This window comes from Amborella trichopoda, chromosome 12 (genome assembly GCF_054954075.1).
Source record: "Amborella trichopoda isolate Santa Cruz 75 chromosome 12, AtrichopodaSantaCruz75HAP2 v2.0, whole genome shotgun sequence".
NCBI lineage: Eukaryota > Viridiplantae > Streptophyta > Magnoliopsida > Amborellales > Amborellaceae > Amborella > Amborella trichopoda.
In genome coordinates this window covers 5,926,978-5,999,066 of record NC_142347.1, presented here as the reverse complement: position 1 = coordinate 5,999,066, position 72,089 = coordinate 5,926,978, and the positions used below count along the sequence as shown (strand labels likewise).

At 35.6% G+C, this 72,089-nt stretch overlaps 2 protein-coding genes and 2 long non-coding RNA genes across 5 annotated transcripts; 1 reads left to right on the top strand and 3 right to left on the bottom strand.

Moving 5' to 3' along the window:
- The first annotated feature begins 15,730 nt into the window (after positions 1 to 15,730).
- On the top strand, positions 15,731 to 21,264 carry LOC18433656 (alpha-1,3-arabinosyltransferase XAT3). The gene is made up of 3 exons (XM_020666911.2): positions 15,731 to 15,847; positions 16,357 to 16,449; positions 19,948 to 21,264. Exons 1-3 carry the CDS (start codon positions 15,739 to 15,741, stop codon positions 21,111 to 21,113), a joined length of 1,368 nt encoding a protein of 455 aa, XP_020522570.1. The 5' UTR covers positions 15,731 to 15,738; the 3' UTR covers positions 21,114 to 21,264.
- Positions 19,728 to 20,849, bottom strand: LOC148779400 (uncharacterized). The gene is made up of 2 exons (XR_016045191.1): positions 20,725 to 20,849; positions 19,728 to 20,639 (listed from the first exon to the last, which is right to left on the bottom strand). It is a non-coding gene; the product is annotated as an uncharacterized LOC148779400 (long non-coding RNA).
- Positions 21,265 to 22,452: 1,188 nt separating the features above from the next.
- Positions 22,453 to 34,021, bottom strand: LOC18433657 (ribonuclease 3-like protein 2). 2 transcript variants are annotated; one of them, XM_088852737.1, is made up of 4 exons: positions 33,228 to 34,021; positions 32,494 to 32,640; positions 31,144 to 31,994; positions 22,453 to 22,877 (listed from the first exon to the last, which is right to left on the bottom strand). In XM_088852737.1, the coding sequence occupies exons 2-4, from the start codon at positions 32,584 to 32,586 to the stop codon at positions 22,664 to 22,666; spliced, it is 1,158 nt and encodes a 385-aa protein (XP_088708863.1). In that variant the 5' UTR covers positions 32,587 to 32,640; positions 33,228 to 34,021; the 3' UTR covers positions 22,453 to 22,663. The 2 variants fall into 2 exon arrangements, with proteins under 2 accessions (XP_088708863.1, XP_006843802.1); XM_006843739.4 differs by having other exon boundaries at positions 33,061 to 34,017.
- A 31,432-nt stretch (positions 34,022 to 65,453) lies between these two features.
- LOC148779399 (uncharacterized) lies at positions 65,454 to 67,688 on the bottom strand. Its single transcript, XR_016045166.1, has 2 exons — positions 67,374 to 67,688; positions 65,454 to 65,904 (listed from the first exon to the last, which is right to left on the bottom strand). It is a non-coding gene; the product is annotated as an uncharacterized LOC148779399 (long non-coding RNA).
- Between the last annotated feature and the right edge of the window lie 4,401 nt (positions 67,689 to 72,089).

Below are 72,089 nucleotides of genomic sequence, written 5' to 3'. Positions count from 1 at the left end.
AGCAAATGATAGTTGCTGATACCGGACTGTGCTTAGCGATCTAGGCCAATCGGTTGGAAAACCCAAGGTATTTGGGAATGGAAAACAAACCAAGAAGGGTTCTGGGTTATTCCTTGATGAGGTTGGAGCTTATGCCTAGATGAATGAGCCGAGGGACTGTGTGACCCTTGTGTATGATGGTGGGCCTACAGAGACGGAGGTCAAAACCTCATCCATGATCCATCACACGACATGCATATCGATAGATCGTTCGGAAAAGCCAGATATCCACTTTTTAGGGTGAAGTGTATGTATGTACGAGAGGTACCCCTATGCGCCATAGAGGAGTGGTCGCATAAGGTCTTGGTGATCTTGACTCCTCTCTAGTGGAGGACCTGAAATCTACAGACTGGGATTGCGAACCTTTGGCTCATTGGCCAGACTTTGGTGACCCGCTAAGGAGCCCCTGCTTGGACTGTGAGTCATGGGAAACACTGGGTTGGTCTGATAAAACAAGTGTGGTCTGTAGTCTACAGTTGAAGGTGGAGTGCCCCATGATTGTTAATTGATGTTCTAAGCCATATGGATCTATTTCCCATCATATTAATTTAATTATATATATTTTTGACGATAGAAATTGTTTTAGAATTATTTATTTGAATTTTTATGAGTTTTTTGATATTTATTTATAGTTTTGAACTTATAAAAATAAAGTTGTTGATTTTACAAAAGTATAAAATTCAAATAATATTTTAGAAATTAATTTGGTAAATATCATGGGGGCCCATAGTACACATGGGCCCACCATGTACCATGTGAGTGGGGCCTACACGTGCCACACATGGGTGGCACACCCCACCTCTTGTTGTTTGCTTTGTTGTCAAGTTATTCAAATTTAGGAAAGGTATCTTGTGGCATATAATTTAATATTAGATATGAAAAAGATTGACTACATCTTATCCTAAAGATTGAAAGTATATCTTGACTTGACATATCTTTGAATAGTATGAAAAATGATATGCTATTTTATGGAATAAATAATATTTAAATAAGATTCAATTCATTTAAATATATTGATGGGGAAATGGTTTAAGGAAAGGGGGATAATGGTCAAAGCACAATCTATAATGTTGATGGCCCATCTATGGAATGGATGACTCAGATCTGTTATGCAACAAGCCACCTTGATCAACGGTCCATATTCATTCTAAAAATAGAGATAAACTATGAGAAACCCTAAACTTAATTTTTCTTTATAAATAGGGGTGCACCTTCTCCATATTCTCTACACTTTTCTTTCTCCCACAACTCTCTCTCTCCTCTCTCTCATATGAGCGTACCCCACTCTCTCTCCTCTAGGTCTCTCTCTCCAACTTTCTCTCTTTTACCCTCTCTCTCCTAAGCCTCTATTAACTGTCTCTCTCCTAAGCCTCTAGAGGGGCACGCTCCAACCTTAGATCTCTCACTTTCTCTCTCATGCTTTAAAAATATTAAGGGTTGGGAAACCCTAGGTCTCCCACTTTTTCGCTCGTGTTTTAAAAATACTAAGGATTGAGAAATTAGGGGTAAGCCAAGAAAATTTTGGGGGTTAGAGTTTGTAGAGATTTAAAGGTGAATACTTAGTTTGGCCAAAATTTGCTTTACCTGTTCGAGATTGAAGCTAAACGGTTAATCCCGAGCCATCGGATGTTGGTGACTCGGTATGGAGTTTAATAAGCCCGGTTTTTTTTTTTTTTCTTGTTATATTTAATTATATCGATTTTATATTCCCAAGCATTAGAATTGTGGATATTTTCTTTGTTTAAAGAACATTGGTTTAATGACATCAAAGTTTTTAAGATCTTGGATTTGTTAATTTTATTTTCTTTGAAGCAAGAATTATTGTAATAAGACTACTTGTAAGTGATCTTTGCCAAAAGAAAAGAAAAAAAAAATGGGTAAAAAGAAAAAAAATAAAAAAAATATAATTCCCTGCAAGATCGCATTAATCTTTCTTTCAGTAAGGCTTCAAGTATTGTTTTTCTCCAAAGCTTGAATCTCAACGGCCACAGCTTCACACCAATGACTGTACTTCATAGTCCATTTAAATGTGGGGGGTTCGGGAATTACCGAAATTGCTGCAACAAAAGCACGGTGAGAAGGAGACATTTCATCACAGCTGAGGTACTGGGATAGAACGTATGTCATACTTTGAGGGCCTGGTAATGAAGAAGACGTTGGAGCCGTGAGTAGAAAGAGTGCGGCGGAGCAATGGTAATCGCAAAGCAAAACAGGGGGCTGCTGAACCCACATGGAATGTCGAGGAAACGTTGAAGATGAAGGGGCTAGCTCAGGAGAAGAGGGCATAATATTAACTTTAAAAATAAAATTAAAATTTTGAACAACCAAATCTTGATCCGCGAAGTAGTTTGCTCGATAGAGATAGAAGGAATAGAGTATGTCCCCAAATGTCACAATGAATTAATTCAAGTGATTCATGAGTGGAAGTAGAACTAAATTGAAAAAGAATTCATGTTGGTTTGTCCAATGGACAAACATCACAATGACAATTATTAGAAACATAAATGTTTGAAAAATGTTTAGAGGCAATGTGAGGTGAACTGTTGGCTTATTAGAAAAAGAAGTGGCCGGTCCTGTTGGTTCGGGGTTGAAGTAGTAGAGACCGCCTCGTTCCTCACCCACTCTAATCATGGTCTTCGTCGATAAGTCCTTAAAAATACATAAAGAATGTAGACAATGGTTTATTTCGGATCATGGTGTGATGCAACTGAACACTTGGGGATGTCCTGTGTGTTGAGTTGACGAAGCCATATCTCCTAAAATTGTGGCGATGGCCAATTGATATTGTGAAATCGTTAGAATATTGGGAAGGTCTTATTATTTAGGAAATAAGATGTTTTGGGTATCATAAAATTTACATGTTGGAGATTGTTGTTATCTACGCAAAAGAGTGGGAGGAAGATTTTCTTTGATAAAAGAGTAGTTTGTGCTCTTTAAAGTAAACCCCTATTAGATAGAAACTATATCCCTATGTGTAGGACACCCAATCCAATTAGGAATGGGAAATCTATATAAATCTTATAACAGACTGTGTATCCTATTCCAATAGGAATTGGAGAGGCCTCACATAGGTCTCCCTTGGGTCTCTCTTTATATAAGTCCATATTTATAGAGAGGAAATATATTGAAGAATTATGTATCAGAGAAAGGTAAGTTCTTTAGTTCTTTTGGATGGGTATTTTTTAGAGAAAAATAAACATGTTTTAGGGCTTGGGAGAGAGAGCTTGTAATCCCTTGTATTCGCTATGTTTGCATGGTGTTTTTCAGATGAAAAAAGTTTATATAAGGATGCAAAGTTATAATGTAGAACTATGGATGCACCTCAAAAATCCATCAGAAAAGGAAGTTTTAGTGTTGAAAAACCCTTTGATTGATCATCTCGACATCGAGATGTATGACTATGAAAAATAAAAAGATTTTTAAGTCTCATAAATAGTGCATTTTACAACATATTATCTACACCGTCCATTTTCTAGATTTTCATATGTTTATAGATCTACTTGATTTTAATCATTTTTGAAATCTAAAATTTTATAATTAGATATAAAAATAGATTTTGAGATAATCCTAAGAACATTTTACATCAAAATTATATATCATGATAAAATTTGAAGGTGCACCTTACCTCTACAGCTACGGATGCATCTGTATGCTAACTGTACCCTTTTCTGATTAGTGGTAGAGAACTTTGCATATTTTTCTGATTAGTGGAAGAGAACTTTGCATCCCTGTGGATGTAGGCAACTTGCCAATCCACATAAATCTTTGTCTATGTTCTTTTATTTTTCTGCACTATTTTTCTTTCCCTTATTTTTGTCAACCTTGGTTTTTATCATCTACAATTGGTATCAGAGCCTTAAGATTGTTTAAGATCCTTGTTAGGCAAAAGATTTGTGGCAAATGATAGATCTTTGAAGATAGCTGGAGGAAGTTCAACCAGATATGAAATTCTAAAATTTGACGGTTCGGATTTCTCATCCTAGATATTAAAGATATATGCGGTGTTGGTGAAAGATGGTCGTATAGTGGCTTTAAAAGGTAGAGAAAATAAATCGGAAGAGATGGATAATAAGGAATTTGATGAGAATGATGAATTGATCAGGGCAGATATTTTCTTAGCGTTTGATGAGTCCGTTTTATTCAATATCTCCTCAGAAACTTCTGCGAAAAATTTATGGGACAGGTTAAAAAATACATACGAAGGTAAATCTCTTTTTAATAAAAATTTTATTTGTCCGAAATTTTACAATATCAAGATGAGTGATGGTGCATCTTTGCAAGGGCATTTAAATAAGTTTAATGCCTTAATTAGCAAGTTGATGTCAATAGATGTAAAGATTGATGAAGAAGACAAAACAACTATTTTACTTTGCTCTATGCTGAAATCTTGGGATTGATTAATTATGAATCTCAGTAGTGCAAAATCTATTGAATTTGATTATGTTGTTTCAGCACTTACGACAAAGGAATTTAGGCAAAAGTCTGGTAAGAATTCTTCTGGGAATATGTTTGTAACATGGGGAAAATTGATGGAGAGAACTACGAGTCGAGATCAGTCAAGATCCAAATCAAGATGGCATAATAAAGTAAAGTGTTGGAGTTGTGGAAAGTTAGGTTATATGAGAAAAGACCGTAAGGCACAAAAAGGGAACCAGGAAGCCCCTAAATTTGTTTCTAATGAGAAGCCTAGTTCAAGTTGTTCTCAAGGAAATCTAGTAGAAGACGTTGGCTTTTCTGAAGGTGGAGAAGGTATTATTGGCTACTTGATTCAGGTGCATCCTTTCACATGAGTCCACATAGGGATTAGTTCTATAGGTATGAACCATATGATGGAGGTATTGTTTACATGTGAAATAATGACTCATGTAAAATAGTGGGAGTTGGAGATATAAGAATCAAGATGTTCAATGGAGGCATATGCACCATCTCGGGTGTCAGACATGTTCCGGGTCTCAAAAGAAGTCTCTTGTCTTTGGGAAATTTGATGAGCAAGTTTTCAAGTTTACAGGTGAAAAATGATGTCTGAAAATTTTAAAAGGAGCACTAGTGGTTGCAAAAGGAAAGTTAGCAGGTAATTTGTAAATAATTGTTGGTGAAACAGTTTTAGGAGAGGCAGATATTGCAGAGGTGGACTCTGTCATGACGTGGCATATACGTTTGGGTCATATGAGTGAGTGCGGACTCAAGTTACTTCTCGATAAAAACCTTCTCTTTAGTTTAAAATTTTTTAAGTTAGATTTTTGTGAGTCGTGCTTATTTGGAAAGCAGAACAAATTACACTTTGCCTTATCCACTGCTAAGAGTTTGAATTTTTTGGAATTGCTCCATTCAGACATTTGGGAATCACCTGCTGTTTCTATGGGGGGTGCTGCATATTTTGTCAGTTTTATTGATGAGTTTTCAAGAAAAATGTAGGTTTATATGCTGAAAAAGAAATCAGATGCCTTTAGTTATTTCCAAAAATTTAAGGCGTTAGTAGAAAATCAGAAAGGCAAGAGAATCAAATGTTCTAGAACTGATAATGGGGAGAATTTTGTTCTGGTGAATTTAATAATTTTTGTAGTGAGCATGATATTGCTAGGTAGTTGACAGTTCCTAGAGCACCTCAGCAAAACGGTGTTGCTGATAAAATGAATCGCACCATTATGAAGCATGCTAGGTGTATGTTGAGCGCTGTCAAGTGAGAGCAATGTTTTCGGGGCAGAAGTTCTTCGTACACCTTATTTCCTAATCAATAGGTATCCTAGTTCCACTATTGACTACAAGACACTAGAAATTGTTTGGATAGGTGGACTTGATTATTCTTTCCTTCATGTTTTTGGCTGTGATGTATATTTTTTTATTCCAAATGAGAAAAAAATTAAGTTGAATGAAAAATCCAAAACGTGTGTTTTTCTTGGCTATGTTGATGGTACAAAGGGGTACAGATTGTGGGATCCTATGACTACAAGATTATAGTTAGTCGAGATGTTATTTTGAATTAAACTTCCATGCAGAAAAAAAAAGATGAGCCAGATACAAATGCTGTTGAGGTGGAATGCACATATGAGAACCAATGAGATGGTAATCAGGACCAAGAACTTGAAATTGTCCAAGAGCTTGAAGAATATTTAAGTGATCTTGAATTAAGAAGATCTAATAGACCTAAAAAGGCTCATGTGAGGCTAAATGACTATGTCTTATCTTATGCTTCCCTAGCATAGAAGGGTGAGCCAGTTTCTTTTCGTGAGGCATGTGAGGTCGATGAAGCCTGTCAATTGAGAGCATTTATAGAAGAAGAGATGGAAGGCCTGCGAAAAAATAAAACATGGGACTTCATCAAACTACCAGAGAAGAGAAAGGCAATTGGTTGCATGTAGGTCTTCAAGAAGAAAAAAGGTCCTGATGATACTGTTGAAAGATACAGAGCTCGATTGGTACTTAAAGGATATGCTTAGAAACCATGTATTGATTTTGATGAGATTTTTTCTCCTATTTTTGGCATGTCCACTATTAGAGTTGTTTTGGCTATGGCTGCTATTCTTGATTTAGAGTTGGAACAATTAGATGTGAAAACTGCATTTCTGCATAGTGACTTAAGAAAAGGAATTTATATAACCCAACCTGAGGGTTTTATTGAGGAAGGTAAATAGAATTTGGTTTGTAGGCTCAAGAAATCGTTGTACGAATTGAAGTAGGCGCCAAGGTGTTGGTAGAAACGTTTTCACTTTTTCATGTTGAATTTGAATTTTCATAGATGTGAAGCTGACCATTGTGCCGGTTTTTGTGGTTGTGGTGATGAAAGCTTTATTATCTTGTTGTTACATGTCGATGACATGATTGTTGTAGGACCAAACAAGGAGAATATTACAACACTGAAAGCTTAGTTGGCAAAGGAAATTGAGATGAAAGAATTGAGAGCCGTATACCCAATTCTTGGGATGAGTTTACTTCGAGAAAGGAAGAACAAGAAAATTGGGTTAACTCAGAAGAGTTATGTGGATAGGGTTCTGCGATGCTTCAATATGCAGAATATCAAACCAGTTAGTACCCCATTTTCTGTACATATGAAGTTGTCTTTGAAATAATGTCCTAGCGCTGAAGCAGGGAAGACACAGATGTCTTGAGTACCATATTCATCTGTAATAGGGAGCTTCATGTTTGCTATGGTTAGCACTAAACCTGACATAGCACAAGCAGTGGGAGTTGTAAGCAGATATATGGTAAATCTTGGCCATGATCACTGGATCGTTGTGAAATGGATCCTTCAGTATTTGAAGGGATCTTATGATGCTAGTATTTGTTACAGTGGAATGGATTTGAAAGTCACTGGTTATGTCGATGCCGACTTTGCAAGTGACTTGGATAAAATAAAGGCTACTACCGGATATGTTTTTTCTTTGGGAGGTGGTGTAGTTAGTTGGCTATCAAGGTTGCAGTCTGTAGTGGCATTGTCTTCTACAAAGGCTGAGTATATGTCACTTACTTATACATCTAAAAAAGCAATTTGGCTAAACAGGTTACTTGGTGAATTCCAAGTTGCGCAAGGTGGTATTCCGCTTCATTGTGATAACCAGAATGCCTTGTTTCTAATAAGGAATCCAGTCTTCCATGATAAGAGTAAACATATTGGTGTTCAATATCACTTTAATCGTGATGTGGTAGAAGACGGAAAAAATTTATTGCAGAAAATTCATACTGATGACAATCCAATGGATATGTTGACTAAGCCCATTGGGAAAGGGAAGTTCACTTGGTGCATGACTTCCTTGGGCTTGTGGTTACTTGATGATTACTAATCGGTGGGCAACAATTTCTTGCAGCATACTAGTTAGAATGGAAACATGTCTTCAAGTGGAAGTGTTGAGTTGATGAAGCCATATCTCCTAATATTGTAGTGTGACCAATTGATATAGGTGAAATTGTTAAGATCTTGGGAAGGTCTTATTATTTAAGAAATAAGATATTTTGGGTATCATGGAATTTACATGTTGGAGATTGTTGTTATGTACACAAAAGGATTGGAGGAAGATTTCTTTTGATAAAGGAGTCGTGCATGCTTCTTAAAAGAAGCCCCTATTAGATAGGAAACTATATCCCTATATATAGGAAACTCAATCCAGATAAGAATGGGAATTCTAATTAAATATTATAAGAGATTGTGTATCTTATTCCTAATAGGAATCGGAGAGTCCTCACGTGGGTCTCTCTTTATATAAGTCCATCTTTCTAGAGAGAGAAAATAAATAGAAGAATTATACAAGAGAAAAAGGGTTAGTGCTTTAGTCCTTTTAGGTGGGTATTATTGAGAGAAAAATATCATGGTTTAAGGCTTGAGAGAGTAATGAGTGGAAGATAACTTTGCTACCCCATAGATGTAGACAACTTTTGTGTGTGTTTTTTTATTTTCTTGCATTATTTTTCTTTCTTTTATTTTTGTTGGTTTTTATCCATTACAATGAGTTCACTTATTGAAGGTCCGAGCAAGCTTTCATGGTACCAAATGAACAGGTGGGTAAAGGAATGAGGGAATCAAGTTCATCCTAGTAGCATTTGATCTTGGAAAAGTAGAATGCTACACGGGATTGGCCCTGAGTATGGTTTGAAATTGCACATCGAAACTGAAAAATCTGAGATGCGGAACTTGGAGTGTGGTGTTCCTTCAAATCAGTCCAACTTCCTTGACTGTGGCTGCTATCTGCCAAGTCTTGGGTGAGAGAAAGGACCATAACATGGCAACGAATCCATTGGGTGTACTCTGAAGAAGTTTCGTCGGCCTTCAGAATGGAGCCATGGACTAAACCAAACTTGTTATTGGCTTGAAGGGCCATAGTCATGGCTCTACTCCATGTCCCGTAGTTGTCTCCAGTCACAGGTTGGGAGACATTGAACCAGGACTATCGAACTGATGAATATAAAAGGGGCTTGCTAGATCAACGATGCTCTCATTAGTTGAGGTGCCATTGTTTCCCTTGTTCTTGTTGGCCATGAGAGAAGGAAAATTGCAGCCGTAAATAAAAAAATGATGGATTGAATGTGAAACCAACAATCGGAATATGATGAAATCGAGGAGAATCGCTAGAGATATGTATGGGAGTTGCCGGAGAAATGGAACTGAGATTAGGTTTTCCGGTGAGAAAGTCAAGCCAGGAGGAAAATGTTGCAAACTAAATCTAAATATTTAGAATAGGGAAAGTGTAACAAAACTAGCTACAAATGTAAAGGATTGTATATAATAAGACCACTTGCCTTTGATACAAGGTGGTCACAATTACTTAGAACTATCTGATATGAGATTTGATAGCATGGACGTGTTACGAAGCTTGAAATTTTTCTTTTCAAGTTTGAGCTTGATCAATGGAATAATTGCAGCCACCCAATTTCACATCCAGTGGTCAAAATTAATGTCTCACCTTATATCAAAAGTAAATGGTCTCATTCTATATTTTTCCAAATATAATAGAGCTGGTGATTGACTAAATATATGATACAGCTATTAAATCTCTAATCGTATATATAAGGGGTGCGGTTTCTATAAGGTTGCAACCTTAAACAATCCAATTAAAGCGCACCTTAAAATTTTATCATAACATGTAATTTGGTTGTAAAAAGTTCTTAGTATTATCTTGAAATCTATTTTCATACGTAATTAGATAATTTTAAATTTCAAAAATGGTTAAAATCAAGTAGATCTATAAATATATAAAAATCTTGAAAATTGACGGTCTAGATAATATGTTCCAAGATGCACAATTTTCGATATTCAAAACCTTTTTTTTCATATTCATAGATCTAAATGTCGAGATGACTGATTAGAGGGCTTTTTTAACATTAAAACAACATTTCTCATGGATTTTGGAGGTGTATATGTGATTCTACATTTTAAGGTTGCAACCTTATATAAACTTTTCCCTATATATAATGGTGATATAATGGTAAAGGACTATAGCATTTTCATATATACTATACATAAAGAGGAAACTTTATATAAGGTTGCAACCTTAAAATGTAGAATCACATATGCACCTCAAAAATCTAGCGAAAATGTTATTTTAAAGTTGAAAAAACACTCTAATCGGTCATCTCGACATCGAGATGTATGAATATGAAAAAAAACAAAGTTTTTGTGTCTTGAAATAGTGCATTTTGCAACACATTATCTAAACTATCCATTTTCAAGATTTTCATATATTTATATATCTACTTAATTTTAACTATTTTAGAAATTTAAAATTTTCTAATTAGGTATGAAAATAGATTTTAAGATAATACTAAGAATTGTTTACAACAAAATTACATGTTACGATAAAATTTTAAGATGCGCCTTAATTGGATTTTTTAAAGTTGCAACCTTATAGAAACCGCACCCATACATAAAATATACACTTTCCTAACTTGTTACAGTTTCTTAGACCTTCCTTGCATTAGTTGTCCATGAGTCCCCAATATTTTCTTCTAAAAATCTAACTTAAAAAACTCTAGACTTTTGTGTTAAATAGTGATATTTGAAAAATGCTCCACATAATTCACATTTTACGATTATTTTTATTTTTTTGTATTTTTTTTTCTCAAAAACCCTTGGTCTGGAATTATCAATCTCGAACCACATTGATTTATACTTCTTTTTTTTTTTAAGAATTAAAGTTATCTGGAACTATTAGTTTTTTACCACTTCATTCCTTGCAATAAGCAGCTCGGAATCAAACTGTTTGGGACGACTTTGTTTAGTACTTTTTGCAAGTAATCAAAGCGGTCTACAACAATTAGTTTCCCATCTCTTTGATTCATGAATACGCAGTTCGGAGCTAACAGTTCCAAACAATTTGGTTCCTTACAATGACGGGTCTGGAACTAATAGTTCCAAACAGCTTTGATTCCTTATAATGAGCGGTTCGAACCTAATAATTCCATACCCATTTCATTTCTTACAATGAGCAGTTCGGACCAGAGGCGTTTTGAAAAAAATAGATGAACAGAAAAATAAAAAAAAATAAAAAAAATACATTAAAGTAAAATATAATGCATAAGATATCTTTTTAATACTTCCAAAATTTAAGAGTTATTAGCATAAAATTTCCCCGAACAGTTTCGAGAGAAGTTATCACCTCAGGAAAAATTTCCGGGAGCAATAGTTCTCATTGTAGCTGACTATGCTTTGAAAACAAAATTCATTACATATCATTACCTAAGGGAACCATCATTACAAAATATTAAAAGATAATTCTAATTTTTCCATGAAAATAACTGCCCTGAATTTTCCACTTGGATTTCTTTAATGATATGAATAGGGATTATCTTACAAGTCATGTTTTGGTAGTCTCCTTCTACAATTCATCATAAAAAGGGTTAGTAAAATATATAGAGGAAAAATGGGAGTTTAGAGACCGTTGTGATATCAATTTTCAGCTATAAACTATGCTTAAAAATATAAAACAAATAAATATTAAAAAGGTGTGAGTTTTCATATTCCCTTATGTAATATTTTGCAAGATGACAAAAGAAGGTGAGACTTAGTTTTCGTAGTGCTTCAACTAGGGAAGAAAAAACACTCATTTTTTACTCTGAAAACATGGCCCACTCCCCTAGTTGACTAGCTTCTTTAACAAATAGAAAACTGGGTACTAGCTCATTTTTCTTTATTATATTATGTTTATACTTTGGTGTTTTCTTTTTATTATATTATGTTTATACTTTGGTGTTTTCTTTCAGCATGAATGGCATTTCTTTATGGAGGAAGGAATGGGCAGTTTAATTCAGGGTTCGAATCCTCTGCTGCCATTTATACTTCATATAATAAAAATTTACATACTTATGGAAAAATATATGGCATTATCATATGTTCTATATTTTGAGTTATATTACGTTGAGTTCTTACTTTTTCGAATTTCTATTTTCCCTAGTTTAAAAGTCTAACTTTCCCAAAATACAAAAACACATGCATTTATCATTTTGAACTGACCAAATACGCCTTCAGGCGGGAGGTAAAAAAGTCCAATTTTCCAATTGCCCATAATATAATGAAATAAATAAAAGAAAAAGAAAAAAACCTAATATTTTGCTCGATTCGAAAGTCGAAAGTCCCAACTTTCAAACAACCCAAAAAAAATCTGTTGGAAAGTCCTATTTTCAAACAACCTTCAACAAAAGCTAAGTACCCCATCAGTATGTAAAATTTTTTTATTACAATATACAAGTGAGCAAATCTTTTCCTAAACTATGGTTACCTCCCTTAAGAAGGAAATGAATCTCCTAAAACAATTTGCTCCTCTTGAGCTCTATTAATTTGCACATAGGAATTTCATGAGACTGGAAGATCTTCCCCAGTGTTCGCAAACTCAGCTGGTCCAACTTGGAATTGGCTGATGAAACCCAAACCGGGCACCGGCCGTTCCAACTTTGGTGGTCCAACCGGGTATTTTAAAGAAATTAAAAAAGAATTATATAAAATACTAAAATATAAGGGGTCTGTTTTTTGAATATTTTTTATCATTTTGGCAAAAATTGTTTAACTGTTTTGGCCATGAATCTTTATTTCGAGATTTTCTCATCTTTTTTAAAAAATCTCAAAAATACCCTTGAACATAAATCGATTTTTTAAATTTATTTTTTCATCAATTTTCAACTTTATTTAGATGTATTTTGTTTAATTATACTTTTAAATATACTTTTCATAATGTTTTTGAATTTTTTATTCTTTTAACACTTTTTGAACTGGTCGGGACCTTATGCCAGTTTTACCAGTTAGTCGAAACAGGCCAGTTTTACCAGTTAGTCGAAACAGGCCATAGGCCAATTTTGAGGCCAGTTTCATTTTTTGAACACGTAAAAACAGGAGGAGAGAGAGTCCTACAATTTTCCCTCTAACAAACTATAAACTTAAAAATTCCAAAGGTGGACCGCATACCAATAAGATACAAATAAATTATATACATTGCCCCACAGGACCAATGACCGTCCATTTCTTTCATTGAGGTGGTTGTGGTGAGCCTTAGATCGGTGGCAGTGTGATAATCCATTACATCAGAAGGGACTTTCTCCACGGTATACCTTTATACCACACAATTTATCTGCCATTCTGAGATTTCTCTGTATTTCTCTATTTGTATAAAGATGGTTTCACCATATGGGAAAAGTTTATATAGAGCCGAGGCTCTAAACAATCAAATTCGAGCCTACATCAAAAATTTCACTAGAAGATATTGTTTTTATGCCTAAATATCCTTAAATTCATCATCTAGATATCAAGATGCATGGACATAATAAAAAAATAGATTTCAAGTTTTGGAAATAGTGTGTTTTGTAACGCACTTTTGGACCGTTAAATTTTAAGATTTTCAAGTTTTCATAGATCTCTCGATCTACATTATTTTTGAAGCTTTAAACTTTATAAATAAAGATGAAAATATATTTTAAGACTATCAAAAAGATTTCTGGTATTGAAACCATATTTCTCGACACTATTTGAAGGCAAGCTCTAATTTGATTTTGTATATAGAGCCATGACTCTAAACAATCAAACTTGAGCTTACCTCCAAAATTTCACTTGAAGAGGTTGTTTGGACGCCCATATATCTTCAAATTGATCATCTTGACATCAAGATGCATGGACATGAGAAAAGAATGGATTGCAAGTTTTTAGAAATAGTGTATTTTGTAAAGTATTTTTGGACCGTTAATTTTCAAGATTTTTAAGTTTTCGTAGATATGTTGATCTACACTATTTTTGAAACTTTAAACTTTAAATGAATATGAAACTATATTTTAAGGCTATCACAAAGATTTCCAATATTGAAACCACATTTCTCGACACTATTTGAAGGTAGGCTCTAATTTGATTTTTTGGAGCTTAGGCTCTATAAAAACCGCACTATATATATATATATCTATATAGAATGAGACCATTTATCTTTGGTACAAGATGGTGACAGTTAATCTTGATCATTGGATGTGAAATTGGGTGGTTGTATTTATTCTATTAACCAAGCTCAAACTTCAAAAGTAATTTTCTCGAACCGTGTGATACATCTAAGCTATCAAATTTCACATCGGATGATTGTAAGTAATTGTGACCACTTTATACCAAAAGTAAATGGTCTTATGGTATGCAATATATATATATATATATATATATATATATATATATATATATATATATCATGCCTAAACACAGTTTTTTTTTTTTTAAATAAATGATATTGATACCAGATTTGGCGCATTCAATCATCTCTTAAACTCGCACCTATGAAAAATATAAAAAACAAATCAATAAAATAAAATGAATAAAATACCCTTAAAAGTTTTAAGAGTATTTTGGTTATTTTTTATTTTATTGAATTCTTTTATATATATTTTAAGAAAAGTATAAAATAAGACAATTTGTCTTTGATACAAGGTAGTCACAATTGATCTTGATCATTCGATATGCAATTGGATGGTTGTATTTATTCTATTAATCAAGCTCAATGTTCAAAACAGATTTACTCGAACCTTGCGATAGATCCAAGCTACCAGATTTCACATCGGATAGTTATAAGTAATTGTGACCTCCTTATACTAAAGGCAAATGGTCTCATTGTATACAATCATTTTATTTAAGTGTGCTCCATTGAGATGATGACAGATATGCTATACCTATCCTTCCCAGCACTGTCCCCAGAAGCCGTACAATGCACCCTTTTTTTGTATACATATATGTTCATACGATTTGTAAAAAAATAAAATTAAAATACTCTAAGATGTCAAATCTAGATCAAATGGTGGCTTACTTGTGACAGTACAACTGAAGCCATCCGAACCATCTATTTAGATCGGACGACTGAGATATGAGAGATGTAGGTAAATATATATGGGTTGGAAAGTATAAATAAAATGTTTGCTTAAATAAATTGAAAACATAATACAAGAATTTAGTGTTGCAACTCTAAAACAAATGGAGTAGGTCATTCATAATCTTTTTTCAATATCTGCTTAAATATATAATAATATGATATGATTGAAAGTGGCAAGAGCCAGGAAGCCCATAGTTAAAAGTCTTATAGACCAATACAAAAGGAATGGGCCTCTTGTTTCAACTTCCAAGCCTTCAGGCTTTTTGTGTGATATATCATACAACAATTTGTTAGCGGGTCGCACTCGGGATTCCAATTTCAAACTGCTTGCCATATGACCTCCCAACTTCCAAATTATTGAGACTCCCTCTCTCTCTTTCTCTCTCTCTCTCTAAGACACATTCTCACTCTCTCTCTCTCCAAACAAAGTCTCTCTCTAAGAGGGGTGAGGTTTGTACAAGGTTGTCTCCTTGTACTGTAGACGTAAGGCCGACCTATAAAATTTACTTAGATATGCCATTTTGGTGTCGAAAATCTCATGCTTTTTATCTTGAGTTATAAAATTTAAAAAATGACACAGATCAAGAAAAATTTGAAAATATTAACAATAGACGGTCTATATAATTTGTTATAAGATGTACTATTTTTTTGACTTGAAATTCTTTTTTTTTTCTTCGTGTCCATTCATCTTAAGGTCGAGATAATCAGTTAGAGGGTCTCCTATGCCAAAATACTCTCCACTGGAGGATTTTTTAAGTGCACCTTATTTCAACAGTATAAACATTTTCCTTGAGACCATATTCTCACTCTCTCTCTCTAAGACACACTCTCTCTCTAAAGAAGGCATTGGGTTTATAAAAGGTTCCCCTGGCATATGGAGATGTGTTGAAAGATGGGTAAGCCCACAAAAATTCCATTGCTCACGCGTGTAACTGGAGGCCTTCTTGTAGCTCTATTCTGTAGCTCCCTGTTATGGCCCGATTTCATCAATAACGCTTGCAGTAATCCCCTCTTTTCTCTCTGTCTCCTACAATTTAATTTAATTTTTTTTTTTGAACTCGAGAAGTATTAGTACATCTCTTCCTCTCTCTTACATCTTGCCTCTAGCTTTATGTAATGGTCGACCACTCAGGCGAACCAATCGGGGCTCGCCACCTCGGTGAGCTTGAGTATCTCGAGTTTAGAGGTCGAGATGAGGATCTTAAAAAAAAAATTTAAAAACATTTTAAAAAGTGAAATGATATTATGAGACCCTCCCATACCTATGTGAGTAGGACCCCAAAGGATTACTATTAAATTTTGATATAGATCTTTAGAAAAGTTATGACATGGGTGTGAGACTTGGGTGAATGGGTTTTCTAGATATCTGCATCAAAATTTAATGGTGATCATTTGAGGTCTTACTCACATGAGTGTGGGAGGGTCTCATATTATCGTTACTCTTATAAAAAAATCCAAATACAAATTATATAATATGTTTTTTTTTTTTATGTTCTCTTTGTTTGTGCAGAAAAGCTCCAAGTTTCTTTGCCGTTCATTCATGAGCATGAAAGCCATGCTATGCGTGCAGCCCCTCTGAGGCTTCTCACCCTTATTCTCCATGGTTTGTTGCTTATTAGGCTTAGGTTTCTATGACATTTACTCTTATCTAGAATAGACTATCTTATAAACCCATGGTACAACGTTGCATTATACTACGACACAACCGTTGCATTAGATGATTGCTCTCGCTCTTATAGAAACCTCACCCAAAATAAAAGTAAGGCACCCCTCTAAATAGTATCAAAAAGAAAATAGTCTTAATAGAAACCTTATAGAAACCTCTCCTTATCTGGAAGAGACTATTTTCTTTTTGGGTGAGGCTTGTCACCCTAAACCTCATCCTTAAAATTAAGATACTCTGAAAGTATTATTGTCTTAATTGTTGGTGTATTTCTTGTGTTAGGTATAATGTTATTTAATAATTTAAAGCCTTCAACAATTTCAGGCTATTTTTCACTATTTATAGGAAAAAACATCTAATTTTGAGAAATGTATATAGAATAAAGTAAAAACAACTTTTTAAAATGATAAACTTATATGTAAAATTACATGCTCGTATTCTACCAATCAGATAACTCATCATCAGAAATAATTTTACTGAAATAGTGAATAGCGGTACTAACAAGTACATTCAAACAGGCTTATTCATTTCTCATACTTTAATGAAAACTGGAATTTTATGAAGGCTGTGGCTTGAACTAAGCTATGCCTTGGATGAAGCCGCGGCCGCACCCTTAAAACCAAGTTTGAAAGAATAATACTTTGTGATCCCATTAAAATGAACTTTACACTGGCTCCCACTGGAGAGATACAGGAGATGTTTCTAATCCTAAAATTTTCAAATAAATTGATTTGCCTCTATGGTAAGTCCAAAAGATGTTTTACAAGAATTTTCGTTTCAATAACAAATCTAGATCATTCATTTGATTTTTTAGTGTTCAAAGTGCCAAGAACAAGTGTAACTTGCTTATGTGAGAATATGCTCGGATAGCATTCTTTTTTCTTTCAGTATTTCAGTAGTAGGAATCAAACAAGTCTTAAGACTTAATTGTTTAATAGGAAAGTCCTTTTTTCAAAGGGTGAAGATCGTATAAGGATGAGGCCCTAAACAATCAAAGTGAAGCCCTGAACAGTCAAAGTAATGCACACTTTTAAATAGTGTCAAAGATGTCATTTTAATATCAAAATTTTTTACGATGGCCTGAAAATTTATTTCGATACTAATTGTAAAATTTAAAGCTTAAAAAATAATAATGGGTTTGGAATTTCCTTAATCAAGTTACTGGGTTTGGCAAAACATCAACACAAGTAGCAGTCCCTCGATCAAAATGTTCTATTAATTTTCTCCCTTCTCTTTTTTTGAGTGGATGGGAAACTGACATTGTTTGTATTTTCCACTAATTTTATACCCACGATAATCGAAATGCTATGGTCATGATGCTGATTTTGAGTGGCTCTTTTTGAGTTTGACATTTGTGGGTCCAAGCAAACCTTTCACATTTGATTGGCAAAATGGCATATTGTGTGAAATACAAAAGTATCTTTAAAACACAAGATGGATTGATCACCTACCCCATATTCTAAGACTTAAATATTTAACACCTGCCGACTCAATTATTTAGAAACATGCTCATGAACCAAACTAGGGGCATCACTTGGTGTGACTGTAAAAGGCTCAGCTAGCGGAAGAGCGCAGGTTTGAATCCTAAGAACAGCCACTTTGTAGATAAAAGAGCCAAAAGTTAAGACCTTACGTAAGCGAGACCAACACCAAGTCATGGACCTTTACGTCCTATGAACCAAACTCAATAGCAACCAAGGTTATAATACCACCCATGAGGTGTAATTCTATAACAGGCCCTGGGCTGATACCTAAAAGGGAAAAGTTTATATATAGCCAAGGCTCTAAACAATCAAATTAGAGCCTATCTCAAAAATTTCACTAGAAGAGGTTATTTTGATCCCCATATATCCTCAAATTGATCATCTCGACATTAAGATGTATGGAGATGAGAAAAAAATGGATTTCAAGTTTTAAAAATACTGTATTTTGTAACATATTTTTAGAACATGAATTTTCAAGATTTTCAAGTTTTCATATATCTATCAATCTACTTTATTTTTGAAGCTTTAAACTTCATAAATAAAGATAAAAATATATTTTAAGGTAGATTGCCAATATTAAAACGACATTTACCACAACCTATTTGAAAACATAGTCCAATCTTCTCTCATCACGGGTAGGGATTGCAATGGTTACCACACCCTATTTGAAAACATAGTCCAATCTTCTCTCATCATGGGTAGGGATTGCAATGGTCCTGGACCCAGACCTGGGCTGGTCCCGCGACCCGAGGGGCAGACCCAATCCGGGTCCAGGTATGGGTCCAAAAATTGGACCTGGCAGGTTGGATATGGGTCCAAGTCAGGTAATATTTTTCGGGTCTCAATATATGAAATATATTTAGATATAATTAAATACATAGAGATTTTAATTTTTGGGTCTAATCCAAGACCCGGACCCGACCCGACCATTTGCCACCCTATGACATATATTCATAATGGTGCATGATTTGCCACCCTATGACATATATTCATAATGGTGCATGAGCAAGATTATGATATCCGATGTTTTTAAACTTTATTTAGACTCTCCTTGAAATGACATAAAATTCTTCAGCCAAAGTGCGTTTCATGTGAAGGTTTGTCATTTTTAAAATTAAAAACATAGTTACGGTGCAGTAGCATTTGGAAAAGATTAAAGGCAGATCCCTAGGAACATTTTACCCATTTATTGAAATACCCCTAAAATTTCAACTATTATAATTAATGCATTTTGATGAGATCTTTGAAATTAAAACAAAAAATAGGTAATACATTAAATAGTTCACTTCTAGGGTGCATATTGATTAAATGGAAAAAGTTTATGTAAGGTTGCAACCTTATAATGTAGAGCTACGGATGCACCTATGTATCCATCGGAAAAGGTAGTTTTAATGTTGAAAAACCCTTTGATTGATCATCTCGACATCGAGATGCATGATCATGAAAAATAAAAGGATTTTAAGTCTTAGAAATAGTGCATTTTACAACATATTATCTACACCGTCCATTTTCAAGCTTTTCATATGTTTATAGATCAACTTGATTTTGACCATTTGTGAAATTTAAAGTTTTATAATTCGATATAAAAATAGATTTTAAGATAATGCTAAGAACATTTTACATCAAAATTATATACCATGATAAAATAATTTGAAGGCGCACCTTACCTTTACAGCAACGGATGCATCCGTATGCCAACTGTACCCTTGATATATTTCCCAAGATCAAATAACATTTTCTTTTGGTAAGTAAGATATTCATGAACTTGAAAATCTCTTTCTTTTTCATTCTTTTTTTTTTTTCTTGTTAATTCACCAAAGGAATTTGAACTTGGGATATTGCGTTTCAGATATCAACACTGATATCTTGTTCTCTCGAGTTAGATCTTATGGTTTCACATCATGAATGGGTTCAAATGGAAAATACGTGTGATAACCAAATTGGAATGTCTCAGGAACAAGTGGTGGAAGCATGGAGTCCTATGGGGAAGGTTTATCCTGCATCTCACACCCAGTCTCTGATGTATGTGTCATAATAGCAAATGCGAGGCTGGACCCATCATCCTCCACTATCTACTTACCTACGACTCGACGCTTGAACCGCACAGTGAAGCCATATGCAGGCAAGCTGGCCGAGAATGCCATGGCCACAGTGACCCCCATTTTGGTGCGTGGTAGCCAAAGTGACGAGGCCAAGTCTTGTAGTGTTCACCATAATGTCCCTGCAGTGGTCTTCTCCACTGCAGGTTTCACCAGCAACCTCTTCCACGATTTCAATGACGTAATCGTCCCACTCTTCATAACCACCCGCCATTTCGAATCCAGGGTGCAACTCGTCGTGACTGATCTCAAGCCATGGTGGGTAAAGAAATACAAACCCATCCTTAACCACCTATCAACATACCCTGTAATTGATCACAAGCAGGATTCGAGGATCCATTGTTTTCCTGGCATGGTCTTGGGGCTTAAGTACCATAAAGACATGGGCACCTATCCCTCAGAGACTCCTAATGGCTACACCATGTCCGACTTCAAAAATTTTGTTATGCAGGCGTTCTCTTTAGACCATGGCCAAGTGCCTCCAGTTCTCGAAGTGCTCAAAAGACCAACCTTGCTCTTGATATCTCGGAGGAAGACGAGGGTGTTCCTGAATGAAGAAGAGATGATTCAAATGATGAGAGAGGTGGGGTTCGAGGTGGCGGTGGTTTCAGCCCACAGGATGGCAGACTTACAAAGGTTTGCACCAATGGTGGCCTCCTGTAACGTGTTGCTCGGTGCACATGGGGCTGGGCTGGCAAACTTCCTCTTCTTATCACCTGGGGCTGTGCTGCTTCAAGTGGTTCCTTTGGGGTTGGACTGGGCTTCAACCAATTATTATGCAGAGCCTGCCGGTGCCATGGGCATGCGATACTTGGAGTATCACATTGTTCCTGAGGAGAGCTCATTGTATCATAAGTACCCGCCGGATCATCCTGTCCTCACCAATCCAATGGTAATTCACATGCAGGGCTACAACGTCAGCCGCGCTGTTTATGTGGATGGTCAGAACTTGAGGCTCGATTTGAAACGGTTTCGAGAGACACTGGTTCAGGCTATGCAGCTAATTATGCCTACTCCTTAAGAGAGTTTAAGTCCATCTGTTTGCTGCTATAGAAAACAATTTCCATTTTCAGTCTTTTTTATGTTCTTTTGGATTTTCAATTTGTCATGTAAGGTTGAGATTCAACCATGCAACTATAATTCAAGTTTAAGAGATAAAATCAAATACGCTACAACTGCCTCCTAACATTTTTTTTTTGAAGAAGTTAACAAATCCCTCGTAACATTTTCCTTTAATAGAAGTCTTCATGCTCATAGGTCGGTTAGGAGGTGCTTCTTGTGGCAACTTTGAGGTTTTTCCAGTCATACAATACCCTCTTACCCGACAACAGAGAAGAGAGAAGTACCTCGAGAAAAGATATTCAATGAATATCCAAATTTACTGTAGATGGATCATCAATGGGATATCCCAGTGGGTTTTTCTTTTCATTTTGATCCTAGTAGCTAAGAGTTCCACACACTTTTTGTCAATTGAAACTTCTGTTTATTCTCTCAGGAAATCATCACTAAGAAGTTGTTTTGAGATTTCTGTTTATTCTCTCAGGAAATCACCACTAAGAAGTTGTTTTGAGACTTCCGTTTATTCTCTCAGGAAATCACCACTAAGTTGTTTTGAGATCTTGTAACGAACAGGATAAACTTTTTACTGTTCCTGGATTCTTTTAGAGACAAAATAGAATGTGTGCTGCTAAGATTTCTGTTTTTGCTAGGTTGTGGTTTTACAATAGGGAATGTGTCATTCATAATTTTCTCTTTGCAATGGTCATGCATTAAACTTTTCAAAAACATAAAAACACGACGCAGCCACTTGTCCGAGAGTACTCCAACACTTCGTAGGTTTGCCATATTGTGATCCTCATGACACGAGAGATCTATGTCATTGAGGGCCATCAACATCCAATCAATGGGATGACGTGCATGACTTTGGTGGCGGATGCCACTCCGTCACCATCAACCCACTAGTTGGATGCTTATGACCCACATGACCACATATTACTGATGGTCGTGAGTTATCATGAGCTTCTCTCCCTTAGAGAACACCCAAAAATACCATAATCAACCTAAGGAGTCCAAAAGTTCCAGTGTTTCAATATGACACACTAGCAAACATGTCCAAACAGGAAAGTAGGCCAGACACACCTGTTCATGGTGCATGCTACACAGCCAGGGCAGCCAGGGTATCCACCATCATTCTCAATGATGGATGGTAAAGATAAACCACAGTTCTTGGGGAGCTATGATCACTGTGTACAAGTGGTCTACAAGTTGGACAATGCTAATAGATGGAGCGCATCCCAACTCTGAACACTATACCATCAACAAGCTGTCAATGGTGAAGGGAATGGGTGTGATCAAAACACTAACACAACAAACATATAACCATCATTTACCATGAAAGATCCTCAAATTCCAGAAATGACCGCCCATAATGATCCCATGTGAAATTAGCTTAACCTTAATATATACAATACAAAAGCTCTCTAGAAGGGTACTCACTGTTTAGTAGCTCAAGTTCTTTTCCTACATGGGATGTGTGCCTGTGTGTAGTTTCCACACACACACACACAGCTTCTAAAAGCACGAGGACACATTACCCTGTGTATAAATTACCATGGCATCCATATCTGCAAAACGCCTTAACATCACATCAGCCGCAGAGCTCTCAGCATCCTTCACTCTCGCCATTGGTTCCCCATTTGCAGAAACAGACTGTCCATTTGGCATTTTAACTTCGACTGAGCATACAAATCTTTTGTCATGAGCAGGACCCTCTTCTCCCACAAGTCTGCAAATGTCAACATGCTCTTTTGATGTTACACAATGCTCACACCAAGAAATAAGCAGGAAATCAGAAACCTCTTCAAGTAAAAAATGATTCCCTTCAGTAAAGGTTCCACAAGCAACTGATAAAGAATAGCAGACACCATCATGATTTTTAAATAAACTCGCAGGACTCGATGTGGTATACACACTGACAATATCAAGGATTTCCCACAATTTCCTGTGAGAGTCTAATTTAATACTCAAATCCTTTGGACGGCATGCTTGGGTGAGAAGATGTGCTATTACGTAGGAGGTGGGGGAAGAACTACGTTTTTGTTGTAGTTGATCCTTCGGATTCAGTAAGATGGCCATTTTTGTACCCGGACGGCCGAATTCTGCTTCCAAAATGAAGTGGTCTACTATGGACTACCATCTTCAATCATCTCAGATCGAGCGGTTTCTCTCATCTGGCAGACCTTGTGGTCGTTAACAGAAACAAATAAGAAGAGCACAGCACCCGCAGACCGATGGCCAGTCGTAGGTCACGAATAGAAATGGGTTCAATTTCCATGCAGGATACTTGCAAAACAAAGCTAAAGTAACAAAAGAATTGATTTATAATGCCATGCACAACAATATCCATGCACCATGCTTCTGGTTATATAATCAATTGTCCATTTTCATTCTTTTACGCTAATCTTATTATACAAGGCAATAAAGGCCAGCTCATTTAGAGAAATGGACAAGGACTGAATGAATATGTAAGAAGCAAAGGCTCTATAGGGGGCTCCAAACAGTACTAACAAAACTAGAAATTAAGCAATGGCCACGGTTTTCGTGCAGCCAGCCCGCATATTGAAGAAATGTGGGCTTGGCAATAAATATATTTTTAAAATATAATTTGATCCTAAATTTTAGAAAACATATAATCTTTAACATGGAGATCATGAATATGAAAAACAAAACTTGAGAACTAGAAATAATAATTATATTAAGAAAACATTTCGACCGTTAGTTACAATTGTTTTTAGATGAACCACCTATTTGCAGCCATCTTTAAGATGGATGCTTTAAATCTCTGGACCGCATTTGTAGAAATGCGGTCCAGCCCGCATGAAACAATTTTCCTACAGCAATTTCAGCAGATCTGATACAACAAGACCTCTGACATATTCTAGTGGGTGATCAAAGACAAACTTGTCAGATGTCTTCCCATGCTAGCTAACTTGTTTAAAGCCCCATTTTTCTCTCTGGAAATGTGATTGGCACAGCAAGATATCATTAAGGATATGTAAGATGGACATTCACCACAACCTACAATGCCAAAAACCCACAATCCATAAGAGACTTGAAATTTGACCCTACCCAAACTCTAACAAACTGCAAGAGGATGCATCATAGTTAATCCTTCAATTAATGCTCTCACATCAGCTTTAAAACTCAAAGTTATGCCATAGCCATTGATGAAAACGAAAACCTTCCACCACCACCAAATAAACTCGTATTAGTGAAAGGATCAAGACACCATCCCCTTGATCAGTGAAGAGCATGAGGTTGAATCCAGGAGACAATACTATCCACAAGACCTAGTCCAACCGTCAAAGCAACCAGCAGTAGGTTCGCGAACACTGACAGACCTAATGAGCAGTTTGATAAACCCCAGAAATAATGAAGAACATCCTCCTCTGCCCCTACATCACCAGGAAACAGCAAACGTCTGGAGGCTAGCGAGACCCCTTCACAGGCACAACAGAATCCACATCTCCCCACATATTAATTGCCAAGCAAAAACAGAATTTTTTATGGAGATATGAGAAAATCATATGAATTTGCATCGGTCTATACTTGGATAGGTTTCACACACTAATTCCAGGCCAATTTGAATGTAAACAAACCCAACTTGATGGTTCCCAAATTAGATAGTCGGATTGGAAGTCGGGGAGAGGAACTCGCCTTCCAGTGTCTCTTGAATAATGAGGCAAGGAATGAAGGGAATTTTCTAACTTTGGGGAATCCTTTCAATGAGCTCAGCAATCTTAAAGTTCAGCCCCTCTGAATCAGAATGTCCTTGAAGCAAATAAAGATTCTCCAAGCATTTATATGAGGAAAAGAACGTACAATTACCATCTTTGATGCCCCATATATAATTAGCCGTAACCAAAGGACTTCAGGCTGCTACAAGGTTTCTTTAAAGCTAAAGCATTTGACACCCTAATCCGATCATCTTCTGTACTTATACCTTCCAGAATAAGACCTATGACTGCCTTTTCATCTAACCACGTAATATGCATTTAGATCCTCAGAAAAGCTCTTCAACTACTTGTAATAATCAGCCAAGGACACCTTTTCTTTCTGCAGTCCTCTTCAATCCAACCCTACACATTGTATCCTACTTGTCACTGATGAGGCAATGATACTTGTATATTCTTAACATGTGGGAGCCGTACCATCTTCAATACTAAAACTAGACATTGCTATGATATTTGTAAGTACAAAATGGCATTAACATAAAAATACAATATGGATAAAATAAGATATTTATGCATACAAACATGCATAATATAAGATATTTATGCATTATTATATGGTATATATACATATAAAAATGTTGACACATACACTATGAATGTCTTAGATTGGATGCTCGTATCAATATCCATTTCTGTATACTGGATTCAAGAAATGCCAAGTCATGTCCCAGTTCTTCGTATCTGAATCCTAACTATGAATCTGGGCACTATAACTAGCCACTCAATAATAATACATACGTGATGATATCCTCCTTGGAGATTCATGTTATTAATTTATTTTTGTCCTCTCAAAGTTAATGCAAATTACAATATCTCAATTGTTTTCTTTTTTCTTTTCTTTTTATTTTTTTTTCAAATTTCAACAAAATGATGGGAAAGATTTTGGTGGGGGGGGGGGGGGGAGGGGGTTTGGGGTGTTTGCTCCCAACCTTCAGAAGTTTGTCATTCGTGTGCTCAGCTAAACTTGAAGCGTGTTCCAATGCATCCATATGGATAGGCCAACTTGGTTGGAGCATAAGAGGCTTAATGACCTGGTCTTTCTGCAATGCAACTTGAGGTTGACACAAAGGTAATAGGCTCTCATACTATTTTTCGCGTCTGTATTCAATATATGCGTATAGTTATTTTTTATTTTGCTTACTTCTTAAAATTCTAAGCTAGTGAAATTATATGAAATATAGGACCATTCAAAGACCACATGCTAGGATCCAATTGACATGGAGAAGACCCAAATTGTTGAAGAATGGGTTGTTGAAAGTTCCTGAAGGCATTGGAGGGCAATTAGATGATTGGATGAAGATGCAATCACCACAAGTACCATTTACGTTTTACGTGTTGGATTTGTTTGTTCAAAAATAATAAGACCCCTAGGCTCCTATAATGCATAGTTTGTTCGAAAATAATAAGTTATTTAAATTATTGAGTAATATAAAATCCTTCTCATTGGTGGTGGAGGTGATGATTTAGATCATTTCTATAGAGAATTTCAATGGTGAAAAGGAAGTTCAAATGATCAGGACGAAGGAGATGAAGATGGTGGAGTTACATAGAAACTGAATTTATTTGTTTTAGCATTTATGCACATATAATCATTTAAGCACCAATCTACTTCTAGGATGTGGACTAGTTTTTTACTCCTTCATGAGTTCATGGTTTATGATACAATCTTTGACTCTTTATGAGTCTATTACTACATGAGAGTGAGAGTGGGAGTATTCCAGTATGGGGGTTTTAAAATTCTTAATCATGGATCATTGGATATGATCACTATGGTGTGATCTACTTCACTATTTCACTATTTACTTGCTCAATACCATTCAATTTCGTTGTTTGATTGGTTGGCTTGATGAATTAGTGCCTTAGTGGAATGCATCACGCGACTTGGCTTACATATTGTAATTTTCGCTTTTAACCTTTGTTTTTTTTTTGAAAGAGAGAGAAAGAGAAGGATTGTGTAATTTCGAATTAAAATTTTTTTTTGAGTAAAGTTCACTTGTAATTTAAATGTTCTTATTGTTCTTAATGATTTTCTAAATTTTTTCAAAGATTCTTCTACATTGTTTCAGGTATCTCCTATTTTTCCTTTTTTTTTTTTTCTTAATATTGACTAATCTGACTGGTGAACTAGTCCAAATCGACTGGTCCAACTGAACCAGTGCCTCTACCGATTCGATGTCTGGACCTATCCTAATAACATTGGTTTCAGCAAATAATTTTTCCAATGCAACCCAGATGTCTTAACCAACTAACCACAAATTGATCTCAGCTTATCCACGTTTCTTGTTCTTGATTAAGTTAAGGTACTTATTGGGTTTGTTTAGTTGTTGATTTTTTTGAGAGACTATGGGGGGAAGCAGACCCATCAAGAAAACCAGCCATACTTTGGCTAAGCATAACTCACAGAAGCTGATTTTTCCATGGGAGATAGTTTAGCGGTACAGTTTAATGAATAGAAGAGCAGGCACATTTGAGTTGTCATGAGAGACAAAGGAACGAGGCAAATTAGACAGGGAAGAAATTTCTACAGAAAGAAAAAATAGGTAGATGAATGTGAAATTTTAAGAGAGAAAAACATAAAAGTGGCGGATTGCTACACCTTTTGCAAGCCCATATCAGGGTTTCTATTCTTTGATGAAATTTCACACATATAGATTTTATCATCACAAGCAAATCTTCACAGGGAGGATACCAGTCTCATTGAGAATTTCACACATCGAAGAATACTCATTTTTTTGAGAATCCAAATTAAATGTTACAACAATGGACAAAGAATGGGAGAAATTGAATTGATGAAGGATTGAAAAGTCTCACTGTTAGTGACATAGGCTTCACTTCCACCCTGTACACTAATACCATGATAAGGTTTAGGGAAGAACGGGAAGCTTCCATATGCATTTCATTTCATCACTCTGAAGATATACAAAGGAGCTCATTATGGGTAATGTACAATACTACCCTTGTACAAATAATACAATGCTAAATACTAGTAAATATACACATCAAATATTAAAAATATCCCCAGTTCTTGTTTGGATGTACTCTTAACGCTGTTAATTCATTGTTTCAATCAAAATTAATCTTGATATTGAATTATATGTTGTTTGGTAGCGTCCCTCATAAAATTAACTGAGATAAACTTCCAGGCAGTTTTACATAAGTTTATCTTTTCAAAAAGTCGATTTCACTATTCTTTTTTCTTTTTTTTTTTTAAAGGAAAGTCAACTAAAATCTATCTTTATTTTATTCAAAGTAACTTGAAAATCACATGCTTTTAGCCAGAAATAACTAAAAAAATAGCTGGATATTATGCACAGTATATTTATTGTTTTTGGGTGAATTATGCAGAGTATATTAATTTCACATAAGATAGTCTATTCCTGAAATGATTAATTGTCATCCAAATAGGCCCTAACACTTTAAGAGAAATTAGCCCTTTGCACCTATTTTGAACTCAGCTCACTCAGTGAGCCTTCTGAAAGGTGAAGGACCATAAAATAAAGATAATGGATCACGGATATGCTCAAAGTGGAAAAAAGACTTAGAAGAAACATCAACTTGATAATCACGCTTCACATTCAGAAGTGAGGGTTTTTTAGGACATTACTGCTGAAATCAGAGGATTCAAGACCCAAGAATATCAGTCAGCAAGCATGACTACAAAATGGCATACCAAATAATAAACTTCAATATCTGGACTCCATCCATTATATCATGCTCATGCCACACAAAAATGAAGCCTATTAAGGCAGGGCACATCAAGTCAAATATATGATGGAAAATATTCAAACTGGCAGTAGCATAAGAACCTCATCAGCAAACAACACAGCAAATTTTGAATCATATTCAAAGATAGAGAGCACAACAGCCAGTCCTAGAGGCAATCAAATCTCTACAAAATAAAAATAAAAATGTCTTTCTTCAAGCTTTCCAAAGAGAAGTTAGAATAAACTCGTAAAGAAACACTCCTGCACCCATGTGCCAAGAGAGCTAAAGAAGTTAAATCTCATATAAATATCCCAATAGATAAAGACAACCAGCATAAACTTTGGCCAATAGCATTACAATGTAAACATTCAATTTTCTCTTGGAAGATAGGAACCTTATATAAGCAATTACTGAAAAGTGGCTATGTTAATTTCCAGGCTATAAATTCAAAAAAAATTATTATTTTTTAATTAACTGCTGGAGATTCCACTTGCATGTGCCACAAATACAACAAATTCAAACCTAAAACAATCTAGGATGTTTATAAACATACTGCCAAAAATAAACTTTGTTCAACTGAATACAATACTAAGACTTTAGGAAGAATGAGTAAAAACAACAGCAAATAATACTAAATAAGTAAGGGAAGGCTTACTGGCGTTTACCTAGGGTTACCCCTCTAGGGCTTAGTACACCCCACATACAATCACCTGACCAATGGCGCACTCAAAACTTCAGATCCTACTAAACTCACAAATTTGAACGGGGAAGCACCTCTGAGACACCCATGCTGAATTTATTACGGGGGCAAGAGAGCAATAAACACAACTAGGGTTTCACTAAGTATACCATCTAAAAGGCTAGGGCAGGCCTCAAAGGCACAAAACCCTAAGCCTAGGGCAGGGCATGCCCCTCTCTTCTTCTCCCTCTTTTGATAGAGTGCCCTCCAAGACAATTAACGAGGGTGGCGTGCGACTATTTAGAGAGAGATAGAGAGAAGCATTGAGAGAGAGAGAGAGAGAAAGAGAGAGAGAGATGACTTAGAGAGAAAGGCATGGAGAAGAGAGAGAGATCAGATGTGTAGAATGAGGGGCAGAAACCCTCCATTTTTAGACCACTAAGTCTTAGGGTGTCCCAGTCAAATTAAGAGTTCAACTTGATCTAGAATTATTTAGGTGATCTGTGAGGTGAGAGAGAAAATTAATGTGAGTCATTCATATCCAAGATCAACCATCATTATCTAGAGTGACTCTTTAGGAACCTTACCCCCTGAGATTTGACCCATATCCACATCTAGAATTTAACTAGTCTAAACTTATCATCTAGAATTATCTAGAACAATCTAGGATCATCTAGAAATCCCATTCTCTTCACAAAGAGATAATTAGGAATTCAAATTAATTCAAATTTGGTCAAAGATTTTTAGATAACAAGAAAATCACTAAGATTATCTTGAAAACATATATTTAACCAAATATTTTTTTCACTAAGAAAATATTCCAAAAAATATTTTTACTTAAAAGAAAAAAATATGTGCCACTTTCTCAATGCACATGCATGTCCCTCTATATACGGTTGCTTCCCAAGTTACGGCTGTCATATGCACATGACATGTGGAAGTTATGTTGAGGGTTTGGCCCTTGCTCTCATAGGCCCTTCCTACGCAACTATGAGACCACACAACTATTTTGACCTACAAACAATGTCCCTGAGCATCTTTCCAACCTCAACAAGAGTTAACCCTCAACAGTAGTGCCACATGCCAAGGTGTAAGGGTTTTAAATATGACTCGAACTATGGACTGCCCAACCTAGGTCAATCAGCTACAATAGACTCCCACTGAAGTGTACAAATCACTATAAACAATTTTATATACAAGCTCTCTAGGCCTTTAAAAGCCACAAACCCCATCAATTACAGCATAACAAGAACATAAGATTCAAAAATTCGGAGTCTATACAAGGATACAACAACCATGTGAAGCAGCATTCCCTAGCAGGAACATTCCATAACTGTTCTCTTAGACAGATGCAAAGGAACATTCCCACCTAAGCCCCACAGGAATGGGGCTGTTCTCTCAGGCAATCCATGTATGGAGAGCACTAATAAGCCACAGAGATTTGGAAGTGATTTACCCATCAAACTAAAACCAGCATATGCTTTCAAATAACGAGTTACTAAATTCAAAGGAAAATTAAATGAGCATTGACAACAAACATGAGCCTAAAAGAAACTACAGAACACGAGTCGAATTCCAATGTAGAAAATAAATGACATTTGAAACAAAATATCACTCCTAGCTGAAGAGATAAAAGTTCCCAGAATTTTCAAATTATTACTCATAAAAACCAGAATTGATACCAAACACGGATGCTCCATAGTTATGGGTCCAAGTGAACTTCTAAAGTGAAAGTTCCTGCATTGCTAATTTGCAATGGTTAAGAAGACAATAAAACAGATAACATAAGTGGATACAAAGTACAAGTTATGAATCCCATATTTCAAAGGCAAAAACCATAATCTAAATGGATGCATTTAGTGAAAGAATCATACTCATAAACAGGCCTGCCGAACCTCTTCTTTCCACAACAAACGTATAGAGCTTGTTTCATTGATTCTTTCTCCTCCCAACCCTTGCCTAAAGGTCTCCTTGATTTTCTCTCCTCTTGAACATTGCATGTTCCGGGTCTCGGCAATTCTTTCTCCTCATCTTCGCTTGTTACCGGCCTTGGCATTTCTCTCTCCTCAACATTGCCTGTTTCGGGTCTGGCCAATTCTTTCTCCTCATCTTCGCTTGTTACGGGTCTTGGCATTTCTCTTTCCTCAACATTGCTTGCTATGAGCCTTGGCAATTCTCTCGCCTCAGCATTACTTTTTATGGGTCTAAGCAATTTTCTATCCTCAGCTTTGCTTTCTATGTGTGTCAGCAATTCTTTATCATCAGCTTTGCTTTCTATGGTTGTCGGCAATTCTCTCTCCTCAGCATTACTTGCTATGGGTGTTGGCAATTCCCTCTCCTCAGCATTACTTGTCATAGGTCTTGGAAATTCTCTCTCCTCACCAATGTTCATGGGTATGAAGCAATTCCTTTCATCAATGAGATCGCCCTGATGCACAGAAGGGCTTGAAACCTGTGTAATCACATCATTCATTGCTCCTCCATTTCGAAGGTTATTCATTGCAACCCTCGCTGCAGATATTTCGGCCGTCTCCTTCACCTCAGACTCTCCACTCCCAATTAACTGTCCATCAACCAATATATCAAAAACATTCCCTTTGCCCTTTTGTTTGTGTATGAATTCCAACTGTTTCCCTTGCTTTTGACAAAGCTCTAGGAGCTCAGTTTTTGGATGGATTTTGAGAGTGGAAGGCGTGATAATTGGCTCAAAAAAATTGTGGAAAACCTGGAAAGAGCCCTCAATGAGTAATTAAGCAACGACCTTCACAGTAAAAACAGTCCCATTTTTCTTCGATCTAAAAGTGCTTAAGTTGAAACTCAGCAAGAAAAGGAGCGCAAAATGCATCAAGTTTTTCAGAAATAAAGCAACATGCAAATATTTAAAAAGGATAGCTATCAAACACCCCAGAAGAAGAAAACAGTAAAGCTATGAATTATATAAACCTAATGCATGTATGGAATTACATAAAGACACAATGGAGATATGAGGAATACAAATTTCTTCTCTGTCTATCACGCCACAAATGCGGTATCAACAAATAATCCCCCCAAAACCCAAGCCAATCCAAAAGAAAGGAATTAATACAACAAAAGAAAAATACGGCTAAAGCATCAAAGCACAAAAACAATACGATAAATGAGTTAATTTAAAAAAATAAAAAATGAGAAAGTAAGTGTAATAACAGCAAAGATATACAGGAGCATCAGAGAATAAATGCAATTACATCCCAAAGCTTTTGGAGATTGTAGTCACAATCTACAAAGACAGCGCCTGCAATGGACTCCACGACATCTGCAAGCACTTTGGGAGCTTTCATGAGCAACTCACAATCTTCAGGGTTCTCGTTAACAGTATCGGTGAATTCCGAGACCTGCAAATTGGCAATTCAAGTGAGAGAAACACAATAAGTGGTTACAGTTCTGGAGAGGAAAAAAAGGACGCTACGGCAAATTTTAGAGAAAGAAATGCAGAGGAAAGGGGCAATTCTAGAGATAGAAACACATAAAGCTCAATTCTAGAGAGAGAAGCATGGTAAACAACGCAAGAAGGGAGCAATTCCAGGATAGGAACATGGAAAGGAGGCAGTTCTGGAGAGTGAAATGCAAGAAAGAGGAAACTGTAGATACAATTCAAGAAAGAGGCAATTCAAAAGAGTAACACAAGGGGCAATTCAAGAAAGAGAAACACAAAGGAATGTGCAATTCAAGAGAGAGAAAACATAAGGGATCACACTCTGCAAAGAGAAACACAAGGACTTCATAAAAAGATGGGAAATGGTGAAATGGGGTACCATCCCTTGGAGGCTTGGAGAATTTATGAATAAGAAATCAAAGAATCCATGCTTCACCGCCACCCTTGCGAGCCTCTCGGTGCTGACATTTGCTGCTCTAAGGGGGGTGAGCTTTCCAGGGTTCAGGTCAGGAAACGATTCGAACAAGTGTTTCGCAAAGGCGTTACCGAGGGCCGCGTCGCCAAGGAACTCGAGCCTCTCTAAAGATGCCGAACTGCTGCAGGAGGCATGGGTGAGTGCTACTTTTAGGAGCTGAGGATTGGAGAACTTGTAATTCAGGAGACTCTCCAACTCCCTCACTTTCGTGTCCATCTCCACACTCTCCGATTCCTTCACTTTCATGCCCATCACCACCAAAAAAAACAGCAAAATGTAGAGAGAGAAACAAACAAACCTCCCTCTCTCTCTCTATTCACCGCAACTTCGGCGGGTGCCTGGACAGAAACTGCTCCCTCTATCTCTGTCAAGTGTTCCCAATAATGCTGAAAACCTCTCTCTCTCTCTAGAGAGGAAGGAGATGGTGGGTGTTCTAGACTTGGGACAGAAACTCTTCTCTCCTCTGTAAATGTTCCGCAACCACAGTAATCCTCTCTCTCCCTCTAGAAAGCTCACGCTGAGAGTTGGTAAAGAAACTTCTTTCTCTCTCTAGATTATGTTCCTGTGGAAATTAATCTCTCTCTGAGTTATGTAAGGAGAGTACAAAATCACGTCACTCTCTCAGTTGTGTAGGTGAAACTTGAAACACGAATTCCGATCTCCCTATACAGGAGAGTGAAAACTCTCTCTCTCTCACTCTCAATTCCCCACTCTCTCTCTAGATACAGGAGAGTGAAAAGTCTGGAATTTCCTCTCTCCCTATGTGCAAACAGGAAAGAAGGAAAAAGTAAACGAAGATGATTGAAATTTGGAAAGCATTCGACTCTCCCTCTCAAAACTCACCGGTTCTCGCCGATTTACACGTAAGACGGCATTCTGTTTATTTGTACGGCTTTAATATTTTAGGAACCTGTGTTCTATGCTCCCTCGAGCATAATTTACTTCTTTACTATACTCCCTTGGGAGCATCGTGTACTTGTACTCCTTGAGTAAGATGATCTACTTAGGAGGTTTTTTAGTAAGAAATTTTGGTAATTACCTTAGATTATATTACTTTCAAAAGAAAATTTTGAAAATTGAAATATTTGTTTTAAAAAAGAAATGTCATACAATCCTCAAATCCAATATCTCAATGAAAAATAATTTCCGTTTTTTTTTTTTTTTTCTTGATTTGATCTAAAAAAAGCCTCGAAAGTGGCTGTAAATGCTCGTTTAAGCGGTTTAATATAACCAAACTACTTCTCCCAACTTTTTATGGTAACAAAGACTATTTTGCCTATCCTCAATGGGCACAATCGAAAACAACAATCACGGAATATAATGCGGCCAAATGCGCTATGATGCACAATGTGGCTCTGATGTGGCGCATATGCACCCGCTTACCCCCAAACCGCATATGCGGTCTTTTTCGATGTAGTACCCACCATATAAGCGGCGATGTGGCCGCATCGAGATATTTGTTTTCACAACTAAATGTTATACAATCCTCAAATCCAAGATCTCAGTAAAAAACAATTTTCTTTTTTTTTTTTCTTTTTTTGCTCGATTTGATCCAAAAAAAGCCATAAAAGTGGCTGTAAATTCTCATTTAGGGGTTTAAATATCGCCAAACTACTTACCCAACTTTTTATGGTAAAAAAGACCATTTTGCCCATCCGTAAGGAGAACAATTGAAAATAACATCGTGGAACATCATGCAGCCAGATGCGCTAAAATACGCAATGCGGCTCTAATGCGGCGCATATGCACCCGCATATCCCAAACCGCATATGCGGTCTTTTTCGATGCGGTGCCCACCACATAAGCGACGATGCGGCCACATAGTAGGCGATACAGCCTCATACGCGGCAATGCGGCCGAATAGGCGGCGATGCTGCCGAACAGGCGGCGATACGGCCACATAGGCGGCAATGCGGCCTCACATGCAGCTACAACGATGCACCCTCATATGTAGCGATGTAGCTACATATGTAGCGATGCGGGCGCATAGGCGGCAATGAGGCCTCGTATGCGGCGATGAGGCCGTATATGTTTAAAACACTGTCGTGGAGGCACTGGCCTTGCACTTGCGCACTTCCCCCATGCCCGATGAAGCCATTAAGTTCTCTTCACATCTTTTATGTTTGCTTTCAAAACTAAATGTCATACAATCCTCAAATCCAAGATCTCAATGAAAAACAAGTTCTGCTTTTTTTTTTTTTTTTTTGCACGATTTGATCTAAAAAAAGCCACGAAAGTGGCTATAAATGCTCGTTTAGGGGGTTTAATACCACCAAACTACTTCTCCTTATTTTTTATGGCCAAAAAGTCTATTTTACCCATCCTCAAGTAGCACAATCGAAAATAACATCGCGGAACATCATGCTGCCAGATGCTCTATGATGCGCAATGCGTCTCTGTTGCGGCGCATATGCGCCCGCATACCCCCAAACCGCATATGTAGTCTTTTTCGATGCGGTGCCCACCGCATAAGCGGCGATGCGACCGCATAGGCTGTGGTACAGTTGAACATGCGACGATGCGACCGCACAGGCGGTGATACAGCCGCAAAAGCGACGATGCGACCACATTTTAAAACACTGCTATTGAGGCATTGGCTTTGCACTTGCGCCCTTCCACCTTGCTTGATGAAGCCTTAGAGCTCTCTTAACATCTTTTATGTTCGTTGTCAAAACTAAATGTCATACAATCCTCAAATCCAAGTTCTCAATGAAGAACAATTTCCACCTTTTTTTTTTTTGCTCGATTTGATCACAAAAAAGCCACGAAAGTAGCTGTAAATGCTCGTTTAGGGGGTTTAATACTACCAAACTACTTCCCTAAATTTTTGATAGACTATTTTGCCCATCCCCAGGGGGCACAATTGAAAATAACATCGCGAACATCATGCAACCAGATGCGCTATGATGAGCAATGCGGCTCTGATGCGGTGCATAACCCCAAACCGCATATGCGCTCTTTTTCGATTTGGTGCCCACCCACTGCATAAGCGGCAATGCAGCTGTATATGTGGTTGTGCTACCGCATAGGCGACGATTCGGCCGCATACGCGGCGATGCGACCGAATAGGCGACAATGCGGCCGAACAGGGGGCAATGCAGCCACATAGGCAGCGATGCTGCCTCATATGCGGCTATGCGGCCTCATATGCAGCAATGCGGCCTCATAGGTGACAATGCTGCTGCATAGGCGGCGATGCGGCAACACATGCGGCGATGTGGCTACATATGCGACAATGCGGCAACATTTTAAAACACTGTCGTGGAGGCACTAGCCCTTGTACTTGTGCACTTCCACCTTGCCCGATGAAGCCTTAAAGCTCTCTTTACATCTTTTATGTTTGTTTTCAAAACTAAATGTCATATGTGCATTGCTAATCATACTCTATTTTTTAGTTGGAAGGATTTTCATAAATGGGTCATATGTTTCGGCTACTTTAATAGCATTGTCATTGTTGTTAAGTGCTATCAAAATGGAGATAATCCAAAACAAAACAAAATGTTTTGTAATAAAATGAAAGTCTTCCAATATTGTTGTAAATAATCTTACATATTATTCGATTAATTCATACCCACCAAGGTCCAAAAGTGTAACACCTTATTTTTTTACCCTATGTGAGTTATTGAAATTTACAATTAGATCAAAACTAAGGATTGACGACCACTATACACGGAAATATTTTTGTGAAAATTGTTAGCAGGCAGGATTTTCATAAATAGCTCATTCAAAGGGTAAACATATCGAAGCAAGTAGGATTTTCATAAATAGCTCATTCAAAGGGTAAACATATCGAAGAGGAGTAGACCTCCACTATACATGGAAAAAGAAATCTTAAAGTTTATGAAAAAGTCTTACTACGTGAGGGTAATGAGAAATCTATTTTTTGTTTGGGCAGTTTTAATAACAATTTTGTTATGGTAAACTGTTTTGAAAATGAAAAAAAATCAAAACACAAAAAATTGTTCTATAGCCCCTACACAGGCCCTAGCCCCTACAGACGCCCCCTGGCCCCTTAATTCTGCGCAGGTCGTGCCTTACATGTGCCATTGCCTAGGCCCTTGACCTTTGAGTGACCCAAGATACGAGTATCTAAAAGAGGAAAACCAAATTCTTCATTAAAAACGAGAAGAATATGTCCAGACGAGAAACACCCTCCCAAATGATTCGTGAGGCTTCATTTGGGAAGGCTTTTAAGCTGAAGTTAAATGGTATCATTTTATTATTATTATTTTTTATTTTTTTTATTTTTTTTATTTTTATTTTTGTAAATTGTGTTGTTACATATTTTGTTTATTAGAAATATTTTTGTGTAAAGTGTGTTGTTACATATTTTCTTATAAATTGTATTGTTACATATTTGATTTATTGGAAATATTTTTTTGTAAATTGTGTCGTTACATATTTTCTTTATTGGAAATAGAAGTTCATCGCCTATACAACTAGAACTTAATTTTGTATAGCCTTTCAACTAACCCTATCTATCAATTTCGTGTACAATACTTAGAAAAATAAAAAGCACAAACATAGATTAAAATTTAGGTGGCAATTTCGTGTACAACACTTATAAGAATAAAAACCACAAACATAGATTAAAAATTAGGTGGCAGAATGAAGAAAGAATATGGAGAAATGTTTTTCTTAGTTCTCAATTTCTTTCGCGAAATATTTATTTAGAACCCTAATTTTCTCCCCCATCATTTTACCTAACTCCCTTTCACCACCATAAATCAATGGAGCACTTATTTTTTTTCTCATATTGAGTCCAAGTAAAGTGTGTCTTTCATTCTTAAGCCGAACTTTATCGGTTCTTGAACCGGTGCTCGATTTCTTCACGGCCTTAGAAACCCCCGATTTCTTGTTACAAATTCACCTAAAATTCCCCAAATCAACAACCCAAAGGTTCAAATCAAGATCCAAGGATCAAACAATCCTCAAATCCAAATCTCAATGAAAAACAATTTTCGCCTTTTTTCTTTTTTTGCTTGATTTGATAAAAAAAAAGCCACAAAAGTGGATGCTCATTTAAGGGGTTTAATACAGCCAAACTTCTTACCCCAATTTTTTATAGTCAAAAACACTATTTTGCCCATCCACAAGGGGTACAATCGAAAATAACATCATGCAGCCATATGCGCTATGATGCGCAATGAGGCTCTGATGTGGCGCATATTCGCCTGCATACCCCCAAACCGCATATGCGGTCCATTCCGATGCGGCACCCAACGGATAAGCGGTCGTACGGCCACATAGCCGACGATGCAGCCGCATATGCGGCAATGCGGCCGTATATGCGATGTTGCGGCCACATTATAAAACACTATTGTGGAGGCACTGCCCTTGCACTTGTGCACTTCCACCTTGTCCAATGAAGCTTTAAAGCTCTCTTCACGTCTTTTATGTTTGTTTTCAAAACTAACTGTCATACAATCCTCAAATCCAAGATCTCAATGAAAAACAATTTCTGCCTTTTTTTTTTGCTCGATTTGATCGCAAAAAGGCCATGAAAGTCGTTGTAAGTGCTTGTTTAGGGGTTTAATACCGCCAAACTACTTCCCCCAATTTTTTATGGTAAAAAAACTGTTTTGCTAATCCCCAATAAGCAAAATCGAAAATAACATTGCGGAACATCATGCGGCTAGATGCGCACTAAGATGCGTAATGAGGCTATGATACGGCGCATATGCGCCCGCATACCCCCAAACCGCATAAGCAATCTTTTTTGATGCAGTGCCCACTGCATAAGCAGCAAAAACGGCTGCATAAGCTGTGATGCGGCCACATAGTCAGTGATTCGGCCGCATAGTCAATGATTCGGTCGCATAGGTGGCGATGCAATCGCATATGCGGTGACACCACCGAACAGGTGGTGATGCAGACACATAGGCGGCAATGCGGCCTCATATGCGGTGATGAGGTCACATATGCAGCGATGCGGCTGTATATGCGATGAGGCGGCCACATTTTAAAACACTGCCATGGAGGCACTGGCCTTGCACTTGCGTACTTCCACCTTGCTCGATGAAACCTAACAGCTCTGTTCACTTTCTTTTTTTTTTGCTTGATATGATTCAAAAAAAGCTACAAAAGTGGCGGTAAATTCTTGCTTGATATGATTCAAAAAAAGCTACAAAAGTGGCGGTAAATTCTTGCTTGATATGATTCAAAAAAAGCTACGAAAGTGGCGGTAAATGCTCGTTTAAGGGGTTTAATACCACCAAACTACTTCTCCCAATTTTTTATGGTCAAAAGGACTATTTTGCCCATCCCCATGGGGCACAATCAAAAATAACATCGCGGAACATCATGCGGTCAGATACGCTATGATGCACAATGTGGCTCTGATGCAGCGCTTATGCGCTCGCATACCCCCAAGCCGCATATGCGGTCTTTTTCGATGCGGTGCCCACCACATAAGCGGCGATGTGGCCACATAGGCTGCAATTCGGTCGCATAGGTGGTGATGCGGCCAAATAAGAGGTGATACGGTCAAATAGGCGGCGATGCAACCACATAGGCGGCGATGCGGCATATGCAGCAATACGTTCGGATATGCGAGGATACAACCACAATTTAAAACACTGTCGTGGAGGCACTGGCCTTGCACTTGCGCACTTCCACCTTGCCCGATGAAGCCTTAAAGCTCTCTTCACATCTTTTATGTTTGTTTTCAAATATAAATATCATACAGTCCTCAAATCTAAGATCTCAATGAAAAATAATTTCGCCTATTTTTTTTTTGCTCAATTTGATCCGGTAAATGCTCGTTTATTCCCCGAATTTTTTATGGTCAAAAAGACCATTTTGCCCATCCCCAAGGGGCACAATCAAAAATAACATCGCAAAACATTGTGGCCAGATGTGCAATGATTCGTAATGCGGCTCTGATGCGGCGCATATTCGCCCGCATACCCCCAAACCGCGTATGCGATCTATTTCGATGCGACACCCACCACATAAACGGCAATGCGGTCGCATATGCGGCGTTTTGGACACATAGGAGGCGGTGCGGCTGCATAGGCATCGATTCGGCCTCATAGGCACCGTTGCGGCCAAATACACGGCAATGCGGCTGAATAGGCGGCAATGCGGTCGCATAGGTGCCGATGTGACCGCATAGGTGTCGATGCGTCCACATAAGCGGCGATGCAGCCCCACATGCGACGATGCGACATCATTTTAAAACATTGTCATGGAGGCACTGACCCTTGCACTTGCGCACTTGCGGTTGAATCTCCGCCTATGCAGCTGCATCGTCGTTTATGCGGCTGCATCGTCGCTTATGCTGTGGGCATCGCATTGAAAAAGATCGCATATGCAGTTTGGGGGTATGCGTCGCATCAGAGCCACATTGTGAATCATAGCGTATCTGGCTGCATGATGTTCCACGATGTTATTTTCGATTGTGCCCCTTGGAGATGGGCAAACTGGTCTTTTTTGCCATAAAAAATTGGGTAAGTAGTTTGGCAATATTAAATCCCCTATACAAGCATTTACAGCCACTTTCATGGTTTTTTTGGGATCAAATCGAGCAAGAAAAAATAGGCATAAATTATTTTTCGTTGAGATCTTGGATTTGAAGATTGTTTGATATTTAGATCTTGATTGAACCTTTTGGTTGTTGATTTGGGGAAGTTCGAGTGAATTTGTAATAAAAAATCAGGGTTTCTAAGGCTATGAAGAAATCGAGCACTGGTTCAAAAACCGATAAAGTTTGGCTCAAGAATAAAAGAGACACTATACTTGGGCTCCATATGAGAAAAAAATAAGTGCTCCTTTGATTGGTATGGTGGTTAAATGGAGTTAGGTAAAATGAAGGGGGAGAAAATTAGGGTTCTAAATAAATATCTCGTGAAAGAAATTGAGAATTAAGAAAAAAAATTTCTCCCTTTTTTTTCTTCTTTCTTCCACCTAATTTTTAATCTATATTTGTGGTTTTTATTCTTCTAAGGGCTGTACACGACATTCATAGATAGGGTTAGTTGAAAGGCTACATAACATTAAGTTCTATTTGTATAGGGGATGAACTTCTATTTCTAATAAACAAAATATGTAACAACACAATTTACACAAAAATATTTTCAATAAACAAAATATGTAAAAACAAAATTTACACAAAAATATTTCTAATAAACAAAATATGTAACAATATAATTTACAAAAGAAGAAGAAGAAGAAGAAGAAGAACATTTAACATCATCTTAAAAGCCATCCCAAATGAATAGTATTTCTCTTCTGGACATGTTCTTATTTTTTATGAATAACTTGACTTTTCTCTTTTAAATACTCGTATCTAGGGTCCAGGATAGCATTTAACATCATCTTAAAAGCCATCCCAAATGAATAGTATTTCTCTTCTGGACATGTTCTTATTTTGACTTTTCTCTTTTAAATACTCGTATCTAGGGTCCAGGGCTAGGTAAGGGCTACAGAACAATTTATTGTGTTTTGAATTCGGGTCCAGGGCTACATAACATTTTTTTGTATTTTGAATTCTCTCCATTTTCAAAACACTTTACCATAATAGAATTGCCATTAAAAATGCCCAAACAAACCATGAATTTCTCATCACCCAGACTTTTTCATAAACTTTAAGATTTTTTTTCGTGTACAGTGTTAGTCTGCTCCTCTTCGATCTGTTTACCTTTTGAATGAGCCATATATAAAAATCCTGCATGCTAAAAAATTATAGTAGGATTACACACATATTGCAGTTTGAAATCCTTCCTGCTAAAAATTATATTAGGATTAGAAATGCATATTTGACCTTTATATTTCCAATAAAGAAAATATGTAACAACATAATTTATACAAAATATTCCCAATAAAGAAAATATGTAACAATATAATTTATCCAAAAAAATGGATAGCATTTAACATTACTTTAAAGCCTTCATCAATGGGCAAGCGCCTAGTTTTGATCTAATTGTAAATTTCAATATCTCACTTAAGGTAAAAAACCCAGATTAAAAAATAAAGTGTTACACTTTGCATCTTGGTGCGTATGAATTAATCGAAGAACATGTGATTATTTACAACAATATTTGAAGACTTTCATTTCATTAATGTTTTGTTTTGGATTCTCTCCATTTTGACCGAAACATATGATGAATCTCTCACATATGAGCCATCTATGAAAATCCATCAAACTAAAAAATAGAATATGATTAGCAATGCACATATGACATTTATTTTTGAAAACAAACATAAAAGATGTGAAGAGAGCTTTAAGGCTTCATCGGTTAAGGTCGAAATGCGGTCTAAGTGCGCAAGTGCAAGGCCAGTACCTCCATGGCAGTGTTTTAAAATACGGCCGCATCGTTACCTATGTGGCCGCATCGTCGCATAAGCGGCCTCATCGTCGCATATGCGGCCGCATCGCCACCTATGCGGCTGCAACGCCATCGGTTAAGGTCGAAATGCGGTCTAAGTGCGCAAGTGCAAGGCCAGTACCTCCATGGCAGTGTTTTAAAATACGGCCGCATCGTTACCTATGTGGCCGCATCGTCGCATAAGCGGCCTCATCGTCGCATATGCGGCCGCATCATTACCTATGTGGCCGCATCGTCGCATAAGCGGCCTCATCGTCACTTGTTCGGCCGCATATGCCACCTAAGCGGCTGCATTGCCGCTGATGCGATGGGCACTGCATCGAAAAAAACTACATTTGCTGTTTGGAGGTATGCAAATACAAATGCGCCGCATCAAAGCCGCATTGCACATCTGGCCACATAATGTTTTGCGATTGTGCTCCTTGGAGATGGGAAAAATAGTCTTTTTGACCATCAAAAATCAGGGGAAGTAGTTCGGCGGCGAGCATTTATAGCCACTTTCGTGGCTTTTATTGGATCAAATCGAGCAAAAAAAAAACGTGGAAATTGTTTTTCATTGAGATCTTGGATTTGAGGATTGTTTGGTGCTTGGATTTTGATTTGAACCTTTTGGTTGTTGATTCGGTAAAGTTTAAGTGAATTTTTAACAAGAAATCGAGGGTTTCTAAGGCCGTGAAGAAATCGAGCATTGGTTCAAGAACCAGTAAAGTTGCGCTCAAGAATGAAAGAGACACTATATTGGGCTCAATATGAGAAAAAAAATAAGTGCTCCTTTGATTGGTAAGGTGGTGAAAGGGAGTTCGGTAAAATGAGAGGGGAGAAAATTAGGTTAGGTAAAATGAGGGGGGGGGGGGGGGGGGGGGGGGGGGAAGAAAATTAGGGTTCTAAATAAATATCTCGTAAAAGAAATTGAGAACTAAGTAAAAACCTTCTCCATTTTCTTTCTTCATTCTTTGACCTATATTTTAATCTATTTTTATGTTTTTTATTTGATAGGTTTATATGAAAGGTTACACAAAATTAAGTTTTATTTGTATAGGGATGAATTTTTATTTTCAATAAAAAAAATATGTAGCAACACAATTTATACAAAAATATTTCTAATAAAAAAAATAGGTAACAACACAATTTACACAAAAATATTTCTAATAAACAAAATATGTAATACCTCAATTTACAAAAAAAAAAAAAACAAAGAAAGAAAAAAAAGTATAGCATTTAACATTAACTTAAGCCTTCACAAATGAAGCCTCAAAATCATTTGGGAAAGTGTTTCTCGTTCGGACATGGTGTATGAAAAATTTGACTTTCCCCTTTTAGATACTCGTATCTCGGGTGAGTCAAAAGGAGAAGGGCCTCCAAGTGGAGTATGCAGCAGGCCTGCGCAGGGCAAGGGGGAAAGAGGCATTCGTACAGGCTAGGGAACTTTCATTTTTAGTTAAAAAAATATGTAACATCACCTTAAAAGCCTCACCAAGCGTTTCTTTTTCGGACATATTCTTCTTTCTTAAGATAGAATTTTGCTTATACTCATATCCACTATAGTATTATTTACCTTTAATGCCGTAAATAAACCGTATTAAAAAATAAGTTGTTTATTTTGGTTGGCATGCATTAATTAAATAATATTTAGACTGATTGCTGCAAGAACTGAAGACATTCATTTCATTAGGAAACAAATTTTTGTGTTTTAAATTCTTTTTATTTTCAAAACACTTTACCATAACAGAATTATCATTAAAAATGCCAAAACAAAACATGGATTTCTCATCACCCTCACATAGTAAGACTTTGTTATAATGAAAATCCTGTCTTCTAAAAATTATAGTAGGATTAGCAATGCTCATATAACATTTAGTTTGAAATCGTTCTTGTTAAAAATTACAGTAGGATTAGGAATGTATATTTGACATTTTTATTTCCAGGGCCTGCACAGGGGCTTGGGCCTACACTGGTTTATTTTCAGGGTCTGCGCAGGGGCTTGAACCTACACTGGGGCCAGTGCCTTCGTATAGCCCAGCTCACATCATGGAATTCTTGAAGCTCATAAACCATAGTACTGTTTCAAAAAATTAAAATAAAGAATAAAACTCAATACATTATTTTAATTAATGCGGAAATGAGTTTTTATAGCTACACCAAATTTAAAATCGATATAATTAACGAGTAAATGAGTTTTATACCCAAACCAAATTTCAAATCTCTTGCTACCTCTAGTTTTGATCTAATTGTAAATTTCAATACCTCACTTATGGTAAAAACAACCCAGGTTAAAAAATAAAGTGTTTTGATCTTGGTGCGTATGAATTAATCGAAGAATATGTGAATATGAATTTTGTTTTGTTTTGAATTCTCTTCATTTTGATAGCACTTTACAATAATGAGCCATCTATGAAAATCCTTCTAGCTAAAAAAATAGAGTATTATTAGCCATACGAATGTGACATTTAGTTTTGAAAATGTTTTAAAAACAAACATAAAAGAGGTAGAGAGAGCTTTAGGGCTTCATCGGGCAAAGTGAAAGTGGGCAAGTGCAAGGACCAGTCCTTCCACAACAATATTTTAAAATGCGACCGCATCGTCGCATATTCGGCCACATCGTCGTATATGCGGCCGCATCGCCACCTATGAGGCCGCATCGTCGCCTATGAGGCCGCATTGCCGCCTGTTCGGGCGCATCGCTGCCTATGCAGCCGAATCGCCGCCTATGTAGCCGCATTGCCGCCTATACAGCAGCATTGCCGCTTATCCGGTGGGCACCGCATAGAAAAAACCGCATATGCGGTTTGGAGGTATGCGGGAACATATGCACCGCATCAGAGCCGCATAGCGCATTTGGCCGCATGATGTTCCGTGATGTTATTTTCGATTGTGCCCCTTAGTGATGGGCAAAATAGTCCTTTTGACCATAAAAAATTCGACGAAGTAGTTTGGCAGTATTAAACCCTCTAAAGGAGCATTTAGAGCCACTTTTGTGGTTTTTTTAGATCAAATCGAATAAAAAAAAGAAGGCGAAAATTGTTTTTCATTGAGATCATGGATTTGAGGATTGTTTGATACTTGGATCTTGATTTGAACCTTTTGGTTGTTGATTTGGGGAAGTGTAGGTGAATTTGTAATAAGAAATTAGAGGTTTTTAAGGCCGTGAAGAAATCGAGCACTGGTTTAAGAACCGGTAAAGTTGCTCTCAAGAATGAAAGAAACACTATACTTGGGCTCAATATGAGAAAAAAAATAAGTGCTCCTTTGATTGGTATGAAAGAGACACTATACTTGGGCTCAATATGAGAAAAAAAATAAGTGCTCCTTTGATTGGTATCGTGGTGAAAGGGAGTTACGTAAAATGAGGGGGGAGAAAATTAGGATTCTAAATAAATATCTCGTCAAAAAAATTGAGAACTAAGAAAAAAATTTCTCCATTTTTTTTATTCATTCTTCTACCTAATTTACCTAGTTTTTAATCTATTTGTGTTTATTCTTCTAAGTGTTGTACAGGACATTGATAGATAGAGTTAGTTGAAAGGCTATATAAAATTAAGTTCTATTTGTATAGGAGATGAACTTCTATTTCTAATAAAAAAAATATATAACAACACAATTTACACAAAAATATTTCCAATAAACAAAATATGTAACAACACAATTTACAAAAAAATACAAAATCGTTAACAACACAATTAAAAAAAAAAAAAAAAATGATAGCATTTAACAACAGCTTAAAAGCCTTCGCTTATCAATCATTTGGGTAGATATTTTTTTTCTGGAAAATTTGGCTTTCTTTTTTCAATCATTTGGGTGGACGTTTCTCTTCTGGAAAATTTGGCTTTCTTTTTTTATAAACTCGTATCGGTCACTCAAGGGCAGTGCCCTTGAGCATCATGTACCCAAGCACGGGCCAGGGCCTGCGTAGGGGCTAGGTGGTGTACGCACGGGCGAGGGCTTGCGTAGGAGAGCTAGCGTAGGACAGCTAGGGTGAGTGCACGTCAGGACAGGGCAGGGCATGGTAGGGGCCAAGGGGGCTGAGCAGGGGCCAGAGAGCATAGGGACCAAGGCCCGTATAGGAGGATCAGAGAGGCCAAGACGCTTACGTAGGGGCAGGGGCTGTGTAGACAAAGAAAAAATAGCCTGTATTTCTAGTAAAGATAATAAGTAACAATACAAAAAAAAAGGTAGCATTTAACATCACCTTAAAAGCTTCACCAATCCCTGGAATCACGTTTTTTTTTACGGACATGTTCTTCTTTCTTGAAAGGTAGAATTTCGCTTATCTCTTTTAGATACTTGTATATCTCCCTACTCATCTCTACTACAATATTATTTTCATTTCTGATAACTTTTAATGTCTCATTTAAAATAAATAAACCGTACTAAAAAATAAGTTATTTATCTTAGTTGGCATGCATTAATCGAATAACATTTGACTGATTGTTACGAAGACATTCATTTCATTACGGAACAATTTTTTGTGTTTTGAATTCTCTTCATTTTCAAAACTCTTTACCATAACAGAATTATCATTAAAATTACCGAAACAAAATATGGATTTCTCATCACCCTCACATATCAAGACTTTGTTATAAACTTCAAAAAAAAATTTCTGTATATAGCAATGGTCTGCTCCTCTTCAATCTATTTACCCTTTGAATGAGCCATATATGAAAATCCTGCCTGCTAAAAATTATAGTAACATTAGCAAACGCACATATACCATTTAGTTCGAAATCCTTTCCGCTAAAAATTGTAGTAGGATTAGAAATGCATATTTGACATTTAGTTTTGAACAAAAACATAAAAGATGTGAAGAGAGCTTTAAGGCTTCATCACCAAATACATCTAATTATAGTTTTTCATGCTGTTGGAACATTGACATAATCGTGATACTATTTTTTTACAAAATATTTTTCATGAGATATTTTTTCCATTCTATTTTACTGCAGACCACGTAAAGAATCATAATTAGCATATTGATTTATTCAATTTTTTGCACATTGAACAATAATAATTTCGCATGGTTCTATTTGATAGCAAACATTGTACATTTCTCTACTAATAAATAGTACTTGTAAATAAAGTGAATGTATTATTCATTAAACATGATAGTGCTCAAGATGATAAATCGTAACATGAAGGTGATATTGGTTCGTCCACAATATCTGAAGGTTCCTAAAAAATAATTGATGCATTTAACTATTTTCAAAGTTCAAAGTTAAGAAGTACAACTTTCCTTCAAGAACCGAGCTTTAGATTTCATTGTACAAATTTCCATGTACTTCATCATGAAAATACTTTGATCTTAATGATAATTATTTACTTTAAAAATACACCATCTTAACGATAATTATGTACTTTAAAAATACACCACATGACTCCTTATATCCATATGGAAGTAAATTAATGTGTCCCAAAGAATTTATGTATAGCACAGTAGGTACCTTGAAAGACGAATATGAATTTGTCAAAAACGATAAACAAGTATGCACAAACACGCAGGCGTCGATACATGAAAAGTTGGACATAGATATATAATGCACCAATCTTCAAAAACCATGTTAGGGCCATAGATACATGAATGATCTTTTTACTTTTCAAATTTTTTAGATAATTTTACTATCATTAGATTAACAATATATTTTAAAAAATGATTTTGAATTAATAAAAGCCTAGATCTTGAAATTCATCAAATGGACGGTCTAGATTCATTGCTGGAGGGGACTCATATTTTACCATATATAAGGTGCAAAATAGTTATTATTATTATTATTACTATTATTATTATTATTATTATTATTATTATTATTATTATTATTATTATTATTATTATTATTATTATTAGTAGTAGTAGTTTATATTGATTATTGAGATGAAGAGAGTGTGTGTGCAAAACTTTAAGTCACATAAATGCCACAAACATGGTTTACTAACAAGGTGGTTGCGTTATACTATGATACAACTGTTGTATTAGATCATTTTCCACATATATATATATAACAAAAAGTAAGAAATAAATAAAGAAGCAGTAGTTGCATAATGCATGAGGTTATAGTGAGAGTAATGGATAGAGAAAAGAGCAAAAAAATCTAATGTAATGTAAAAATATGGAATCTATTTAAGGAATAAAACCTTTTCAATTAATGCCTCCGGTATATCCTTCAGCTTCCTATTTGATCTTCCCATACTTTCAAATGGTAAGCTCCCTATTTAATCCTCCCATGTTTCCCTACAAGATGAAAAATAAAAAATTCTTATCCCAAAACAATCTCCATTTTGTTGAAGGGAAAATCTTCTTGCTCTAGCAAATTTATGTCTCATGCTCTATGGTTGTTGCAAACTATATATAATGTAACTAAATACCTCGTCAAAATGGAGAAAAGTTCCATCTCACCCTTACTCCATCATAACTGGTCTCACTTCCAAGCTGCTATATTTTTATATTCTTTTTCTCTCTACCCATTGCTACTATCTTTTTATTGTCTTTCTCTTGCCATCCATTTTGCTCTCTCTCTTCCTATGTTTTTCCAAGTTTTCAAGGAAACACATGTTGGGTTAAGACCAAATGAACCAAATTTATGATGGATAAAAGGATGAAAGACAGAAACTAAGAACAATTCTTACCAAGAAAACTATCACACACTGGTTTCTTTCTCTCACTACTACTTATGTTTATCTCTTGCTTCTATATGCTCCCTGATTTTTGGGGCCATGGAGGTCTAGATGTTTTATGGGTTTGATTTGTTTGGTGTGGTTGTTATCCTCTGGCCTCAAGAGAAAGAGATTTTGGATTTTTCTTTGAGAAACTCAATGAAGAGAACTTTAGCAAGAGAATGCCCTAGATTAGTCATGTTGCTAAGGTTTTGTAAGTAGAGACAGAGAGTGTGTGTAAGGAAAGAGAGGTTTTTCTTAGAGAATGCCATGTTTTTTGGGTTTTTGCCGATAAAATCAAGAGAGTGGAATGTACATTTGGGTTTGCAAGAGCTTTCTGTTTGATGAAAAAATCAGTGAGCCAGTTGCCTAGGTAGATGAGGCTAGTAGGGGGACTTGAGATAGGAAGCCGAGAAAGGATGCGTCATTTAATGCTCGAGAGGGAGGGAAGCTAGATATCCTCTTCCTTAAGAGGGATTTAAGGGGATAAAGCTTTTGCTTGGCTAGAGAGACAGGAGCATGCTGTAATAATAAAAATGGGACAAGAGAAATGTATCTCTCCTTTCTCTTTGTAAAGGTTTTGATAAATCTCTCTCTAAAAGTTATTAAAAACCAAGGATAGAGAGAAAAGGGCAGAAAAGTGATTTTTTTTTTGCTGTATTGCCCCCACCCCATTTTAGAAAGAGAAACACACATTCCATTTGTATTTTAATAAGTTTGTATCAGCTGGTTTAAGTGAGAGAAAAAGGGAGGTCACGAAATATAGAAAGAGAGATGGAAATGTTGAGAGAGAGAGGGCTTACCTTGGTTAGCTAGGGTGCGCTTTGTTGAAAAACTTGATGGAAGAAATGGACCCACTTTTAGGATTAGAGGCAGTATATTGAGACTTTCGATCGTAAAGATCAGGTTTTTATCAGAACTATGAGAACTCTGTAAATTTTTATGTCCCTCTTCATAGCCATGAAACCCTTCTTAAAGAACGATGGAGAATGTCGTTCTCCAACGTTCGGCTTCTTCCTGAAATCTCTGAAAAACATGGCCCTGTAATCCTGAGAAGTTGGTGGTTACTTTCTAGTCGTTAGATAATGCCACTTTCTCTTTCTAAGAAGCCTCCATTTTTTAGTGATAAGCATTAAATTGTAAGAGAGAGAAATATTGCATGTTGAAAGGCCTTATGGCCATACACAGGTACTAACATCTCCCCCTTGACCATGACGGCCAGGTATATTGAAATATCATAAAGTCTTTACCACTTAATGAATTAACATTTATGTGCATATTTTTGTCATGAGGCTTTCACGCAAGTGCAGTTATACATCTTATAACAAAAAATATCCAAAGTCAAGTCATGGTTTTTCACACTAATGCGGTGTTTTCCTCTCATGACTAAGACATCAAAAAATATCTCATTTGGGAGTTTCTGACCTAAATATTTATAAGTCTCATCAAAGCTACATGCTTTGATAATATTTCTGCACTCAATCCCTTTGTTAAAAGGTCTGCAGTCATATCTGAAGATGGCAAATAACTTACAGTTATTTCATTCTTTCCAATACTATCATAAATATAATGATAATAAATTTCAATGTGTTTATCCTTGGAACCATATGCTCCATTTCTAATTGATGAAATAACAGCCTGATTATCACAAAAAAATTTAACCGGTCCGTCGGCTATATCTAGCTTCAAATTATTTATGAAGCGTTTAATCTAGACGACATAAGTTGTAGCAATGCTATAAGCAATATACTCGGCTTCCATAGTATACCAAGCTACACAATTTTATTTCTTACTAAACCAAGAAACACATCCACCTCCAAAGAGGAATGCAATTCTTGAGGTTGATTTTCTATCATCGGGGTCTCCTGCAAAATCTGCATCAAAGTACTCAGTAACCTCTAAGTTGTTAGCTTGGAAGCACAACTTGTAATTTTTAGTTTTCTGAATATATCTGAGTATCATTTTTACAGCTTGCCAATGAGTCATCCCAAGATTACTCTAAAATCTACTTACAAGACCATATGCATAATTCAAATTAGGTATTGTACATAATATGGCATAATTTATGCATCATACAGCTTGAACATATGGAATTCTTTCCATTTCAATTTTGCCACTATCATTTAATAGACATATTTTCTTTGATAATTTCAAGCCTTTACAAACATGTGTATCTATGGGCTTGCAATTTTCCATCTTAAATCTCTTTAAAACACTTTCTAAATAATTTTCTTGCAATAAACATAGAAGTCTTGAACTTCTATCTCTTGTTATCTTAATGCTCAATACATATGGGGCTTCTCCCATATCTTTCATCTCAAAATGGGAACTTAGCCATGATTTGGTTTGGTTAATCATGCCAATATTATTACAGACTGTCAAAATATCATCCACATATAGTGACAATATAACAAAATTACTTCTACTATTTCAGACTTATACACAATGGTCTAACCTATTGGCTATATAACCAATTTCAGTGACTGCATTATGAAAAGTAAAATATCATTGCCTAGAAGACTGTTTTAGACCATATAAAGATTTCTTAAGTTTATATACTTTGTTTTCTTGGCCTTTAATTATATATCCTTCTGGTTGTTTCATGTATATATTTTCTTTTAATTTTCCATTTAAAAAAGATGTTTTGACATCCATTTGAAATAATTCTATATCACAATATGTAACTAATGTAAGGATGATCCTAATAGATGAAAATTTTGCTACTGGAGAATAAGTTTCTACATAATTTATGGCATCCTTTTGGGTAAATCCTTTAACTACCAACCTAGCTTTATATTTATCAATGGATCCGTTTGCATTAAGTTTTTTCTTTAGGACCTATCTGCAACCGATGGCTTTTCTATCGTTAGGGAGGTCAACCAACTCCCAGACTTGATTTCTTTTAATAGAATCAAGCTCATCATCCATGGCTTGAGTCCACTCAGCTGAGTCATATGAATAGCTTCACTGTAGCTACGAGGTTCATCTAGTGTATCATCACTCATTGAAGAGTAATTATCTTCATTCATAAATACATAAAATTCTTTTAAAGTCATAGGTGGGGCTCTAATTCTTTTAGGCCTATCTAATATACTTGATTCAATTGAAACATTCTCAGCAAATGTAGAGGGAGTCTGAGAAACAGGGTCTTTCAGACCCTTATCTTTATCAATTTTATGTAAGTCAATAGGCTTATTTAAAATATTTTCATCATCTATATTTTTTAAGAAATGAGCATCACGACTCTCTTCTAATGTATCATGATTATAGAATCTATACCCTTTAAAATTGTCTGAATAGCCTATAAAGAGCATTTTATAGTTTTATTTTGTAATTTATCTCTATTTTGTGGTGGTTTAAGCACATGTACCTAAAAATCCCAAACTTTCAAGATAGTAAGGTCAGGTTTCCTACCTGTCCATAATTCATATGGGGTCAAGTCTATAGATTTAGTTGGAACACGATTAATGATATATATTGCAGTGTTGAGAGCCTCACCCCAAAAATGAGGTGATAAATTTGAATGGCTCATCATGGACCTAACCATGTCCATTAGAGTTCTATTTCTCTTTTCAGCTACATCATTTTGAAGTGGTGTATATGGTATAGTTGTTTGGTGAATTATATCATGCTCTTTACAAAATTCAAACAATAAGGTGGAGCAATATTTACCTCCCCTATCTGTTCAAAGAATTTTAATATGTTTACCTAACTGATTTTCTACCTCAGCTTTATATTCTTTAAATGTTTTTAATGGGGAGTAAGCATCTTTTAACCATTTGATTCATTTTGTCTTTATTTATATGTCCTAATCTTAATTGCCATACATATGGATCATCCATACACATAAAAGCATCAAAAGAAGCATCAATATAACCAGAAAATGATGAACTTTCATTAATATTCAATCGGTACAAATTGTCAACTTTAGTACCGTACACCAAACCTCTAGAATGCTTCCTAATGGTAACTCGACCAGACCTGAACCTTATTTCATAACCCTTGTCGTCTAGCATTGGGACATAAATCAAATTGCGTATCATATTGGGCGCATACAATGTATCAGTCAATAAGAGATTTGTTCATCCTAATAAACACAGCTTAAAAGTACCAACACCTAGTATATCGCAATAGGTGTCATTTCCCATATAAATCCATTGGTTACTAGCTGCAATCTCTTTCAATTATGTGAATCCATCCTTGGTCTTCGAGACATGTCGAGTGGAAGCAGAATCGACCCACCAATTTATCAGGTCATGATCGACAACTATTGATTTTAGGACTACGTAGATCAAGTCATTTCTCTTATTTTGATTATTTCGAACAGGGTTATTATTTTGGTTCCTATTTTTATTTCCAGCTTAGGACAATTACACTTGATGTGCCCAATTTCTTTACAATAAAAACAAGTCTTCTCAACCTTATTCTTTTGATTTTTGAAATTTATCTTCATTCCCTTGTACCTATTATTTTTTTGATAATTGAAAGGTTTCTTGAGGATCTAAGAAGATGAACTTTGGGCAAAGTGGAGCTCATTTGACTTCTTCATCATTCTTCTTTCAGCCTCAATACTAAGATGCATGAGAAGATTTAACATGGTTATCCCTTGTGCAGAATGGTTCAATGCAATTACCGCAGACTCCCAAGATGGAGAGACACTGTTAAGGACAATGGACACTTGCATGCGATCGGGGACTGGATTCCCAGCTGCAGCAAGGTCCTTTGCGAGCACTATCATTTTATTGACATACTCGTCGTTGAGTCTGTTTCTTTCATTCTGCAAGAATTGTATTTTTCTAACAACAATTGTACATGGGTCTCAAAAGTGGTCTCATACTTTCAGATAAGGTGCATATCATACTTTGAGCTGTAGTGTAATCCTCAAAGACTCTAATGAAATCATCTTCCATAAAGCTCAACATAGTAGTCTTAGCTACTTTGTCATCTTCTAACCATTTTCAAGTCGCCTTCTAGCTTGACCATTGGCATTAGGCTCTAAAACTGGAGGTTCTGTTTCTAAGATATAGTCTACCCTATCTTGAAAAAGAATATATCCAATTTTTCTTTTCTACATAAAAAAATTGGTCCCATTGAGTTTTTCAAGTTGGGATAATTCTGTTATGACTAGCCTAGATGCCATTTTAATTTTTAGATAATACCTAAAAGTTCAAAAACAAATTTAATTGTGTCTAAAAAAAGGTTGTCTGCTAGCTAAATCAATAAGTTTGCTGACTCTCAGTGAGCCGCAACTTCAAATGAAAATTTTCTCGAACAGTTTGTGTTCGCACTGCTGTGATGCAATAAAAAATTAATAAAGTAAGGCAACAACTATTTTTATGTTAAATCTTGCATAAGAATAATTTTCATTAAATATGTGAATATGTCTTAGCACAAACTAGAGAGTCCACAATGATATTTGATATTTTTCAACAAAAAATATGGCATTGCATAATCACAAAAAAAAAAAAAAAAATTCACAAAATCAAGATCATGAAATTTTCTAACTTTAAAGAGACCAAAGCATAGGATAATTATGCAATGCAGTGACAATTATCATGCAAATAAAATATGTCAAAAATCCCTAAATTATAGGTCACAAAAAAAATAAAATAAATAAATATATGCAATTGATATGTAAACCCTTACTCCAATAGAATTGGAGTGTGCATAATAAGATTCAATAAAAAAAAAAAAATGTACTAATTTTCAGCAACAAAAAGATGAAAGAAAGAAGATGTTAGCCGCCTAATTTTCAGCAGTCCATGGTCAATAAAAAAATATAGATAACAATTTAGATGCTCAGCTACCTTGCATAGAGTAGAAGAAAATTTTTGGACAGTCTTTACAAATTATTATTATTATTATTATTATTATTATTATTATTACTAATTTTATTAGAAAATAGAGAGAATAATTAAGTGCCTTATTTTTTGTTATTTGAATAACTGAACAACTTGTTCCTACTCTAGAGAGAGAGAGCCTAATATTGAGGCATAGAAGCGTATGATAAGTGTTCCTACTCTAGAGAGAGAGCCTAATATTGAGGCATAGAAGCGTATGCTAAGTGAAGATAACTCTTCTGCCACAACCTTAAACTTATTTTTTCTCTCTTCTTATTCTTTTGATGATTCTTCTAGCGTCTATATCTCTTTAACTTTTTTCTACAAAAGATTAAACAGAAGACTTATTCGAGTACGCTATGATCACGTAAGCCAAACGCAATCTAGAGAGTGAAAATATGGCAATAGAATTTACGGCAAGAAAATATTCCAGAACTAACAATACCAGTAAAAAAACAAACAAACACTGAATCGCAAATGAAGAGCAGTAAATTAAGAGAGAGAAATTCAAAAAAAATAAAATAAATTCAGACTATTAAATTTAAAGTTAAAAAAATTTTATAGCAAGATACGTGAATGACAAAGCACAATATCAAAGTTACTGTAAATTAAACTCAGAAAAAAAAAAGAAAGATAAAATACCAAAAAATATTGGGACTTGTAGATTATGAGCCCATCATGCTTCCACAACTTGCTCTGATACCAATGTTGAAAATCTTGAGGGAAGAGATGGACCCACTCTTAGGATTAGGGCTAGTGTCTTGAGACTATCGATTGCAAAGATCAGGCTTTTACTAGAAATGTGAGAACTCTGTAAATTTCATAAAACCCTTCGTAAAGAGAGATGGAGGAAGTCGTTCTCCAACGTTCCGCTTTCTCCTACAATCTCGTGAAATCTCTGAGAAAACGTGGCCCTGTAATCCTGAGAAGTGAGTAGTTACTTTCAAGTCAAAGTTAGGCTTTCTCCTGAAATCTCTGAGAAAACGTGACCCTGTAATCCTGGGAAGTGGATAGTTACTTTCAATCTGTTAGATAACGATACTTTATCTCTCTAAAAAACCTCCCTTTTTAGTGATAAGCATTAAATTATAAGAGAGAGAAATATGACCACACACTTACCAATCATGTTCAGCAAAGGGCTAGATTGAGAGTGCTCCACCCTGATTCTTTAGAGAAAGAAAGATAGCTCCACCCAGGTTATCTGCACCCTCTTCCCGTAACTTATTGACAAAACTTGACTTGGAGCTTCAACTTCCCTCTCTTAAAGAAGAGAGAAATAGAGAGAGCGACTGGAAAGGGAGAGAGAAAGGGGGGAAATGGAGGAGAGAGAGAGTGCGGAGAGAGAGGGCGAGAGAGACAAAAAGTGGGCATTTATAGGCGCTCTATTTACAGGCTCGCACAAAAATCTGGTTTTTATATGGAGAGGCTCTAAACAATCAAACTAGAGCCAACCTCAAAAATTTTATTAGAAGAGGTTGTTTGATAACCAAATATCCTCATATTGATCATCTCAAGATGCATGGACAAGAGAAAAAAATGGGTTTCAAGTTTTGAAAATAGAAAAAAATGGGTTTCAAGTTTTGAAAATAATGCATCTTATGATGCATTTTAGACAATCAATTTTCAAGATTTTCAAGGTTTAATAGATATACTTGATCTACAATAATTTTTTATGCTTTAAATTTTATAATTAAAGATGAAAATATATTTTAAGGCTAACAAAACGATTTTCAATATTGAAACTACATTTTTCGTCACCATTTGAAGGTAGGCTCTACTTTGATTGTTTAGAGCCTCGACCCTATACAAACTGCACCCTTTTTCAATTTTCAAATGGTTTTCTTCTCTCCCACCATTGATCTACGCCGTTGGGCGTAATGCATTTTTTACATGAGCGTACCCCCTTCGATTCCCTCAAAAAATATAGGGTGTGGTCTCTTTAAGTGTGCAACCTTAATCCATCCACTTAAGCTGCACCTCCAAAATTTATGATAATATGTAATTTTGGAGTAAAAAATTATTAGCGTAAAGATTGGAAAAAAAATGGTTGACTTCATTAACCCAAAGGGAACAATATATACAACAATTACATGACAAATATGATCCCTTGATCATGGGGATTTTAGAAGATGTGATATGTACTAAATATATTTGACTAATGTAATCCCTGAATTGTAGGGATTTACATTTTCAAATGAAACCGTATAACACTCCCCCTCAAATTGGAGCGTGAATATCGAGACCACCCTACTTGCGAATCAAAGAATTGAATTGGTCCCGTCCAAGAGCTTTAGTAAATACATCAACAAGCTGTCGTGATGTGTGAATGTAAGAGGTCTGAAGAACTTCATTTTGGATCTTTTATCGAATATAGTGACAATCAAACTCGATGTGTTTTGTTCGTTCATGAAACACTAGGTTGGCAGCAATGTATAATGCAGCTTGATTGTCACAATAGAGAACGACAGGTTGTGAGTGAAGAACTCCTAAGTCATGCAGTAGGAAGCATAACCAGGTGATGTCACAGTTGGCAGTAGCCATAGCTCCGTATTCGGCTTCAGCTAAAGACCGACTAACAATATGTTGCTTCTTGGTTTTCCAAGAGACAAGAGAATGACCAAGAAAAGCACAATATCCTTTAGTGGAGCGGTAGGTATCAGGGCAACTTGTCCAATCAGAATCACGAAAAACTCGAAGTTGAAGAGAGTTGTCGGAGGGAAAAAAATAAACATTGTCCCGATACAAGTTTTAAGTACCAAATAAAGCATAGGGCTGCTTCATAATGCCGCCACTATATATATATATATATATATATATATATATATATATATATATATATATATATATATATATATATATATATATATATATATATATATATATATATATATATATATATATATATATATATATATATATATTACAGAGGTTATATTTCCCAGTTAAAAGTATTTATACTTCTCTTTATTTTAAAAAGCCAAAATTTAAGATAAGGTTTTACCCGAATGAATAAATGGACAATATACTCCCGAAATAGTAGAATACGTTGGATATCTTTGAATCTAACAAACCGAGGCAACTTTTGCCACGGGATTTCTATACCATCCATTTACTCCCTAAGGAAAAACACATGTTAGGAATATTTTTGGATCCAAGTTTTGGGACTATAATCTCCAAAACCCATAAAATAATCTATCAAAAAATATTTCTGAACTCTTTATACTAGAAAAAAAACTTATTGCTCAAGAATGAATAGAGATTGTCTAATTTTTAAGGCTAGGTCTAAGTGTCACAGAACTTAAAATTCAAGTTTTTATTTTAAAAACAATCATATTCTTATGTGATTTCCAAAATTTATATTAAAAAATGTTTTGGGCAAGGAAGTATATTCACATTGTTATCCCGCAGGAGCATAATATGTCTTGAGCTCAAAAACTGAAACCTTTCAAAGTGGAAGCCAGGCTACCGATGGGACGTTCCACTTTTTCTGACGACATTGCGTCAAAGTCAAGAAAAACATAATGTGGACCCGAGGGTTCAAATGAACTGTGGATTCCTGGACACTGCCAAAACATGGTCTTTTCATATAAGTTACAAGGCCTAGCAAACTAATGTTTCTTGACAAAATTACGAATAGGATCCGGTTTCTACGTAAAAATGTGGGTCTCTTAATAAATTTATTTTTGAGATAGATTTTAAGGCTTAATTTTTAAGTACATGTAATCTCTAACATGGAGATCATGAATATGAAAAATAAATAAATTTTAAAATTAAAAATAGTAATTTTAATAAAAAATATATGGACTATTAGTTTCCATTAATTTTAGATGGAACACCTACTTGCAACCATCTTTGAGATGGATGTTTTACACTTTTTGAACTGCATATGTAAAAATGTGATCCAGCTCGCATGAAACAACTTTCCTTACAAATAACCCCAGAACTAGACTTTTTATGCCAGTTATCCCCAAAGAAACTTATTTTCATACCTTTTTTCCCAAAGTATACTTTATTAGCAAATACCACACTAAGTCAAAAAAATTATTTTTATAAAACGAAAATGCCCTTCTTATACACAAGAAATCATTTTGGCCAGATTTGACGTGAACTGTCAGACCCCGAGTCGTAATTGCTGGACTGTACCATCGAATTGTCGGACCCCTGCATTTGTGTCAGACCACACATTTCAAGTGCCGGACTCCCTGTTGCAAATGTTGAAGCGCCTCTCTGATCGCCGGACCCCTTTTTGTTCCATTAACTTTTACTGTCGGACCACCACTGTTATATATCGGACCGACATTACATTGCAGGACCGCCTTAAGAATACGCCGGACCCCCTTTTCGTAGGAAAGAGGAGAGAGATATGTGGTTAAAAGTAAGAGAAGGTAGTTTAAACTCTCTTTTTTTTGGGGGTTGGGGGATATTTACGAGAAAAGTGTATCTTGGGTTGGTTGGAGGTAACTTGTATTAAAAACTTACTCTTGGGGGTTATATGTAATTTTCCCATATTTCTTCTTCCACCGGTGCGGTTTGCATAAGGTTCATCTTTATACAATCAAATTAAAGCACACTTTTAAATTTTGTTGTAAGATGCAATTTTAGTGTTATTTTTTTAAGATATTGTGAGAATCTATTTTTATTTGTAATTATAAAATTTTAAACTCTAAGATAGTTTAAATAAGTATAACTATAAATGCATGAAAATCTTGAAAATGAGCGATCCAAATAATATATTACAAGATGTATTATTTCTTGGAATTAAAAGTCCTTTTTTCTTCCATATACATACATCTGGATGTCAAAATGATCGATTAGATGGTTTTCCAATGTCAAAATAGCCTTTTTGGATGATTTTTTATATGCACTTAATTCAACAATTTAAGGTATCTGCCTTATATAAACTTTTTCCATAATCAAATGGTCAGATTAGATTATACAAGATTATTCCTCAAGGGTGAGGTTTGTACAAGGTGGCCACCGTGCATGCAGTAAATGTAAGGTGCATCCAAGAATTTTTACCCATTAGTTTCGTATGGCAAATCTTATAATAGCTTGAAAATATATTTTCATCTCTAGTTATCAAATTTGAAATTTCAAAGTCGCAAATCTATAAAAACTTGAAAATCGTAAAAATAGACGGTCTAGATAAGTTATAACAAATTGCATTATTTTTAGGATTTACATTTCTTTTTTTTATTGATATCCATACATCTCAAGGTCGAGAAGATCAAATTGGATGACTTCTCAATATTGGCTACTCTCCTCTAGTAGATTTTTGAGGTGCACATTGCTTCAATAGAGTAAGGTTGGCACCTTCTTTAATTTCTTCCATTAAATAATCAGTTTAGTTTACAAAATTATTCCCTCCTTTTACTATTTAAACGTTATATGGCGAAGGTACTTTTTTGAGGTTGCAACTTGCAACCTTATTTATAGAAGTAAGATTTCAATTTTCTACACTTTCAATTTTCGTTGGATAATATAGATTTGACATGTTTTTTAAAATAATTTAAAAAAGAGGCGTCATTTTTAAAACAATATCAAATCTATATCATCAAAATAAAAATGCACGTTGTGGACTACTGCAACCAAATTACATTGTAACTTTATATAAACACTGGCCTTTTGAAAAAGTATAAAATAATTCAATTGTATATGTTTGGAATTGGGAACCACAACAAAAAATATTTCGATTATTTAGCCTTACTTGAATTGATTGAGCCAAATGATTAAAAATACCTTTCGTCGGTCAAATTAACAAAACAAAAAAAAAAAAAGTTTCTAATTAAAAAAAAACAAAAAAAAAGAGGTAAATTTTATGTTGTTAGTCTTAAAGAATTGAAAGTGTTATTGTCATTTCTCAATGGTATGTATAATCTAGCTAAATAATGAAAAAACAATAGTTGTTCAGGAATCTCAATGCCAAAGAGGGGCAATTTGGGCTTTCACTACATAGTTTCAATGAGGTACTTAGTAAAATAAAATTTAAAAGAACCCTAGATTTGAATGATGCTGAGGAAGAGGAATTGGATGCATCAATGATTTTGTCGAATGGTTCGATAACCATATTTGATTGGAAAAGGTTTTTAGATAGGGCTGCAGTGCTATCAAAATGCTCACCTCAAAACTCACAAAAATTGGAGGTAGGACAATTGATTACTTTCGAATTGATCATCTTCATTTTGACTATTATGGTTGTGAAAAATATTAGAATTTCGAGCCTTAAAAATGATATATATCATAATGCATTATCTAAGTGTTCTCGGATCGGCAAGATTTGTACTATTTTTTTAGCTACAAATTTCATAACCAGTGATAGAATTGATTTCAGAGCCATTATAGAGATTTCCCTATTTCCTAAATGCTTTCCAGATGCTGTCTCGATGAGTAGTCTTATTTTTTTTCATAATGCCAAGGCCTTGTAGAAACTACATCATTGTTTGTTTGACTTTTCTTTTCCTTAAGCTATATATATATATATATATATAGAGGAAAAACCTTAAAAATGCCTATAGGAGAAATGTTAAAGTGTTTCGCCTCTGCTTCAGACTTGCTATGTCCGTGGCGGTTTATTGCACGGACGCACGTCCGTTGCGGTTCCGTGTGATTTTTTGGCCCATAGGCTCATCACCGTCTAAAAAAATCAGACGGTATGCATTTTTCAACCGCCACGAACCTATCATATCCGTGGCAGTACCATCACGACACGTTGTCCGTTACAGCTCCGTTCAATAAACCATCAATGACATAACAAATCTATAGCGGAGGTAAAACACTGTAGCATTTTGCCTATAAAAGTTTCTTAGGCTTTTCCTATATATATATATATATATATATGGGAAATGGCCTTGTGAGACCTTCCCACACCCATATGTGTAAGACTCCAAAGGATCACCATTAAATTTGGCACAGATCTCTAAAAAAATCAAGTCTCACACCCATATGATAACTTTTCTAGAGATCTGTACCAAATTTAATGGTGATCCTTTGGGATCCTACACACATGGGTGTGGGAAGATTTCATAGGATCATCACTATATATATATATATGTATATATATATATATGTTCAATACGCGATGTCGTGTAAATGGGTGAAATGCGCCAATGGTTGGGATAAGTCATCGAAACATCCACGGTACACTTCAAAACTCTCAAAAATCTCATTTTCCCTGCAACTTTCCCTGCGAACTCTTTATCTCTCTCTCTATTCCCCTCGATCTCTCTCTCTCTCTATTCCCCGCGATCTCTCTGTCTCTCTATGCCCTCTCCCTCTGCAACTTTCCCATCCCTTGTGCCTCTCTCTCCCTTCTCTTTGTAAACCTCACGCCCCTCTCTCTCATCGCCCCCATTTTCTCATTGTCCCTGCAGCTCCCAAACTCCCATTTTCCTTGTGCCTCTCTCACACTGCCGCCCTGTAAACCTCGCACCCCTCTCTCTCATCTCACTTGTGCCGCTCTCCCGCTGCCCCCTCGATCTGCATAAGCAAGCCCCTCATGCAATTTTCTAGTAACAACTATCCATTTTTTAGATGCATCACCATTTTACCATGGCCATTATATATTTTACTGATGGATGCCATTTTTCATTTTAATGATGCTTATCATGGATGTCATTTTACATTTTACTAATGTGCCATTTTACATTTTACTGATGCTTACGATAGATGTCATTTTACATTTTATTGATGTCGCGTGTGGATGTCATTTTACCATGGTTGCCTATGGATGAATCAATGCTTGAATGTCTTACACAAAGCACACAAATTTATTTAGAAATTTGTATCTCATATATTTTGTGGCCACATTTGGGGGTTTCAGTTTTTCAGTGTTTCAATGTCTTACACAGAGCATATAAATTTCTTTATAAATTTGTATCTCACAGATTTTGCGTACACATTTGGGGTTTCGATTTTGGGTTTTTTGGATAACTGAAGCTTGCTTATGGTCTCCAAAATTTTATGAGCTAAAAACCGTTTTATAAAATGAATCAGGATTTTGTTTGGGGTTTTTTTATGGTATGAGCCTTGACAAACCTGATTTGTCAAAATGAATCAGTCCGCCAAATTTTGTTACGAAATGGATCATGTCTTGCTTATTTAAAGTTTGAAGTATGAATCATGTCTTGACAAAATGAATCATGTCAAAATAATTTTTTTACAAAATGGATCAGTTGGATGTGTTACTTACTATGATAATGATCATGTGGTTTGTAAGAAATTTATGAGACTTATGGATTCTTTTGAATTTTAATTGTATTAGTTGCTTTTGCTTTACAATAATTAACTATTATGATCAACGTTGGGGTCTCCATCTAGTTATTCTACATGTTTCCAATATTCGGCTCATTAATTCTTTGCAATTAACGCAGATGATTTTGGATCTTGCAACCCATGATTGCTTCCATTTTTTTCACACACTTAACAATTGTTATAAACTGTGTTATCTCTCATTTCCTTGTTGAATTTTAGTTTTTGGTATTCAACTCAACTTGTGGGACAAAGGATTTATTTAGAGAGGGAAAAGTAGAGGACTTTTCTTGTTTCTTTTGCCGATCAATTTGTACCCTTTTGGAAAAAGGTTTCCCCCTTGTTTTGTAAGAGCGGAGGTTTGTCACTGTATTGATATCTATCATTTTTGTTTTCTATATGATGTTATGCAGGCACTATTTTTGCAAGAGTGGAGGTTTGTTACTATTTTCGTTTCCTATATAATGTTAATTTAGACCTCGATGGGTGGATAGATATACCCAATTACATACTGTATTATAGGTCAATGTTTAATGCAAACACTCCCTATCAGAAATGTGTATATATGGTAGGAAAAATGGAAGTCATGCTCTTAGTGCTCAGTGAAGTACATTTATGTTGTACTAATGACAATAATTATTGCATTGATGAAGAATCACTTCTAACATTGGAGCAGTCTGGAACACAACAGGTTATCATCAATTGCGTTGGCTTCTTGAGAAATACAGGAAGAAGGTTATCCTTAATTCTAAGCTTTTGGATGTGTCATTTATATGTTTATTCAATGATGCTTGTCATGCCCATATATATATATTAGTTTCAATATGTTGCGTTCACTTCATTGAGGCATAATGTTTAGTTAATTTTCTTTTTCAGATTGTTCTCTTATTATGGTATAAGCTGGACACTCCTCCAAAGAAATTGTTCAAGACAATTGAAAAGAAAGGAGCCGGTGGTCTATAATTGCAGGTGGTCTAGTTAATTTAGCTCAAGAATAAGCTTTTGGGGAGAATAAAGGCGCCGAATTCTAGAAGAGAATCGAGAGATTCGATTGTAGATGCGAGGAACTCGCCATTAATGACTTAGTTTCTTCAATTTATATTCAAACAGTTGTATTGGATGCGAATAACACATATTGTTTAACTGTGTTATTCTACGCATAGCGTAGCACACCCTTCATTAGTAGGAAACATTGGAGAATGGGTTGATTGATTTCTATGGAAAATGTGAATTTTTGAGTGATTCATATAAGATCTTTAGTGAAATTTTTTTGAAACGTATGGTCTCTTGGAACAATCTGCTTTAAGTTTGCGGTCTCATAAGCAAGTTTTTTATCCAGGATTTTTCATAGTAACCTTGTACACAAGTCCATTGTAATTAACCATTGTCCTTTTGTGGTTCAATGGTCATGCTCCTGTCGATTTAATATGTCCCCAGTAAGTGGTTCAAATAAGTGAGAAATGTAGGAAAGAGAATTTATGAAGCAATTTAGAAACAGAAATACCAAAAGAAGAACTTTTGCACTTGAAACAATTGACATATTTGAAATCCTTTAAAAAGGTCGAAAAAAAAGAAAAAAAGAACATAGCCTGACTATTGAGCACTAAACAGTCCTATCTTTATCATCATGTGTCCATTGTGAGACCCTGTCATATATACTCTGTATACTGCATATTCCAAAATTTGATACACATGGTTTATGTTTCTCTCCAATGCAGTAGAAATCTGTACTTGCTAAATGTTCCAATATTTTGATTTTTATGGTTCATGGTTTTGTTCAATGCAGTAGAATGGAGCCTAATGGTGGATGGTGCTTGCACACATTGAAATATGCTACCAATTGTTGCCAAACAGTCACCGCAATGATTTTTACGACTGCATCGCTTGTTTTATAATGTTAATAGAAAGGACTTTAATGGGTGCAATTATAGATCATGGTAAATTTTTTTGTTATGATGTGCATCCCTTTCACAGCTATATGGATTTCACAAAAATCAAGGTTTGTGGGAGAAATTTTTTTGTTATGATATGCATCCCAGCTTTCTATCACAATGACCATTGCGTTTCTAATTGGAGAGAGAGAGAGGGAGGGAGGGAGGGAGGGGGGGGGGGGTTTGGTTAACCTTGACTGGCTTCTAACTTGCACCAATGGCCAAGCATAAATAAATTGAAAGAAAATACACAACAATTAAAAACTACTCAAAAAATAAATAACCTTTATATCAGTCATTGTTGAAACTTGTTACATACTCAAATCTGATGGGAGTAAACTTGTTACATACTATTTAGTCATATCAAATATTTTTCAATAAAAGTAATACAAACATAAACGCATTCGCTACACACAAAAAAACTAAAAAATGTTGTATACGCCCTAAAGTATCAATAATTTATTGTTGAAAACCATCGGTTCTGGCGTGACCATAGTATGCTCTTGTGCTTCTTGTGACTGATTGTTCTGGTGTATATCGCGACGTCTCAAATTTATATTGTAATTCATCCCTTCCAAGTATTCATCGTACCATTGAAAAAAAGTACAATTTGTACACCGATAATGCATTCTTCCAGAGTTAGATCGGGAGCTTCATGTACTTAATTTGCATTGTAAATTGCACCGTGGTCAGGTTCGTCATTGATATCCTCCAGCACATGTGGAAACTGATGACATGCTATGTACTTCAAAGGGTCTAAACCTGCATCCCAATTTCATAAAAAGGAAACAATGGAAGTGAATTTCTCTTGTATATCATAATCAAATACTAAAGTAACCAATCAAAAAAATAAAAAACTCACTATTGACAGACTGATTATGTTACACAGACCCATGTTAAATGACATCACTCGTCCATAAGAAAGCATCAGTAAAATGGTATCACTCATCAATAAAAAAAACCATTTTAAATTGGCATCTATAAGAAACGCCAGTAAAAAGTAAAATGGCCATGGTAAAATGGCATCCACAATTGTTTAGTTGCTTTGTGTAAGACATTCAACAATTGAAAAAACGAAACCCCCAAATGTGGCCACAAATTTTGTTTTCAATTAATTTGTATAGATCAAAAGCAAGCATAAGCAAACATCAGTAAAATGGCATCATTCGTCCATTAGAAAACATCATTAAAATGGCATCACTCATCCATAGGAAACCATGCTAAATTGGCATCCATAAGAAGCACCAATAAAAACTAACATGACCATGGTAAAATGGCATCCACAATTGTTTAGTTGCTCTGTGTAAGACATTGAAGCATTAAAAAACTGAAACCCCCAAATGTGGCCACAAAATCTGTGAGATAAAAATTTCTAAAGAAATTTCTGTGCTCTGTGTAACACATTGCAGCACTGAAAAACTGAAACCCACAAATGTAGCCACAAAATCTGTGAGATACAAATTTCTAAAGAAATTTATGTGCTTTGTGTAAGACATTGAAGCACTGAAAAACGGAAACCCCCAAATGTGGCCACAAAATATATGAGATAAAAATTTCTAAAGAAATTTTTGTGCTCTGTGTAAGACATTGAAGCACTAAAAAACCGAAACCCCCAAATGTGGCCACAAAATCTATGAGATACAAATTTCTAAATAAATTTTTATGCTATGTGTAAGATATGAAAGCACCGAAAACCGAAACCCCGAAATCTGGCCACAAAATCTGTGAGATTCAAATTTCTAAAGAAATTTTTGTGCTCTGTGTAAGACATTGAAGCACTAAAAAACCGAAACCCCTAAATGTGGACACAAAATCTGTGAGATACAAAATTCTAAAGAAATTTGTGTGCTCTGTGTAAGACAATTGAAGCATTGAAAAACTGAAAGCCCCAAATGTGGCCATAAAATCTTTGAGATACAAAGTTCTAAATAAATTTTTGTGCTCTGTGTAAGACAGTCAAAGATTGATTCATCTATAGGCAACCATGGTAAAATGGCATCCATATGCAACATCAGTAAAATGTAAAATTACATCCATCATAGGCATCCGTAAAATGTAAAATGTAAAATGACATCCATCATAAGCATCAGTAAAATGTAGAATGACACATCAGTAAAATGTAAAATGGCATCCATCATAAACACCATTAAAATGAAAAATGACATCCATCAATAAAATGTATAATGGCCATGATAAAATGGTCAAGAATCTGAGAAACGGATAGTTGTTACCTAAAAATCGTGTGAGGGACTTGCTTATGTAGATCGAGGGGGCGGCGGGAGAGTGGCACAGGTGCGATGAGAGAGAGGGGTGCGAGGTTTACAGGGCAGCAACGTGAGAGAGGCATAGGGAAAATGGGAAAATGAGATTTTGGGAGTTACAGGGAAAATGGGAAAACGGGGGCGATAAGAGAGAGGGGCGTGAGGTTTACAGAGAGAAGGGAGAGAGAGGCTCATGGCATGGGAAAGTTGCAGAGGGAGGGGGCGTAGAGAGAGAGAGTTTGCAGGGAAAGTTGCAGGGAAAATGAGATTTTTGGGAGTTTTGAAATGTACCGTGGATGCTTCGATGACTTATCCCAACCGTTGGGGCATTCCACCCATATACGCGACATTACATATTGAATCTTTTCCCATATATATATATATATATATATATATATATATATATATACGGATAATGACAACTCAGGACGACCAAAAGTCCAGCGTTTTCCCTAACGGCTCTTCCTCGGCCTTGGCGGTACTTTGCATAAGACCTTTTCGTCTCGTGTCTTAACACTCGGACCAACTTTCTCTAATGGATAAATTTATTAAGAATCTAACAGATACCACAACTAGTAAGACTAATAGAACTCTAAGAATTAAAAATAAAGAAGAACTTGTTATCAATAATATTGAAAATCAAATCCAGAACTGGAACATACCCAAGGTTCCCATATCTGATATTTACAAAAAGGGTACATTCGACCTTAAAGTCGGATATGCCATAAAAACAGTAGAAGAAACTCTTTCTGTTACTAGTAATCAAGAGGATTTCCAATTACTATCTAAACAAATATTACAAGTTCATCAAAATAAGAATTATAAATATTTACATATAGGATTAATACAAGTAGCAGTTAAACCACTCACTAGACTAGGACTAAATAATTCTATTCTAGTTTGTTTACGAGATACTAGACATAACAAATTCTCAGATTCTTTACTAGGAATGGTAGAAACTAGTTTATGTAGTGGACCAATATATTTCAATTGCTTTCCAAATTATTCTGTATCATTAACAGACCCAAACATATTAAATGTTTTATCTTTAAATCTTAAAACACAAGGATTTGACATGATGACGGGTTCACAAAATATAGCCATTATTTATAGGATATATTATAAGGTAATGAATACATTATGTCCTAATATACTCCAAATAGACAATAAGGGACAAACAATATTTTTTCAAACCAATATAGAAAAATCAAATACGATCATACCAAAAACAATATCATGGTCAGAAATAGTCCTACCCCATACCTGGGCTATTCATAATAACAACCAACCATCATCACAAAATCCTATTCAGAACATCCCAGACAGAATTTCAGAATATACGGATGGAAATGTTGAAATCCAATTTACTAATAATAGAATTCTAGATAAGACATCCACATCAGAAACCATAAGCAACCATTCTTTCAGAGATTTAGAACCTCCACGAAAATCCGTTACAACCTATGATCGGAATTCTCATATATCAGCTACTCCAATTTCAAAACCACAGTTAGAAGGGTTTTTACGCACATCTGATAATATTATTATACCTCAATATGAACAAGCTGAATCAGGATTTATCCAAGTGCTACAAATTGAAGAAACATTTACAAAGGAAGATATTATAAATGATTTTCTATCTCCAGAAAATGATAATATCAGAAAATGGTATGTTAAAGAATTCAAACCAAGATTAGTAGAATTATTCCATTCTCAATTTAATAAATGGAGACAAAAGGGTAATAAAGGAAAATGTTTTTTCGATTGGTTAAGAGATACTCTTAAACAACATAATATCCCAATTCCTGAGTTTGAATTAAATACTGTAGAAACTCAATACACTACCTTTAATACAACAGAAGGAAAATCAATTAAATCCATACACCCTCCAGAACAAAGTCTGAAAATACAAGGGATGGCAACTACGGTACCAAAAGCTTCAGAACAAACTGAAGGATCGCCATCTACCCAAATAGTTGTCTATGAAACAGTAGCCACACCTTACAAATTGAATAATGCTAATATACCTCGTATCGAGTTACTTCCACACATAATCGAACAAAACAATTATACAAATCTCTGTCTTCATACCCTTGGAAAACAATCAAATAGAATAGAAAATTTATTACAACCACCTAGTCACAAAGAGAAAAAACAATTGTTTTTCAAACCACCTCCTGATTTGAATAAAGAAAAATTTCTTATAGGCGAAGATAATACTACTCTTATGGGACAACTAATTTCTAAATTATCAAAATTAGAAATAAAAGAACCTAAGCCAACAATAGTAATATCCGCCCCTATTCTCCCAGATAATACTAAAGGAAAAGAGAAAATTCCTGAACATGATACTATGACATTACAAGAAGAAACACTTTTCCAAACAAATGAAATCATCGAACCATCTATAGAACCATCAATTGTTAATACAATACAAAATATGCAAAAAGCATTCTCCGAAATACAACTTAACCCAGAAAGTATCAATCGGATTAATTATAATAGAAATTGGCAACCAATAAATGCTCGTCCTTATTATAAAAGACCAACTCCTATTGATATACAATTAGAAGAAGACTTGACAAGTCATACTTCTACATATTCTGGAAGGACCATCATAGATTGGAATATAGACGGTATCTCTGATCATAAAATACTGGATACAATGAAGCATATGACTATGTATGCATCTGCTTGCAAAATGGCTGGAAGCCATGACCAAGAAATAGCCAAAGCTATAGTCTCAGGCTTCACTGGATGGCTGAGAGGATGGTGGGATTCATATTTAAATGAACAAACAAAACAAAATATATTAACCAATACTAGGCAATGGACAGCAAAAAATGAACATAATCAGGATATGGTATATTCTGAGAGTGATGCTGTCAATTCTCTAATATACACCATTGCTCTTCATTTCATAGGGAATAATACATCAATACTTGCAGCAAGAACTGCTGACCTTCTATCCAATTTAAGATGTCCAACATTATCACATTATAAATGGTATAAAGACGTTTTTTTCTCCCGACTACTTATCCGAGAAGATAGTCATCTAGATCACTGGAAAGAAAAATTTGTAGCAGGACTACCTTATCTCTTTGCTGAAAAAGTAAAGGAACGTCTCAAAAATAAAAATAGCGGTATGATCAATTATTCCCAATATACTTTAGGCGAGTTATCTTCAGAAATTTGTGCTGAAGGCTTAGCCCTATGCACAGACTTAAAACTCAAAAAACAACTCGAAAAACAGAATTTAAGTGGTAAGAAAGAATTAGGTGATTTCTGCCAACAATTTGGCTATCATATGGACCACGGTCATATAGATAAAACTAAACCACCCAAAATACATAAAGTATATAAGAAGAAAAAACATCGAGATAAACCCGATAAAACATATAAATCTTTTCCAACTAAACAGAAAAAATACAAGAAGTTTACAAAACGTTTTGCTTCTAAATCATTCCAAAATAAGAAAAAATTACCTATATGTTATAAATGTGGCAAAGTAGGCCATTACAAAAGTCAATGCAAAGTTAAACAAAAATTAAACTCCATTGTTTTAGATGAATCCATTCGAAATAAAATTTATGATATTATCCAATTATACGATTCAGAAACATCAAGTACAGACACTACCTCTTCCGGTAGTGATACTTCTTTCCTCGGAACAATACATAATGATGATTTTTATTGGTCAAATAACAGTTCGGATATTGACGATGATAATGAAATATGCAACTGTCCTATATCATCTGACATTCATACATTAACAAAAGAAGATAATCTTATTTTAGATTTGATAGAGAAAATATCCGATCCCAATGAAAAAAGAGAAATAATTACTCAATTTATAAATCTAACTAAATCAAAAACAAAACATACACCATTAATTAAACCTCCAGATAATTATAATTTTTCTGATATTATGAAAAGAATCAGTCAGCATGAAGCTACCCAAAAGGAACCCACTATTGCTGAACTCAAAGCTGAAGTTAATACTGTCAAAATAGAATTATCCCAACTAAAAACAAGAATTCAAATTCTTGAACTTCATAATACTTCTGAAGTACAGACTGAGGAAGACATGGTAGAATTCAATCATTTACTCAAATCATATCATTCCAATGATTATTCAAATCATCCTAATGATTATTTAGATCAAATACATTGTGGCGAATCTTCATCCAATAGACATTCGGTTAATATAATAAATAAAGTAATCACACAAAAATGGTTTGTATTAATAACTATTGTAATAAATGATGAATTTGAGTTTCAATCTTTAGCATTAATAGATTCAGGAGCTGATTTAAATTGTCTTAATGAAGGACTAGTTCCTACTAAATATTTTGATAAAACCACCCAAATCCTTAATACAGCCGATGGTAGTAGACTATTTATCAAATACAAACTTTCCAATGCAAAAATATGTACGGAAGGACATTGCTTCCCTACTCCATTCATCATGGTCAAAGGACTCAGTCAAGCTGTAATCTTAGGAGTCCCTTTTCTTACTTTATTATATCCAGTTACAGTTTCCCATACAGGCCTTGAAACAAATATACATGGTACACCCATTAGATTTGAATTTCTTGATAAACCGAGAATTAAAGAAATAAATACTGTTAAACAAAATATCAAAAATAAAGAAAGCTTCTTAGGATCATTACAATTGGAAATCAA

Excerpts from the sequence above, each read along its gene's own strand:
- LOC18433657 (XM_006843739.4), bottom strand. The coding sequence starts at position 33,408 with ATGGGCATGAAAGTGAAGGAATCGGAGAGTGTGGAGATGGACACGAAA. Across the intron at positions 32,641-33,060 it reads CTCCAAGCCTCCAAGGGATG|GTCTCGGAATTCACCGATAC; the intron begins GTACCCCATTTC and ends GCCAATTTGCAG. Across the intron at positions 22,878-31,143 it reads TTCGGCAGGCCTGTTTATGA|ACTTGTGGGAGAAGAGGGTC; the intron begins GTATGATTCTTT and ends TGACATTTGCAG.
- LOC18433656 (XM_020666911.2), top strand. The coding sequence starts at position 15,739 with ATGGGTAAGCCCACAAAAATTCCATTGCTCACGCGTGTAACTGGAGGC. Across the intron at positions 15,848-16,356 it reads TTTCATCAATAACGCTTGCA|AAAAGCTCCAAGTTTCTTTG; the intron begins GTAATCCCCTCT and ends TTGTTTGTGCAG. Across the intron at positions 16,450-19,947 it reads TCTCACCCTTATTCTCCATG|GAACAAGTGGTGGAAGCATG; the intron begins GTTTGTTGCTTA and ends GGAATGTCTCAG.